The sequence below is a fragment of the Haemaphysalis longicornis genome, unplaced genomic scaffold, assembly GCF_048455015.1.
Source record: "Haemaphysalis longicornis isolate Haplotype H1 unplaced genomic scaffold, Haemaphysalis longicornis Haplotype H1 scaffold_8, whole genome shotgun sequence".
In the NCBI taxonomy this organism is placed as follows: domain Eukaryota; kingdom Metazoa; phylum Arthropoda; class Arachnida; order Ixodida; family Ixodidae; genus Haemaphysalis; species Haemaphysalis longicornis.
In genome coordinates this window covers 109,108,855-109,171,063 of record NW_027526445.1, presented here as the reverse complement: position 1 = coordinate 109,171,063, position 62,209 = coordinate 109,108,855, and the positions used below count along the sequence as shown (strand labels likewise).

Sequence of the window (62,209 nt, the reverse complement as noted above, 5' to 3'; positions counted from 1 at the left end):
AATAAAAACACTTTCGTGTTAAAAGGCTGAATCATGCAACAGGTGTCCGTTAGCAGCAGAGTTACTGAATATACTCCAGTCGCAAAACTCCCCGTAAGACCCATGTACAAACAGCGGTCTGCGGTTTGCCCCCAGCAAGCACGCGGTGCTCGTAAGGTCCCTAAAAGTAGGGTAGTCCTCAAATGCTTGCGGCTGCTGCCGTAAGTCATAAAGAAAAAAAAAGTGGCCGCCATCCCGCCATGCGAAGGCGGATGTCCAGCGAAGCAGTTGCAAACCCCTACGCATCCTGAAGGGAGGTGCACCCCCTCGTCGTCTCGGCAAGCCAGGTGCTGGCACTCGGCTTCTCTGGCAGAAAATGCTGGGTCCTACCTATATCCTCACGAATGGGGTCGCCCTCGAATGACGCCAACTCCCTGTTTTGAGAGCAGCACCGAATCTTTACCAGGAACACACATGGGGGGGGGGGGGGGGGGAGGGTTTTCATTGTTTACAGGCGTCTTATCGTCCATCATGCGGTTTCGATGCGTGTTTTATGATTTTCTTACACGGATGCTCAGCTCCGTACCGTATGCCTCATTAGCCTGACGCATTTGCTCAGCGTCTTGGGCGAGAACTGCTGGGTACTGTCTGAGTTTTTTTTTACGACACACGAACGAGAAGCTAACAGATTCGCTGTAAAGAAACCATGGAAACATTCGTAAAAAATACCTAATGTAGGCGATCTTATGACATTTACTCTTATTAGCGATAACTCTTTGTACTGCGCATACAGACCGCTTTTTTGGCTTTTGTTTTAATTAGCCGTTCGTCGTTTCCGCAGGAGGCCAAGGGTGTCCTTGGCCTCCTGCTCTTACCTTGGCGATCTGTATCCATACTGATCCGTTTCCTCCCTGGCATGTTAATCTGGGCAGAAAGAAACAAATGATGGATCATCCCTCCGTGGATGTTCTAGCATGCGTGAACATCTCGTTCCTCTCTTTCGCGAGCTTGAGGCTTCGCCCCATCCGCACGCCTCCCTGGTTTCCTTCGGAATACGGCTTCTTTCCCTGCAAAACACCCGGTTGCTGCTCGTAGCTTCCCTTAAGACTGAACTTTTCCACACACCGCCATAGACAAAGCCTCGGAAAAAAAGTTGGTTGCAGGGCAGCTGTTCTCGGCCAACAAAGCGATGTATGGAAGCGGCAAAGCCTTCTTCCATGCGCCGCTTTAGATCACCTATGCTACAATCGCTAGCCTTGCGTTATTATACGGGACTGGTAGCAGTTTGTGGCCTACGGAGCTCCACAAATCGCACAGCAGAACTATAGGCGCAGTCATTACCGTTCAGGCTTGCATCTGCGCCGGTCGTGCCTATACCAGCCAGTCATCCCGTCCGATCTCGCGAAGGGAATCAAAGGCACACGCATAGCTCTCGTTAAGTCCGTACGTATTCGTTCTGTTACGATCAAATTTAATTTATCTAAGGCCAATAGCTTTATACGGCGACTTTTTACTGCAAAGCAGTATATATCTTACCCCCCAGGGTTCATTCCGGTGAAGCAGATTTACTCGGCGCCGCTCCGCTGCTCCTCCTCGCCACCGCCGACCCCTATTTTACAGCGGTTAATTATCACAACGATTATTTCCCCGCCACCACTAATGCCTCTTTCCCAAGTTGCGCTGTCGGTTGACAGCGGCCGTAGCATCGTTATCAAATCATTGCGGAGAATCTACACCAGCGCGAATGGGTGTAAAGGCGTCCGAAAGCCGCCGCCACCACGGCGCCGAGAATGTTACCGGGGAAGTTGCCTCTTCAAATTCCACCTCGCCCACTAGTTGCGCGCCCCTGCCGGTAGAACGCAACTTGCCCCGTTGGAACGCCGGCGTGAACACATTATTCTTATTTAGCTTGAAAGCCATTCCAAGCAATATTGTTGTGTCGGCGGCCCTCGTTGACCAGCTAGTTGTTCTGGCGGAATAATAATAATAGTCTTAGTCTGGTCGCATATAAGGCCTTTCTCTCTCCATTCGCCAGCGTATTTCACGCCAATTAGGCGCCTATCTCCAATTGCCGGCTTAGGCGTGCACGGGTTGGGGGTGAAGGGAGGGCGCATGCACGCGCAGCAGGGCTTAATGCCGCTACCGTTGACATACCCGTTCAGGTGGTGGGAGATTTAAACGTGGCAGACTCATGGCTCAATGCGTCCAGTCAGCTGTCCTCCACAATCGAGCAGTTTGGGTATGGATTGGTGTGTTGCACAGACCGTAAGATGCCTACGAATGGGCAGCGAAAGGGACACCCACCTGTGTGTCCACTAGTATAGAAATCGAAGCCCCTGAGGAGTTAACTCGCTATGGAACGGACGCATGTCGCTCGCCTGGAGGAAGAAGAGCGGAAACTTAAAAAGCGTCAGCCCAAACAGAAGCGGGAATGGGTGCGAAAATCACAGAAAGCCACTGCCGCCACCGTTGCTACCTCAAGTTCCAGCTTTTTGTGTAGCTGCGAATCCCTCCCGGACGAACAGCAACTAGCCCGCTTTGAACGCCGACGTGGGCCAATTTCGCTCGTTCAGCTTAAAGGGCTTTCAGAGCGACATGTTCGACCGTATCTTTCACTTTTAAGGACCCACTCATTACCGGTTGCCGGTTTATGCGTGCACGGGTTGGGAGAGGGGGGGGGGGGGGGGCGCCATGCGCAGATATAGCTAGGTTTCATGCCCTTATTGCTGACATGTCAGTTGGGTTGGCGTGAGGTTCAACGTCAAACAGCCCAATGCGACCGGTACGGTGTCATATGTGGTGGTGTGGACTGGGTTGGCGTGCTGCCCAAAGAGAAAGGTGCCTACGACGCCGGAGGGAACCAGACAGCTCTACGTTTGTCCGCTAGGATAAAGCTCGGGTCTGTTCCAAATTTAATTCAGATAATTACCTAGGAAGTATGCTCAGTCGTAAATGACAAACAAACGTGTTTTGTTTCGTGCACTCCATAGAGGGTGGGCTGGTTTGCAGGTCATCCTTCTTCACAGAGTGGAAGGGCACTAAATTTTATGTGCGGAGTACCTTAGGACCGCACAATGTCCGTCCGCGTTCATGCGCATAGCATTTACAATCGCAAAAAACCACACAGGCACTGGCAGGATTCGAGCCTGTGTCTGGTAGACCCGACAGAGTCAGTGTCAGTCGTCTTACCCATTGGGCTACGACCGTAAGTTAGTACCCGAGAGTCAAACGGCTTACTCCTTTGCCTGAAACGGTGCGGAGTACCTTGGGACCTCCCAGTGTCCGTCCGCGTCCATCCGTGCGCACACCACCATCAAGTGATTTAGTGAATAATTAAGGGGCACCTCACGGCTCAAATCGAATGGCGGTCGGGGCGCAAAGTGGATGTCACGCGGGGCGCAACTTGGATGTCATTTCGAGTCCCTATACTCCGCACCCTCGCCATCATCCACGGAGTGGAGAGGCTGCCATTTGTTATTTTTCTCTTGAGTTCGATCATGTGACCCAGCAGCTTACTAGGAGTGTGGAAAAAGGCTACGCATTGCGTTGGCCGAGAGGCTTGTACTGCCCTCTTATGCTGCTGTTACTACAGTTCACTGTACCGTTACGCAAACAAGTAATTTTCGTTTTATTTCCAAACGTAAAATCAAACTACGGCACGTTATTTGTATGTTCCGTGATCGCTGACTTGGAAACAGACCAAACTATTATTTCTTTCGGTAGAAAACATGCTTTAAACCACGCGTCATGCGAAACTGCGCCTGCTGCAAATTCACGGGGTTTTCACTGCTCCGAAGGTCGGTGAAATTGTTTGCCCTTTATCACGGCGGCAGCAGCCGCCATTTTCAAGCTGTTACGTAACATTATGTCACTTTTACGCCAACTCAAGTTTAAATTACGTCACGGCAACTGTTTAAATTACGTCACGCCTTCCCAGCCAATCACAGAGAGGGCGTGATACAAGCCGTATTGTTGTTGAATAGCAAAGACACGCGTGGTTGTCAGGTCCGCTGCATTTAGTTTAGTTTTTCATTGGCGGGCAAGTATTATGCGCTTTCAGTAAAGAGAAATAAGGCAAACTTTTGTACTGGTGCCCGTAAACGTCATGAAACGTCAAAATGACGACTGAACACACAACCGCTTTGTCAACCTGAAGCATGTGACCAAAAATGAAAGCCAATCAGAAAACACTTCCGGCAAATTCAAATTCACAGTTCACTGTGAATTTGTGCAGTCGAGAACAGGGCCCTGGAAGAGTAGTAAAATTCTCGAAGAGCCGCGAAAAAGTCTGACCTCCGTCATTATGTTAGAAATCGTAGTCCATTTTTAAGGCTGTTTCAAGATAGAAGGTGTTTATCAAGTCGTAATTTTCCGTGTACGCAGGTAAAAATACCAGAAAATTGTCGATTCAGGCGTCCCCTGCGGTCGTTTGTCAACCCAGGCATACACACTTAAGGAGATTGGGCAATATTTCGGCGACCGCCCGGGAGTTAGAAATGCCAAGACAATGCCGAGAGCTCCTGTGTACGACCGCCCAGCGTCTGAGGCGCACGTTTGTTAAGCCAAACACACCCACAAGGGAGATTGGCCAAGATTAGCCAAAAAAAAAAAAAAAACTGCGGCGTTAGCCGTAATCGTGGCGACCATTCGGAACGAGAACACACGTCATAGCGCACGCCACTCCGAGGTGATGTCCAATGATTATCACTTCCAAAAAATGTTCAGGAAGCTCACAGTTATAGCAACAATGATGGAGTAAAAGTCGCTGCAGCAGCGAAGAATAAGCAAATTGGTTGCATTCGGGGACTTAAACCGTCGTGTTCATCGTGAAGGTTGCGTAAAGCTTCGCTACATTTACGCCTTACGCGTTAGTGTGAGCTTCCTTGATTTTTTTTCTTACTCCGGCGCTTGTAAACCTTGGTGTTCCGTATGGAGAGGTATGCCAGGACGGCTATCTCTTTGTTACCTGTAGAGTGAGATGGGTAATGCGCTGAAACCTGTTGGTCGACCATTTAAGTTCCCGTCACCAGTACAGAAATCCTAGGAAGTCACGGGGGATTACTTCTTGTGTGCAACACGAAAAGTAGTGTGATCTTAACAAACCTCGTAGCGATGAGCACGCACAGTATCAACAGCCAAGCACTAACAGGTCCTCATTGGTTTCCGTATTTCAGCACACGCGACTCTTTCGCGCACATTCACCAGTTCCGCCTGCGTGGTTCCCGCGGCGCCTACTCGCTGCTGTCACCGCCAAGATGCCAACATGGGCTGCCCGAAGTGCCACAGAGCCCAACTGGTCGCCCAAGCAGCGTTCCGCACTTCAACTTGGCCGCTCCCAATTCGGCCTCCACTATAAGCTCACGGTAAGAGACGTCGGAATTGATAGTTGATCGTAGTGTTTAACGCGCCGACGCAACGCAGGCGATGAGCCGCGCCGTAGTGGAGGGCTCCGGATTAATTTTGACCACCTGGGGATCTTTAACGTGCGGCGAAATCTCGTACACACGGGCGTTTTCGCTTTTGGCCTCCATCAGAAAAGCGGCCGCCGCGGCCGGGAATCGAACCCGCGACCTCGTGCTCAGCAGCGCAACGCCTTAGCCACTGAGCCACCGCGGCGGGTAAGAAACGTCTGGATGCTTGCCCACCAACCGCATACCAGATGTACACAGCCGGCCCCTTTGACCGGCGAGGGGGACGAGCATTCGCTCATTTCTGAAAAACGCAGCCCTGCTATAAGGACAGCACTTGCATGGATTGCATTTTTTGACAGAATTTGCCACGAAGAAAGCGGCATCCGTGGCCATTATTTTAACATCGGAGCTGTTTAAGCTTGAGCTTGGTCCGGTGGCGTTAGCAAAAAAGAAACACTGTGCCTCCTGTAAAGTGTACTCCACCTCAGATAGGTATTGTAATAGTCGAGACGGCTTTCGTGCCTGCTCGAGTGTGAACACAAGGGGCATATGCACCCCCCTTACTGTACCATTTTAAAGGTGATAGTCTTTCCTGGGCTACTAAAATGCAAACTAATTGGCTCAGCTTGCACTGGTGGGGCAAGGCTGGAGAAACAGCAGAGCTGGGTGCCGATCTAGTTTCTTCCCACTTGGTATCCGCTGCCAGTGTAAGGGGCCGACCGCTTGTTAAACCCCACCAGCTTGGCCTCAAACCTCAACACTCAGCCTAGCCTTGCAAGAACAGCGCAATATCTAACGCAACTTAGCAGAGCCTAGAAAAACCAGAGCAAAACCGGAAGAAGCTAGGTCTACCCCCATATCCGCTGTTTCTCCAGCCTTGTGGCACTAGTGCAACCTGCGCCATATTTTAAAGCGAAGCTTTAAAATATGGCGCACTGTTGGCGCGTTGTAACGCGAAAACGCCTTGAAGGAAAGCTAACTTTCTCTGGCGTTGATGATGAATGATCGCGGTTGAAGTGAAAGAAAAACATTACGCCCACCTCCCCTCGCGGGAGCCCTGGTGTGATGCGACGCTGAGGGGGGTTCAAGCGCAAGCGGAGAGCGATCGTCGACCGAAAGGCCGCCGGAGAGCGGCACACCGGTTATATGCGCAGCGCGCCCGAAGGAGAGGAGACCGCGGAGAGAGAGAGAGAGTACTGCCCATGCGCAGCACCGCGCGCAGCACCGCCCACCGGCGGAGTGAGAGCGCGCTGGGCCGCACACCCGCAGATGTTGAGAGAGAGTGTTCGCTCTCACCTGGGCACGCGCCGGCGCCAGTGCGTCTGCCGCGGCTATGACGCAACAGATTCCAACACAATCCACTTTAATCCAATCCAAATCCAAGCCAAGCCAATCCAATCAAATCCAATCCAATGCCCCTCGCGAGAGAGTGTTCGCTATCGGAGAGAAGAGGGGGTGAGCGGAGGAGAGTGCGGACGCAGACGACGACGGACGCACGCAGGAAGGACGTATACGTATACAGGGCCGCCGACAAGAGATTCTCTCAGCGTCGCATCTAAAAAAAGAACTCTTCGTTGGCCGGAATCGAACCTGGGAGCCTCGCGTTAAGAAGACGGCGTCTATACGCTTGCTCCATTTTCTTCTTTATTTGATTGCTCCATTTAGACATGGTCGAAAATCAGTACAAACTCAGACGACATCCAAAGAATCCGTGACGAGAAAGCTTCGCGTTCAACCATCGTCGTCGTTAGACGGAGGGGATGATTAGTTTTTCGACTGAGATGACGTAATTTGTGTGCGGCAGGTGTAGGTGCCGGTGTAAGTTTGAGAGAAAGAAGGGACATGCTTTGCAGATACGACATTTGTGGGTGCGTTTAGCCGACGCCAGCTGAGTGCGCTCTTTCGCCTACTTCGCTTCGTAACGCTTCCATTATAAAACGCCAGTTTCAAGCCTCTTCATAGTTTTATATCCCATTATATTCAGTATATGTGCCATTAATTTATTCAGGTCACAAGGAAGGCGTTTGATATCTTGTTTACGTTGGTATTCATTGGAATTTTAAAACCACGAATTCATCCAAAGCACTTGAAGGCACGGTTTATGCGAGGTGGTGAACTACCAAAGTGAACTGCGAGAAAATATTCCGCCTTGGATTGCCACTGTTTAAGTCATTGTTTTTTGTTCCTACGCAGAAACCTTACGATGTTCAAACGGAGGACCTCATGGTTCCGTTACCGAAGACATTCGCCAAGGATACAATGGTCACGGTGGGCATCGACATCCTCCCAGATAAGTTGTACGTGCACATCCACGCTTTACTTATTGTTTTAGGCTATTGTAGCATCGCGGCTTTACAACATGAGAGGTCGCGCGAACTTTGAACTTTCGTGGACTGTGGGACTCTGAAGTATGGTACTTAATTGGCTGAGTTGACTGGGTTGTCATCTTTGGGTCTTGTCATGTGTCTGTCGTGGCTGGTTGATGGTCATGTGGTTTGGGGGAGAGGTAAACCTAGGAAAAGAAGTGCCCTGGGCTCGGCAGGGAGCTCACCTGCATACAAACCAGTGGGGGGAAGTGAGATGGGAGAGATAGATATAAGTAGAGAGAAATAGAGAGAGGATAAAAATAAGAGCTAGAGCTGTCAGTCTGGGCACATCAGACAGTCACTGCAGCCCGGGCTACAGCCGCTGCGTGAGGCCGGTCGTCTCCAGGTAATGAAGCAGATCGACGAAGACTTCCTGTTGGGTTGCCGCAGGCCTCTTCGGGATGAGATGTATCTTTATGTGCGTGTCTTAGACTTCGGGTTTCTTACGCTTTTCCTGGGACGTGTCCTTTTCCAGAAAAGAGGAAGCGTGTAGGATAGGAATTTTACGCTGTTAGGGTTTTGGCTACTCGCCACTAGGGGGCTGCAGTTTAGGCTATGTCGATGGCCGCCCGGTAAAATAAACGGACCATTGGTTTCCTTTAGCCAGCATGTCCGTCTCTGTTCTGTCCGGCTCTTCGAGGACTTTGATGTCACTATAGTATCTATCTTCGGCAAAAGTCTGACAAAAATATCCTGACACGAATGTGTGCCTCTCAGTCGCTTCCTACGATCGGTCCACGCAATCCACCTCCAAAAAAAGCGACCGGTTACCATAACTACGTTGGAGCTGAATTCGAGTCCCATGCAGTGAGAAAATGCAAGTCCTATAGATTTGCGTAGGACCTTCTAATGCGGCCTGTATCCCAATGCTGTTGATTGTTGAAAAGTCCTTGTAACTGCTCAAATTTTCAGAGTTCCACAATCAATTCAGCCAAGCTGAATTATCATCTTTGGTCAGTGTTGAAGTTAACCACGTTCTACAAGTATTTTGTGGCGCTGTTGCCAGCTTCCTCAGTGCTGCTGCGAATAAATAAATAAATAAATAAATAAATAAATAAAAAATAAATAAATAAATAAATAAAGTACCAGTAGGATCTCACCGTAAGTAGCTTTTTAACAACAACAAACAAACATTTATTCAAAGGGGTGACTCAAGGCCGCACGGGGGAAATGAGTTGGAGGGAAGACGACAGCATCAATAATGTCCTAATATAGTGGAGTTACGGACGAAACGCCACAATGCCGATAAAGTTACTTTGATGCGGCCCTTTGGACGGATCCAGTCTTCGTAAGCAAGCACCAAGACAGGTCGATGTGTTGAGCGAGGCCCCATGAGACCTATGCAGTTGCATACAAGGTGGTACATGGTGGGCTTCAGAGCCCGTCCACATGTACAGCAGACGTATAACGGGTCAGCTAGGGATGCCGCCGCAGGGGGAAGATCGTTGGGAGCTGCTGCAGTAGAAATGCCACCCGTCGTGATCTGGTTGAAGTGTGCCTCCACCTAACCACGGCGTGATCAGTTAACGCGTATCCAGGATGCTCATGATTTAGGAAGACCTGTGCGGCGCGGGGAATCCCAGGAGGCACTGAGTCCAAGTTGATGGGCACTGTCGATAGGAGATCGTGGCGGCGGCCTTCCCTGCGGCGGCGGTGTTCGCCATCGGTAGCAAAGCAGAATTCCTCGGGGAAGGGAGCCGTCAAGCTGGGGGCGGAAATTCCAACAAGCCTCGCTCGCCAGTTCAGGGACTCACTCACTACCGAGGGGTTGTGAGTGCCCGGGTGTTAAGCGTACTGTGACAATTATTCCAGTGCGCAGTCATTGCGTTGCACAAGAACGTTTCATGTGATGAACCACGGGGTGCCGTCTGTCTGGTCTGATCCCATAAAGCTCGTCTGCTGCCCGAAAATATGTTGATGCTTCGGAACGTACCTTGATAAGCTGCTAGCACACGGACAGATAGCTGGACTAATTCGTTGATAGTGCAAAGCCCCAGAGCTCCGTGGCGGTAGGTTGTATGGCTACGTGAGATGCTCGGGTTGTGTGTTCGCCGTTGACGTATGTAACGGCCGCCAATAGCGGCGCCTGTCTATAACGGTTCGTGAATGTGTAACGTCTGTAACGGATTGTGAATCGCGCGGCCACGAATCGTCTACGAAGGCATAAAGCGTTGTTGAGTCTGTTGTGTCCGAGGGAGTTGCGGTGGCCGAAGGAACATGACTCTGCGACCAGTGTATCCTTTCGGGACGTCGAGTGGGTACTGGCCGTTGCTCAGTAATGAGTCATCCTCCCAGGGTAGAATGTGCTTATGTATGGCAGGCGCAGACGTGCCGAAGTCCTGGCAGGCGCAGACAGGCCTGGTTAGTGAAAATGTGACGGTATTTCGTGCCCTCTTGATTGGATGATGCTTTCAAGGGTGAGAAGACCCGCGTACCGATAGAGATCCTGGATCCGCGTGTGTCCTGGAAGCCCACTTATAACTCGAAGTATTTCCAGGTAAAGCACTTCCAGCTGGCGGGTCTGGTGTTTGGTGAGTGGGTAGCAGATTGCGCCGTATGTGGCGTTGGACGCGAGTACAGATTTGGATTAAACGCCGGTCTATGTCATGTGCCTCGCCAAAGTTGTTGGAGATGCGGTGTATTATGTGCAGGAGGTTACGCCACTGTGGACGAAGCTGCCTTTTAAATGCAAAGCATTTCAGTAACTCACGATGTCACCCGCGTTGGCGTCCGTAGTCCGCACGCTCACTGCGCATGCGCGTCGAGTCGAGGCGATAGCGAACACTCTCTCGCGAGGGACATTGGATTGGATTCGAACACTCTCTAGCGAACGGCATTGGATTGGATTCGATTGGATTGGCTTGGATTGGATTGGCTTGGCTTGGATTAGATTGGATTTGGATTGGATTGGATTGGATTAAAGTGGATTGTGTTGGATTGTGTTTTGTCATAGCCGCGGCACGTTGCGTCATAGCCGCGGCAGACGCGCTGGGGCTGGCGCATGTGCAGTACTCTCTCTCCCGCGGTTTCCTCTCCTTCGGGCGCGCTGCGTATATAACCGGTGTGCCGTTCTCCGGCGAAGCAGCATCCGCTCTTGGCTCAAACACCTAGAGTCCACGCCGCTTTACAAGTACGCTGATGTCGTCGACTGGTACCGGCTTACGCAGTCCCCTCAACGTATATAAGCGGCGGAGCGCGCGTTCGGAATTCAGTCAAGGGCGTCTTTGCTTGGCTTTCGCTTGACGTGACGCTTTGCTTGACTCGAGTAGATGCGACGCATTTACTCGAGTTCCCCCCGTGGGAAGATGCGGGCGGCTTTTTTTCTTCTGTAGCGCCACCGTTCTAGTGAAAGGGCACTCCGAGGCAAGTTAACACCGGTATGTCAACATTGGCGTGTACCAAAGAGTGTTAATTGGGAAACACACACACACACACACACACACACACACACACACACACACACACACACACACACACACACACACACACACACACACACACACACACACACACACACACACACACACACGTATATATATATATATATATATATATATATATATATATATATATATATATATATATATATATATATATATATATATATGTGTGTTCACCACGACCCCCTAGGACACCTGGCCAAGGACGGACTACACCCTAACTTTCGAGGCGTCCGACTGATTGCCGAAAACATCAAGCACAGGCTGAGGAACACATTTAAGGTGACGCTCCCAACTTCACGTATCAACCTCCCGTCTCCGGCCAGCACAGAACAACAGAACCAACCCAACACCCCCAACGGTAGCGAAATGCCATGTCCACCTAAGGACAGCACATGTGACGCCAGCACACAAACCGTGGACGTGGCCGCAACACCAGCTGTACAGCACGTGAGCGAACAACAACCCGACCCACCAAAGACAACACGCTCATGGTTCACGCAGACCCCAACACGCAGTATAACGCAAACAGGCACCCAAACAGGCATCGATGTGGACCTCACCCCTAGCAGCCCCCCCAAACTACTGACTCCAAGCAAAAAAGTGTCACCCCGGAGGTCTGCTCGGAACAAACACAAATGACTACCACCGAGTAGGCCGTATGCTCCAACCCCTTAATTCCCGCTCTTTCCTCAATGCTCGAAAACTAGCCGGCAAACAAACCAACTACAGATTTCATCTAAAAACGTACTCCTCGTATCTCCAAAGCAAAAAGATCCCCAAAGGCCTCCGCCTAAAAGTTAGATGTGCCCTTGGTGAGCTCCCTCCTGAACTAGCTGCCAGGTGGCAAGATACTCTGAATAATGCTTCTCTTTCCCTCCTAGAAATTCTTAGAGAACACTGTACTAGCCAACTCAGCCTCTTCAACGACCAGATTGAAGCTCTTCCACTAACCGAGCAGGAGAAACTAGATCTCAATATTTTCATAAATCGTAAGGAAAATGATCTTAGCAATAAACAAGCGGTTAAGTTTCAGCGTGACCAACTTCCCTCGCAAAATGCAGCATGTACTGTAGGAGATCAGCCTCTCAATAGCCGCGACTATGAAGTACTAGGTCATGTAATGTCCCCCCTCGATACAGAGATCGCTTTAATAGAACCTCCTCCCTCAGCCAATAATCCTATAGAAAAAACGAGCTCTCTCGCTACCTGCCCCAGCAACGTTATTGACATTTCCAAAACACTAACGGCTGACGAAAAAGGTATCCTAGAACGAGGTCTAACTTTCTGGCCCTGAGGAAAGCAAGTTCTCTTTGCTGAAACGTAGGCCACAATCGTGCTTTTACCTTGTTCGAAGTTTTTCTTCTCTTGTATATATATATATATATATATATATATATATATATATATATATATATATATATATATATATATATATATATATATATATATATATATATATATATATATATATATATATATTTATATATATATATATATATTCTTTTCTTGACTGCCAACTCTTATTTCTGTGTTATTTTCAACGAGCCTCTGGTGCCTATCCCGACGTTAAACACACCTACTGGACTTGTCCTCGCGCCAGGCGATCACCTCACTTTCTTCATCCACACCTTTTACCATCCCACATTTCATACTCATGGGAAAACTGGGCCGCTCCTTCGCCTGATCTTCGCCCCATCCTTTGGCCTCTCCTCGCCCGGCACATTGCCCACGTGCGGGGCCCTGACACCTGCGGAATTCCCACCTGAACGTCTTCCAGGCCCACCAGAACCACAGTTACGGCAGCCCGGACATGGGCCGCTTTAAATAAAGTTTGATCTCTCTCTCTCTCTCTCTCTCTCTCATTTCCTATTCTGATTCGCTACATGCATAGCGAGGGCCCCTGTTCTGGCAGTCTTGGTGCCATAGGAAGCTTAAGAGGGTTCAACGCTGGTCGACCACTCTCGACATGTCGTAGACACTCGAGTCACGGCAAGGGGTTTAAAAAGAAGGTCTCTTTCACCTCGAGTAGTCCGAGTGGCGCTGGCTACCACCCCCAAGCACAGGAAACAAAAAAATACCTAAACATATATACCCCAGAAAGTGGAGGGAAAAATCGCCCCGCCGTTAGCGTAGTGGTTATCGCACCAGACCGATATTCTGTAGGTCGTGGGTTCGGATCCCACCTGGCGGGCATTTCTTCTACACTTTCTTTCTTTCCAAATTCTTTATCTGTTTCAATGACATACCACATCCTCCCCTTCGCTTTCCGAGGTTTTCTTGACTGCCAACTCTTATTTCTGTGTTAGTTTCAACGAGCCCCTCATTTCCTATTCTGATTCGCTACATGCATAGCGAGGGCCTCTGTTCTGGCAGTCTTGGTGCCATAGGAAGCTTCAGAGGGTTCAACGCTGGTCGACCACTCTCGACATGTCGTAGACACTCGAGTTACGGCCCGGGGGTTAAAAAGAAGGTCCCCTTCACCCCAAGTAGTCCGAGTGGCGCTGGCTACCACCCCCAAGTGCAGGAAACAAAAAATACCTTAACATAAATACCCAAGAAAGTGGTGGGGAAAGAGCCCCGCCGGTAGCGTAGTGGTTATCCCACCAGGCCGGTATTCTGGAGGTCGTGGGTTCGGATTCCACCCGGGGGGAATTTTTTCACCACTTTCTTTCTGACTCAAAAAAATTTTCATCTGTTTCTATGACCCACCACATCCTCCCTTTTGCTTTCCGCGGTTTTTTTGACTGCCAAACCTTATTTTCTGTCTTATTTCACGGAGCCCCTCAATTCCCATTTTCTGATGCACTATATAAATATATATATATATATATATATATATATATATATATATATATATATATATATATATATATATATATATATATATATATATATATATACATACCTCGGAAAAGTTGGCGCTGCTCACTCAAACTCACTCACAATTTTTTTGGGAATCACCACTCACTAAAACTCAGACTCAATGCTTAGCGGCACATCTGCGCTCACTTTAAACTCAAACTCACATTGAGCGCAAAATCAGAACTCACTCGGACTCAAAACTCAAAATGTACTCAGAACGCAAAATGTACTCAAACTCAAAATGTAATCAAAACTCAAAATGTACTCAAACTCAAAATGTACTCAATCTCAATATGGACTCAAAACTCAAAATGTACTCAAACTCAAAGTGTACTCAAACTCAAAATGGACTCAAAACTCAAAATGTACTCAAACTCAAAATGGACTCAAAATTCAAAATGGACTCAAAACTCAAAATGTACTAAAACTCAAAGTGAACTCAAAACTCAAAATGTACTCAGAACTCAAAATGTACTCAAACTCAAAATGTACTGAAAACTCAAAATGTGCTCAAACTCAAAATGTACTCAAAACTCAAAATGAACTCAGAACTCAAAATGAACTCAGAACTCAAAATGGGCTGAGAACTCAAAATGAATTCAGAACTCAAATGGCCTCACAGAGATTGAGACAGTGAGAGATTAAGAGTGAGAGTGTGAGAGTGAGAGTGAGAGTGAGTGTGAGAGTGTGAGTGTGAGCGTGAGTGATAGTGTGAGTGTGTGAGATTGTGAGAGTGTGAGAGTAAGTGTGAGAGTGTGAGTGTGAGTGAGAGGGTGAGTGTGAGTGTGAGTGAGTGCGTGTGAGTGATTGAGTGTGAGTCATTGAGTGAGCGTGTGAGTGTGAGTGTGTAACTTTTGCTATATACCTTTTGCTATATCCTCATAATTATAACCAGAAAGCTTTTTTATATTTGTCCCACGTGATCCCCCTCGACGAGACCTTTAATTTGATAGCCCACACACCCTAGCAGGGTCATACGGAATTTATACCAGTCAATATAACCATGACTCTCATGACTGTAACCAGGACGCATTATTTAGGTGTCCGACGTGATTCCCCTAATTGCAACCTTCAATTTGACGCCCCACATGCTTCAGCGGCCTCACCTTGAGTTTAACCCAATCTATGACTCATAATGACTATCTCATGATTCGAACTACGAAGCCTTATTTTATTTGTACCACGTGATTCCCCTCGTCAAGACCTTAAATTTGATACCCTACACGCCCTAGCGAGGTCACTTCGAATTTTACCCCAATATAAGACTCGACATGACAATTTAATGGTTATAACCAGTAAGCATTTTTGTATTTCTCCCACGTGACTCTGCTCATCAAGACCAATAATTTGATACCCATCACATCCTAGTGGAATCAATTTGAAATTAAACCAATCAATGACTAACCATGACTATCTCATGATATAGCCCTACCTCATTTTTGTCCCACGTGATTTCCCTTATCGGAACCTTCAATTTGATGACCCGGACACCCAGTGTCATCATTGTGATTTTTAACCTAATTTATGACCCATTTTGACTATGTCATGATAATAATAATCAGGAAGCACGTGATTACCCTCATCGAGACCTTTAATTTGATACGCCACACGCCCTAGCGTCATGAACTTGAATTTTAACCGAATATATGACTTACCATGACTACGTCATGATATATCCATAACTCATTTTCGTCCCGAACGATTCCCCACATCGAGACCTTGAATTTGATTCCACAAATGCCCTCGCAGCGTCATTTTGAATTTTAACCCAATCTATGACTCAGTATGACTGCCTGATGACTACAATCAGGAAGCATTTTTTTATTTACTCCGCTTGATTCCGTTATTCCGGACCTTTCATTTGATACCTTACACGCCTTAGCCTTATCACTTTCACTTTTAATCCAATCTAATGTGGTCATTATTCTGTCCTAAGGGGCGCTGCCCAGTCAATTCAGCTAATTCATTTGAAACAGCAGAAAGGACAGCCCCCGCCCCCATTTCCCCCCGGCTCTCACCTCTTCCTTTGTGACCTCTAGTATATCAAGCTGTTAACAGTAGCAGGCGAACAACCAGCACGCCAGCGCCACCGTGTGCTTTCCCACCACCCTTTCCCACGCTCCTAGTGGATCCGTCAGGAGGAAAAGTTAAGACAACCCTTTTTTATGACCCCACCAGTCAATTATCACTCACGCGCCCAACCGCGAAAATTAGGTATACAGCATGTGCTTATGGCCATGAAAATTCAACAAGAAACTAAAAAAAATCAGACACCCCCTCCCTCCCAACCGATCATGCAGATCGTGATTGGTGCCGTAGCCGCAGGTAACCTGAATTCCGTGCCCACAGTGTTGTAAAAAACGTAACAGTCAACCATAGCTGCCTGCTAGGCTACTCATATGTACTCAAACTCAAAATGGACTCAAAACTCCTATGTACTCAGAACTCAAAATGTACTCAAAACTCAATATGTAATCAAACTCAAAATGTAATCTAACTCAAAATGTACTCAGAACTCAAAATGGACTCAAACTCAAAATGTACTCAGACCTGAAAATGGACTCAAACTCAAAATGGACTCAAACTCAAAATGTACTCAGAACGCAAAATGGACTCAACCTCAAAATGTACTGAGAACTCAAAATGGACTCAAACTCAATGTGGACTCAGAATTAACTAGGTCTCAGGCGTACTCAAACTCAATCGGACTCAAACTCAGTCGGGATCACTCGGCTCAAACTCACTCAAGCTCAAACTCACCATGCCACACTAGCCTCAAGCTCACTCAAACTCAAACTCACGCGTGAGTTTGAGTCCAAATGAGTCTGAGTGAGTGGACTCATGAGTGAGTTCGCCGACCTCTGCACGCCCGACGACAAGAAGGCAGAAGCAGCGCTTGGCGCACGGGCCGATCGAGTATTGCGTCGGACATAGCTTGCTTAGCACGAAGAATCTCGGCTTCTCCGCAGCTGTACTGCTCGTTAGTGCTGCAATAAACTACGCTTCAGTTTGGTGGAGTGTGCGGGTTAGTTCCCAGCGTCCCTACCTTTTCATCGCAAGACTCTGATACCACATCCTGGAGTTACGAAGCAGACGGCTACAGCCCGTGATGCAGCTGAACACCGACTGAGACAAGGCACCATCCTCATCACCGCCCATCATGTGTTCGGGTGCGCTTCGCCAGCGAGACCCCCCTAACATTGATGGAACGGATGACAACGGCGTGGAGGAGTGGCTGTCGCAGTACGAATGAGTGAGCACGCAGAACATATGAGACGATCGCATGAAGCTTAATGACGTTGAGTTTCATTTGGACTACCTCGCCAAGAAGTGGTTTCACAACAACGCAGCCACCATGGCTACCTTGGCTGAATTCAAAAACCGTATTGTCGAGGTCTTCGGCCGTCTCGCTGTGCGGAAACTTTGAGCAGCGTCTCAGCACACGAGCACAGCGTCCCGGAGAGACCTTCACAAGTTATATCGAGGATGTTGTCGACCTATGCAACTGTGTTGATTCAGGTATAGCGGAAGCGAAAAAAAATTAAGCACATGATGAAAGAAATAGATGATGATGCTTTCCAGATGCTGTTAACGAAAGATCTGCGAACCGTTGCTGACATCATCACCCAGTGGCGAAGCTACGAAGAACTCCGCAGGCAGGGTGCGCTTACTCGGGGCTCTTCTGTCCAGGGAGAGCCGCTGTCTAGCTTGACAGAGGCGGGGGCCAACGCATCCTTGATGCGGCAACTTCAACAGTTTGTTCACCAAAACTTCGCTCGGCAAGTGTCACTTATTACCCTGGAGCCTAGGTCAACGATGCCACCACCTGTTCCTGGCCCATCTGCACGGTACGGAGTGCCTGCGCAGCCTAACGAAGTGACTTTTGTCGTTGTCTCGCCGACACTTCTAGGCTTCGCCTAATGATCAAGGAACATGTGGCTGAGGCATTGCCACCCACTCTGTATTATGCACCCCTCACGTATGCCGAAGCTATGGGGAGACCGGTACAGAGAGCTGGGACGTCTTTTCGGGCCATGCCGCCAACCCCGCCTCGCTCTGCGGTACGCAGGAATCCGCCACCGGGGAATCCGTGGTACACGGCTGATAATCACCCCATCTGTTTCGCCTGCCGACTTGCAGGCCATGTGGCCCGTTACTGCCGCCGCCGCGTGTCCACAATGAATGCTGACGTTGGAAACCACACTTTTGGCTCTCTACACGGGTCTTCGCAGCTAATGACCGATGTGCCACCCAGGTCGCCGCTACCTGGCTCCGCTTACAACGATTTCAGCCGTCGTGACGCCGATAGCCATCATTAAACCTCCCCACGTCACCGCTCACTATCGCCTATGCGACGTAGTTCACGCCCAACTGAACAGGAAAACTAGCCGTCGCAGTTGCGGAGGCAAGAGCTGCGCGACGTTCGAACTGTCAAAGGCCTACAAATGTAATCGACGTATCTGTTGAGGGTGTATGTACAGTCGCACTAGTCGACACAGGCGGAGTGGTCTCCGTCATTATATACCGCTGATATTTGCCGCTCGCTTAGAAAAGTTACGATGCCGCTGCCGCAATTTTCGTTATCTACCGCAATTTCGCCACGTGTAAAATCTTTGGCAGCCTGCACGGCGGGTGTCACGATCCAGGACGTCGTGTACCCTGTCCAGTTCCTCGTGCTGCCATCCTGCTCCCATGACATCATTTTAGGTTGGGACTTTTTACCTCGTCATCGCGCAACAATCGACTCTCCACGTGTACAAGTAGAATTTGATTCTCCCTTGGACACGCCTTATGACGACCTTCAGTCCGCTGCCCTTGCAAAGCTCACCGTGGCTCGCGACACGAACATTCCACCCCGCTCGGCTGCTCTAGTACCGCTCTGCTGCTCTTCCATTCCCGACGCACCGGTTCTTTTTACGCCGTCACCCTTATTTCTCCACCCGAAATTGCTGTCCCTGCCATTCGCCCTACTGACAGTTCATGCTGACATGAGCGCCATAGTTGACCCTAAAGAGTCCTTGGAGCCCGTTCGTCTCCTGCCCGGTGAGGTCCTTGGCTGCGTCGAAGTTGTTGGGACACAGCTTGTCACCGCCGTACCAGACGGCTTTCTGTCATGGGTTTCAGTGGCTGGACTAAGTCCTGACTCGTCAGCACCAGACCTGTCACCTCCGGACATTGGAGCTTCGATCGATCCTGCGCTCAGGCCAGACCAACGAGTGAGGCTCCTCGCTCTGCTAAATCGGTTCCGCTCTTTTGATGGCGCAAAGGCACCGCTGGGCCGAACATCTGCAGTTGCTCACTCAATCGACACCGGCTCGCATGCACCACTGCGCCAACGATGGTACCGTGTGTCGCAGAAGGAGCGCAGCACTATTGACGAAGAAGTGAACGATATGCTCAAGCGTGGCGTAGTTCGGCCCTCCAACAGTCCCTGGGCGTCTCCCGTTGTGCTTGTAACAAAAAAGGACGGTTCCATCCGCTTTTGCGTCGATTATCGCCGTCTGAACAGCATAACGTGGAAGGATGTCTATCCTTTACCATGGATCGACGATGCCGTTGACAGTTTACAAGGCACCGAGTTTTTTTCTTCCCTTGATCTGCGGTCTGGATATTGGCAGGTGCCCATGGCGGAGGCCGATCGCGCGAAAACGGCGTTCATCCCTCCTTACGGCCTGTATGAATTCCTCGTTATGCCCTTTGCCCAGTGCAACGCTCCTGGCACGTTCGAGAGGATGATGGACACCATTTTGCGCGGCCTGAAGTGGAAAACGTGTCTGTGTTTTCTAGATGACACAGTCGTTTTTTCTCCCGACGTCGACACTCAAATGAGGCGCCTGGAGCAGGTTTTGACTTGCCTTGCCAATGCCCGATTGCAACTCAGCATAAAGAAATGCCACTTTGCGGCACGAAAGCTGACCATACTGGGTAACGTTGTGTCGAAGGAGGGAATTCTTGCCGACGCCACCAAACTTCGCGCGGTCGCCGAGTTCCCTAAACCGACCCCCATGAAGGCCCTACGGAGCTTTATTGGACTATATTCATATTTCCACCGCTTCATTCGCAACTTTGCCACCATAATTGCACCCTTGACGGCGCTTCTCGGCAAGGAAAGCGGTATTGGCGCTTGGTCGAGGGATTGCGATGAAGTCTTCGCGTAGTTACGGCGACTCCTTACTTCCCCACCTATTCTGCGACAGTTTGACCCGACCGCGCCAACAGAAATGCACACGGATGCCAGCGGTGCCGGAATCGGTGCAGTGCGTGCCCAACAAAAAGCTGGTTTTGACGATTATGTCATCGCTTATGCCAGTCGTACGCTCACAAAAGCTGAGTTCAATTATTCGGTCACGGAAAAGAAATGCTTGGCCATCGTATGGGCGCTTACAAAATTTTGACCATATTTGTACGGCCGTCCTTTTGACGTTGTGACGGACCACCATGCATTGTGGTGGTTGTCGTCGCTCAAAGACCCGTCTGGCCGCCTGGGGCGCTGAGCTCTGCGACTTCAAGAGCATGACATCCGTGTGCTGTACCGTTCCGGCAGGAAGCATTCAGACGCTGACGCTCTGTCTCGCTCCACCCTACCGGCGGAAGACTCGTGCTCTGTTTCTGTTGATGCCGGCCAGCCGTCCCTCGACATCACGTACATGCCAGCCGAGCAGCACAAGAACCCCTCGATTGCTTCGTTTATTGAGTTCCTCTCTGGCGTGTCCTCTGCTCAAGAATCGCGTGAGCTGCGCCGACAAGCTGCCCACTTTGCACTCCGCGACGAAATGCTCTTCAGGCGCAACTACCTATAAGGAGGTCGCAAATGGTTACTGGTTATACCTCGCCATTTGCACACGGGCATGCGTATTTTTCCACGCTGACCCCAGCTCCTCCATTTTCGCCTAAGGAATACGTATTTTACGTATAACGGCGACATCTACAAGCAGGCGTTTGGGACGGCCATGGGGCATCGATCTCAGTCACAACCGCAAATTTGACGATGAAAGCGATTGAGGAAAGAGCCTTGGAAGCATTGCAACCACAGCCGGAGCTTTTCGTACGCTACGTCGACGACTGCTTCTGCGTCATGGACAAGCAGCATGTTCGGCGCTTCCTACAGAGGGGCTTCTATCAACTTTATGGTGGAAGAGGAATTCAATGGCTGTATTTATTAAGTGCGATGCACTTCTTAAGCGACCCTGAACCTGCGTCCACCGGCGATGTCCGCATAGCATACCCACGTGGGGGATTGGCCAGGAATGTCCTCGTCTTCCTTGGCAACGGGGGGAGATGGGCGCGCGCTGCCTGGCCGTTGACATGGCACATACCCACGTGGGGGATTGGCCAGGAATCGGGCGTGAGAAGGGCTAATGCACCCGCTTAAAGGAGTACTGACACGAAATTTCAAAGCTCAGATCCGCTCTAGTAATCAAGTACAACGACAACACAAAAAGGTGTCTGTGAATAAATGCATCTTTCTTTCTTTGTAGTTGTGTGTGTGTGTGTGATCTCTCTTTCGCGAACATTACCGAACCGCGCAAATTCAACTCGTGCATTCGCACTTTTACATTCTTCCCCTCGGGGATATGCGGGGAATTTTTTTTGTGCACACGCTCGTAAAACGCTTTCCGAGTGGACTGTCGTTCAGCGTATAAAGGAAACCTACGCACTGCGGAAGGCACCTGAGCTTTCAGTCGGTGCACCCTATGTCCCATAAATGTTCAGTGATGACGTCACTTGTCAACAGAGCAAAACGGACGTGCTCTGACCCGGAAAGCCTGAGAGAAGAAATGAAGACTATCGAAAGAGACCTGCAACGAAACGGCTACCCAAAGCATTTTATCCAAAAAGAGGCAAAGAGGGCGACGAACACGAATCCGCATCGGAATGAGCAAGCAGAAGTGCCCACAAGGACCGCGCCAAAACGTGCTGCAATTCCCTACGCCCCACACATCGCTGAAGCTTTCGCACGCATTTTCAAGAAACGCGGTGTGCACATCGCGCACGTGCCCACTAGAAAACTGTGTTCTGACCTCGTCAACGTAACGACCCCCTCTCACGCTCCAAGTTTCCAGGTGTTGTTTACAAGATTCCATGCGCCGAATGCAAATCAGTATACATTGGCGAAACGGGCAATCTTCAAAGAAGAATAACGCAGCACCGGAGCGACGTAAACAAGGGCCATGCAAGAACAAGCGCACTGGCGGAGCACTGTGAGAAAACGGGACACGTGGTCGACTGGGACGAGGCGAAAGTTCTGACAACCAAGCACAATCTGTCTTCTCGATTGCTGCTTGCATCACTCATCATTCAGATGACGGCCGACACTATCAACAGAACAGACGGCAATGTGCACCGTATCTATGCGACCTCATTGCGACTCCTCATGCCCAATATATAGCTTCTTTTTCCACGCGCATGCTCATTGTGAACAAGGTTTCTGTAGGGGTACCGAAACGTCAAACCGCTTTTTTGACTTGGTCAGTAACCTACGTTTCCTCGTCACAACCATGCTTTTTCCAGACCAGACGCTATTCCGTAAAACTCTGGACCATGACCCCAGCTGCGCTCACGCCGGTGTGTTAAAAACGAATCAGCGGCTTCGCCTATGGTATTACTGGCAGCGAATGTACACGTTCATCCGCAAGTACATCCAGTCATGCATCAACTGTCAGCGGCGCAAATTCCCTCCTACTCCCGCGGCGGGCCTGCTGCCGCCATTGCTGTGCCCAGAAAGACCGTTCGATCGCATTGGGATACACCTTTACGGTCCCCTACCGTGCACAGCTGCTGGAAACCTTTGGGTCATTGTGGCAGTGGATCACCTTACGCTCTATGCAGAAACCGCTGCTCCAGAAACTGCCACGGCACGTGACGTCGCGTCCTTCCTGTTACGCCGCTTCATACTTCGCCATGGTGCTCCTCGAGAGGTGCTCAGTGACCGAGGTCGTGTCTTCCTGTCGGAAGTCATCGAAGCCCTCCCGCGGGAATGTCGAATTGTTCACCGAACTACGTCGTCTTACCACCCGCAGAGGAATGGACTCACTGAACAATTTAACGGCACTTTGTGTGATATGCTTTCGATATACGTGGCGTCGGACCATTCTGACTTGGACGTGACACTCCCCTTTGTCGCGTACGCCTAAAACACGGCCATGCAGACAACGACGGGATTCTCACCTTTTTTCTTGTTCTACAGACGGGAGCCGGCATGCACTCTTGACACAATTTTGTCGTATCGCCCCGATCAAACCGAGTTCGCACCCATTTTGGAAATAGTCAAGCATGCCGAAAAGTGCCGTTAGCTTGCTCGCTCGCTCGCTCACATCTGAACACCAGCAACACCAGAAGCATAATCTCGACGCTTCCACCCCGGCTCTCACCTATAGGCCTGATTCACTTGTCTGGCTTTGGATGCCATGCCCTACACCCATTCTCTCACCGAAGCTTGTTGCAAAATATCATGGACCCTACAGAGTCTTCAAGCAAACTTCACCAGTGAATTACCTCATCGAACCGGTTGCGCCCGCACCCGACCGTCGACACCGTGGACGCGAGATAGTTCACGCTAACCAGCTGAAAGGGTACTACGATCCTATGGTCTCCTCGTCACCTTGAGTCGCCATGATGGCTCCTTTTCCCCTTATATATATATATATATATATATATATATATATATATATATATATATATATATATATATATATGTAGCGAATCAGAATAGGAAATGAGGGGCTCGTTGAAAATAACACAGAAATAAGGGTTGGCAGTCGAGAAAACCTCGGAAGGCAAAGGGGAGGATGTGGTAGATCATTGAAACAGATTAAGAATTTGGAAAGAAAGAAAGAAAGTGAAGAAAAAATGCCCGCCAGTTGGTGTCCCAGGGTGTCCCAGGTAAGGTCCCTGAAAGAACTAAGGTAGCGCCAACTGCTCCCTCCTTCTCCGCTGCCCTCCTCTTTTTTCTCTCCCCTCACCCGCGGCGCCGCCGTCCCTTTAACTCCGCGGCGGGGCCGCCATATTTGTTGGCCACTTGAGAGCAGACGCCCTCGCTACGCTTCAGGGCGCTCGCTGCAGGTTGATCTTGTTTTCGCGCCGAAATCGCTCTTTGGTAGCATTTATAGGATTTCTAGAGCCCCGTTTTACCAACACGCACTGAGTGATAGTGTTTTGTTTTATATTTTTGTCTACAAGGGGATATTTGCGGGGCGGATGCCGCTGGCGCATACGCACAGCGCGGTTTTTGTTTACGTGTGCGGCATTCTGTAACACCTCAGGATAGCTCGTGAATGCGAAAGGATCGAGCGTGGACATTTCAAACTGCTCTGTTACGGTAGTTCCGTTCTTGCATTCGCGTGACTGTGGTCGTCCAATCACTGCACAGAGGTCTTGTGCACGGTTCGCTGCAGTATACAGAGCGCTTCATTCGCAAATGCCGTAGTTCGAGCGCTGCGCTGGCGTCCTTGCACTCGCCTTTCTTGCGATAATTGTGAATCCTCAGCGGCGTTCACTCTGCGCCCGCTTTTACTAACGACATACATCCACCTTAATTCCGCGCAGTTTAGAGTGCTTTGCCGTTTTTGTAGAAATGTTTCCTTCACATTCATGTCGTTATAGGCTCCTGTAAGTAGATTAAAAAGATACACATCCTGTTGTGTGTGTGTGCACGTACAGCGACGTGAAAAGCCCCTGCTTCCCCGTCTTCGCAGCCGGATACACTAAACTGCACTCGCGGCCGTACGTTCATGTGCGAACCGAGTGAAAAACGCAGACTTGTAATTCTGGGAATACGCGCCAGAGAAGACTGCGATCAATCGATCGGGTAAACTGAAATTACAGATTTGTGGCCTCTTATTTCTCATACGAACCAGAGATCGAGTCCCTCTAGGTACAAATTATGTAACTAGTTACTGCAGTTAATTAATCATGCAATACGTTTTTTCACCGGGCGCGGTCGTTTACAGCCGTTATTAATGGAGGCGCCTGGACAAAATTGTTTTGTGCTGGGATATATTCTGGCATATTTGTACATTGCACTAACACAGGGATACACCCGAAAGAAATTCAGAAGAGGACCAATGTCACGATGATTATCAAGAGAAAACAATAAATCACAAAAATGAATTGGTGCCAGCAAATAGATATTTTATTGGAAGAAACGTCCGTAATGACGTCGTGCAGGTGGCTTGTGCTGCTGACGTGGCTTCCCGTGAGAAAAAATGTTGGGAGTGGCATTTGGGTTTAGTTTTTTTAACGCCAAGCTTCTGCAATATCCGTTGCTCAAATTGATCCGTGAAATAATCCTATTGAGAAGGGAAAAAAAATGTCGCCACCGAGTTTGAGATGCGCCACAAACACTCCGCAAATATAGGCAATAATGCATTGCAGAAGGGAGTTAGTGACTGTTCTACCGTAGCATGGTCAAATTCGTGTTCGCGCATCTGCTCAGTGCCGCGTCCGCTCAACTCGCTACACTAAACCCGTTTAGCAAGCGCTTTGCTGGACAAAAATACGTCTGTTGAAAATAATATAGTCGCCCAGTGTGTTTTGGTTCAAATCGCAATGACTGGATACGCTGCGCCATTGACTACTAAGATGAAGTAAGCGCGCACACTGCAAATGTACGGCATCACGTGTAATGCAAACGTAAGTCGTAATTAACGTTCCTCTGTGCATACACGGAAGAAAGGGCATACAGCCGTTACGGTGCGAATATGCATTTGAAGTGTTCATTCAAACGTGCGCGAATTTAATAAAGCGATAACAGAAATTGCGCAGCAAACGTACGTCAACGGCGCGGTCACTATATTAGCTGACCTTAAATTGTTTTACCTAGCCGCAATTTTTTTTTTCTCGCAACAGCCTCAATTTGCGCCGCACCGACCAAGCCCATATTACGCAGCAAATCACTCCGATGTCATAACAACGGGATTATAATACCACCCGGGTAGCTAACACACAAAACATGACTTCACGCCAAAAAGAGCGTACACGCACTCGGAACGCACACGATACATGGTCAGACGCAAGCTGCCGTCGGCCAAAACAAGCATGAATTCAGGTGAACAATTCTCGCGTCACGAAAACCTTACGACAACTGACTGAACATGCTACGCCGCTGATATTGATGCTGGAAGTTAAGCGCGCACATGACAAATACACGGCCTCTTATCCAAACCAAAGCTTACGACGGGACAAGCTCGGCGCTGCGCGCAATGCCTACTCAGAACAAAGCGTGGACGACGGTCGCGAAGGGAATACGCATTTCTTCGTAAGTGACCGCTCAAGCTCGCGCAGAATTTAACAGAGCAAGAACAAGCATTCAGAAACTTACCTCGCAAAAGAGTGATGGTAGCGTCGGCCTGAAGTATGCCCGTTCAAATCTATGCAACCAAACTTTTCTCCTTTCTGCGTCGCGTTTCCCGGACGGAATAACGAAGTCTTGTGCCCTGCCTGACGATATTCGCGCTGCCTAAGGCACAACACATCGACACCGAGAAGCGACTTAAAACGACACCGGTGCGACATTTTTTCGAAACGAGCAGCTAATTCTTACTTTGCTATTAGCTGGCGCCTACGATAAAGCCGGTACTGAAGCACGGTGGCGACGGTGGCTCGGAAGCCAGCAATGGCGTCGCAGCGGCGGCGTTGCGCAATGTCCCAGCCGGCGAGGCATCGGCGAGGCGACCCGGCGGCGGAGCAAAAAAAACAAAACCACGTGACTTTTCCCTTGGCCAATGGCGCGCGGCGTTCGCCGGCGAAAAAGAAAATGGCAAAAAACGAAGTAAGAGAGGAGCGCGGGCGAGGGCGAAAGGCGGCGAGATCTAAAGATGGCGCTACCTTAGTAATTTTAGGGACCTTAGTCCCAGGGTGTCCCAGCTATCATGCACCAACATTTTAAAAAAGAGAAATCGCGTAACTCGAAGAAAACCTAGTTCATAATGTTTGCAGTACTGTCAAGAAGCGGAGAGTAATTTTTTCGTTAATGAGACTTAATTAATTAATTGTAATTAAATAGCTAACTCGAAAAATACTGTCCTAATCACTAAAATGTCAATGAGGCACTTGTAGGTAACCATGAGGGCCATCTAACTGCGCTATTTTCAGCGACGAACTAATTGCGTACTCATTTATTCTTACTGATAAAGGAAACCCGCGAAATATGAAAAATACCACGTGACGACGCTTACGCGCGCATTGTGAAGCAGCGTCCCCAAACAAAGCTGATTGAAAGCAACTGCTTTGCGTGTTACCCGCCCGAAGAGACAGCGCATCACCTTGATAATAGCATGCATGGAAGGAGCAGCAGCAGCAAGATTCGCGGGACGCGTGTGCAGATAAGGAACAAACTCGGTCGCGATTTCTTCTTTCTTTCTTTTGTCTATTTCATTCTGGCTAACTCAGAGGCAGCCTGTTTGAGGGCGTTGCTTTACGGTGCGCGCGGAGGCGCCGTCACGTGGTATTTTTCATATTTCGCGGGTTTTCTTTATCAGTCAGAATAAATGCGTACGCAATTAGTTCATCGCCGAAAATACCGCAGTTAGATGCCCCTCGTGGTTACCTACAAGTGCCTCATTGACCTTTAGTGATTAGGACAGTATTTCTCGAGTTAGATAATTAATTACAATTAGTTAATTAAGTATCATTAACGAAAAAATTACTCTCCGCTTCTTCAGAGTACTACGAACATTATGCACTAGGTTTTCTTCGAGTTACGCCTTTACTCTTTTTTTAAATCTTGGTGCATGATAGCTGGGACACCCTGTATATATATATATATATATATATATATATATATATATATATATATATATATATACATATATAATATGATTAGGAAATGAGGGGCTGGTTAGGCAATACAGAAATAAATTCGGGCAGTCTACAACGCCAAAGAAGGCATTGGGGAATGGTTGGACTATTTTTTACTGTTAGTGAAATTATATTTTTTTATTAATTGAAGTGAGAAAGAAATTAATAAAGAAAAACACGCGCACTGAGTGGGGACCGAACCCGGGCCTTTCGATTTGATCTCGAATGCCTTACCAATTCGGCTTTCTGGGCGACTGTGTTCTCCTTCAGTTTCAGGGGTATTTATATTTACTACAACTATATCTGACGCTTGAGGGTGGTAGCGAGCGCAACTCAGAGTACACAGGGACTACGCACAGACTACACAGGGACTACACAGACTACGCGCCCCACTCTAGGCGCGTGTTTTTCTTTCTTTCTTTCTTTCTTTCTCACTTCAATTAATACAAAAATATAATTTCACTAACGGTAAAAAAATAGTCCAACCATTCCCCTATGCCTTCTTTGGCGTTGTAGACTGTCGGCATTTTTTTCTGTATTTCCTAACGAGCCCCTCATTTCCTAACATTATCCTGCGAAAGTTTAGCGAGGGCCTCGGTTCTGGCAGCCTTGATGCCAAGGTACCATAAGAGGGTTTCCCGCCAGTTACCCGCCCATGACAGGCTGTAGACGTTCGAGTCACGCCCCGGGGGGTTGAAAAGAAGGTCCCCTTCTCCCTGTGTAGTCTGAGTGGCACTGGCTACCACCCTCAAGCGTCACATATAGTTGTAGTAAATATAAATACCCCTGAAACTCAAGGAGAACACAGTCGCCCAGATAGCCGAATTTGTAAGGCATTCGAGATCAAATCGAAAGGCGTGGGTTCGGTCCATACTCTGGGCGCGTGTTTTTCTTTCTTTCGTTCTTTCTCACTTCAATTAATAAAAAATATAATTTCACTAAAGGTAAAAAAATAGCCCAACCATTCCCCTATGCCTTCTTTGGCGTTGTAGACTGCCCGCATTTCTTCCTGTATTTCCTAACGAGCCCCTCATTTCCTTACCATATTATCCTGCGAATGTTTAGCGAGGGCCTCGGTTCTGGCAGCCTTGATGCCAAGGTAGCATAAGAGGGTTTCCTGCCAGTTACCCGCCCATGACAGGCTGTAGACGTTCGAGTCATGGCCCGGGGGTTTAAAAGAAGGTTCCCGTCACCCTGTGTAGTCTGAGTGGCGCTGGCTACCACCCTCAAGCGTCACATATAGTTGTAGTAAATATAAATACCCCTGAAACTGAAGGAGAACACAGTCGCCCAGATAGCCGAATTTGTAAGGCATTCGAGATCAAATCGAAAGGCGTGGGTTCGGTCCATACTCTGGGCGCGTGTTTTTCTTTCTTTCGTTCTTTCTCACTTCAATTAATAAAAAATATAATTTCACTAAAGGTAAAAAAATAGCCCAACCATTCCCCTATGCCTTCTTTGGCGTTGTAGACTGCCCGCATTTCTTCCTGTATTTCCTAACGAGCCCCTCATTTCCTAACCATATTATCCTGCGAATGTTTAGCGAGGGCCTCGGTTCTGGCAGCCTTGATGCCAAGGTACCATAAGAGGGTTTCCCGCCAGTTACCCGCCCATGACAGGCTGTAGACGTTCGAGTCACGCCCCGGGGGTTGAAAAGAAGGTCCCCTTCTCCCTGTGTAGTCTGAGTGGCACTGGCTACCACCCTCAAGCGTTACATATAGTTGTAGTAAATATAAATACCCCTGAAACTGAAGGAGAACACAGTCGCCCAGATAGCCGAATTTGTAAGGCATTCGAGATCAAATCGAAAGGCGTGGGTTCGGTCCATACTCTGGGCGCGTGTTTTTCTTTCTTTCTTTCTTTCTCACTTCAATTGATAAAAAATTATAATTTTACTAACGACAAAAAAATATTCCAACCATTCCCCTATGCCTTCTTTGGCGTTGTAGACTGCCCGCATTTCTTTCTGTATTTCCTAACGAGCCCCTCATTTCCTAACCATATTATCCTGCGAAAGCTTAGCGAGGGCCTCGGTTCAGGCAGCCTTGATGCCAAGGTAGCATAAGAGGGTTTCCCGCCAGTTACGCGCCCATGACAGGCTGTTGACGTTCGAGTCACGCCCCGGGGGGTTGAAAAGAAGGTCCCCGGGTTCTCCCTGTGTAGTCTGAGTGGCGCTGGCTACCACCCTCAAGCGTCAGATATAGTTGTAGTAAATATAAATACCCCTGAAACTGATGGAGAACACAGGCGACCAGACAGGTGAATTGGTAAAGCATTCGAGATCAAATCGAAAGGCGTGGGTTTGGTCCCCACTCTGGGCGCGTGTTTTTCTTTCTTTCTGTCTCACTTCAATTGATAACAAAAATATAATTGTACTAACGGTAAACAAATAGTCCCACCACTCCCCTATGCCTTCTTTGGCGTTGTAGACTGCCCGCATTTCTCTCTCTCTCTCTCTCTCTCTCTCTCTATATATATATATATATATATATATATATATATATATATATATATATATATGTATATGTATTATATATGTATATGTATGTATATAATATACGTGTCTGTTTTGATCGGTTTTTGTTGCTGCAGAAGCTTGGAACATCGGTCGTATTCCGCACGAGCGGCGCCGCAGTTCCAAATTCGCCAGCGGAATTCGCCGCTTGTAGAACGTGGTTAAATCTGGCAACAGAGGTGCGTCGTTCTCAGAAAGAGAGAGTGGGGAGAGCACTTGCAGATAGCTTGTTTTTGATACAACTGAGAGCTGCCTTCAAAACGCTGGAGACATTACCAGGGTGACGTGAAGTTGCAGCGCGGTGGCCTCGACAGATCTCGTGACTACCCTCCCCGGTTGCACGCCTTGTAGAATCGAGTCTGGAGCCAGCGCCATGCGACAAAATTTGAAGGAACGGGAATGACGCCGACTAAATGTCGATACCGGTGCGCAACAAAAGGAGAGACAGGCCGCCAACGCCGCTCCTAAAGCAAGCAAACGTGGCTACTGAGGTGGTTAGAGCGCAAAGCTCGGTTTGCGCGGTGTGCGAGTGATCGGCAAGAAACGCCCCGTTGCGGACTTCTCCAGCCAGAGCGAGGCGTGCGCTTCTGGGCGAACCTCGAGCTCGCGAGGTGGAGGGACGAGAGGGAGAGAGAGAGACGTGGGTTTTATATTCTACCACTGAATCTTAAATTATTTTAAGTGCGGAGCACTTAAGGGGCCGGCTTACCGTTGCAGTTCGTCCAGGGTCCCGGCATCGAGCCACCATTACAGTAACGCGGAGTCACGCCCCTACACAGAGCCTTCGTTAAGATCACCGCTTCCCATTTTCGGTGCCGAGCCTGGGCCCCTCGGGTAACGAAGATGATGTCTATACGATTGCGCCCCATAGGCACGCGTTACTCATATGCCAAGGGTTTGGGGGTGATTTTTGCGCTGCGCCGTTTCCACGGGAATGACGTTGGTACAGGCCGCAAAGAGGTGCACTATATTATAAAATAATAACGAAATCATGAATATAAGGCATTGATTACCACAAAATTAGGGAAAAGCCATCCAGTGTCTCTTCATCTGCGATGCCCTTTGTTGACAAGTTTCGGAAACTAGTCAAGAGGGGGCGCCATTACCCCTCTGGCCATACAATGCTCCAAACGTGACAGAATTCACTTTCAGGGGAACTGCTTTAATTTTTATTATTGTCTCTACCAACGCCAATGCCGCCACATCAATGGGACGTACGTCGCCCTGTGACGTACATCGACAGTTTCCTTTCTAGTTTGACAACAAGCGCCCTTCATCTTTTTGCGCAGCATGGAGCTGTGCTACGAAGCAATCGACGACCGAAATAAGTTCCTGTACGTACGTCTGGACCCGGAGGACAACCAGGTGTACATAGGCACCAAATTAGTTCTGCACCAGAATCTCCACCGGTACGAACTTGAGCTCAACAAAGACTCGCCGGGCTACAAGAACTTCAAGAGGGGACCTCGCGTCATACAATTCCGCTGGGATAAGGGTAGCGACAAACTTCAGGTGAGCATCACGCTGGACATCCTCAGTTACGTGCCGACGTCCTCAGGCGGGCAGAAAACAGTGCTTACTTTGTGAACTCGGCGTGGTTGCTGTGAAACTGTAGCATTGTGCTGATGAGCATTGTAATAATCAATCAATCAATCAATCAATCAATCAATCAACCAATCAATCAATCAATCAATCAATCAATCAATCAATCAATCAATCAATCAATCAATCAATCGATCGATCGATCGATCGATCGATCGATCGATCAATCACTCAATCAATCAATCAATCAATCAATCAATCAATCAATCAATCAATCAATCAATCAATCAATGTTTAATAAAGTGCCCAGGAACAGCTGAGGCCTTGGTTCTGGCGCACTGAGGAAGACAAAATGCGGCACTAATGAACAGCAGGAGCTCACAATATAAGCAGTCAACGAGAAGGACGAGCGATGAAGAAAGCGATAAAATTAAACCCAAAGTATAATAAAAAGGTATTCCAACCAAAAGTAGACGTTAAGAAATTACTCTAATGGTGGATCGATTGCAAAAGTATGTGGAACAATAGTCAAACAGTTGGGTGAAGCAAGCAGACATAAAAACATATTTGCAGATATACGCGAAAAAACGATAATAATAATAATAATATAATCATAGTATAATATAATAATCTTAATAATCATATTAATAATAATAACGACGATGGCCTCCCTTTGGCTGACATAATCAGGGAAATTTCAGTGTGCCTGTCTGTCCCTCGACTCGTCCAGAAACGTCGCTGGGTTGGCTATACCTACCCACTGGAGATTGATGAGTGACCGGCCAGAGAAACTGTAGGGCAGATAATAGAAACTGTAGATAATAGAAACTGTAGAGCAGATAATAAAAGTGGGATATAGAGGGTGAGCAGAACCGAAAAGGGAGGAAGAATGGGAAGGGACGACATGGAGGGCATGGTGAAGTGGAGGGTGAGGGTTTCGATAGGAGTTGTACATAATGGTGGGGGTGAGGCGGAAGGGCAAAGTAGGAGGACATGGTAAATCGGTGGTGGTGGTGGGACTAAGGACTAAAGAGGGAGAGAAAGTTGGGATGGAGATAAAAATGGATTGGAAAAAGGCATGACGAAGAGTGGAATGTAGGTATAAGGAAAATACTCGCCTTCCCGGAACCCTATGGGGATTCAGGGGGGCTCGCATGTTAACATTAATGTAAGGCATAACTACTTTATGGCAAACGCTCTTAAAAACCACCGTATAGATATATCAACATATGCTCAATTGCCTAGCCTGCTCATTTTACATATATGGCACTTGTGTACTGTAAAAAATAAAAAAAAACTCGCAGGGTAGACCGCTGTCGCCATGTATGGAAAACTTGAGAAAGTAAAATGCTTTGCTTCTATATTTATTTCAGTAACGACATGACATATTTTTAAAAGAAGCAAAGTAGCCGATAAAAACATTTAGATGGATTAGTAAGACTTTTTATATTGGCGCACCATGCCTGTTAATATCGGGGGTAGTGAATTAGTAAGTCCCATCGAAATTTGATCAGGTGAGTCGCTTAAGAGTAGCACATAGACAGTAAACTCTAAGACCGCTGTGGTGAGTAAACGTTTACAATGCTGAGGAAAACTTTTGGATGACTAGAGAGCTGCCATTAGGGATGTGAAAAGTTTAACTTGCGCGTGCCGTTAGTCGCAGCACTAGGATGAAACATAGACGAACAGCCCTCTATTGAAGGGCCACAAGCCTGCACCACACTGTTCAGGTACTGTAATGGCGGTTACAAAAATCTTTGAGAAAAGCCAATAAAAAAGACGTTCTAGCTTCGGTCGAAGGAAGACAACACAACTCAGAACCAACGCACACATTATTACGACACACTGGACGAGCACACCAGAGAAAACACACCCACCCTCCCAACACAGCCCCGAGGCACCTGCTGGCTGGTTTTGCCCTGCCTGTGTATGTGCCTCCCTCGATTGAGCACACTGAGTCACCAGCTGAGCAGAGGGTAGCCTTGCCTCGTCTGCTTGCGTTGCCATGTCTAACAGGCCTGAGGGCTCTAGGTTACGTCGCTTGCCCTGCCTCGATAGCAGAGGGGGCGGTTCTTCCTCAGGTGTGCGCGTGCATGTGTGTGATGTGTGAGTGTTAGGAAATACGTGGCACGCCCTGCCTCGATAACAGACGGGGCATCTCTTCCCCATGTGTGTGGACGTGTGTGTATGTGTGCTGTGTGAGTTTTCGGGGATACCCTGCACGTCCTACGTCGGTAACAACTGGGGTGTTAATTACTTTTGTGAATGTGTATGTGTGTGTGCTGCGTGAGTGTGTGTGTGTGTGCTGTGTGAGTGTTCGGGGATACCCTTCACGTCGTACGTCAGTAACAACTGGGGTGTTCCTTCCTTTTTTCATTGTGTGTGTGTGTTTGTTTGTGTGTGTGTGCTGTGTGAGTGTGTGTGTGCTGTGTGAGTATTCGGGGATAGTCTGCACATCCTACGTCGGTAACAACTGGGGTGTTCCTTCCTTTTGTGATTGTGTGTGTGTATGTGAGTGCTGTGTGAATGTATGCTGTGAGAGTGTTCGGGGATACCCTACACGTCCTACGCCGGTAACAACTGGGGTGTTCCTTCCTTTTGTGATTGTGTGTGTGTGTGTATGTGCTCTGTGAGTGTGTGTGCTGTGTGAGTGTTCGGGAATACCCTGCACGTCCTACGTCAGTAACAACTAGGGTTTTCCTTCCTTATGTGATTGTGTGTGTGTGTGCTGTGTGAGTGTTCGGGGATACCCTGCACGTCCTACGTCGGTAACAACTGTTGTTTTCCTTCCTTTTGTGATTGTGTGTGTGTGCGTGCTGTGTGAGTGTGTGTGTGCTGTGTGAGTGTTCGGGGATACCCTGCACGTCCTACGTCGGTAACAACTGGGGTGTTCTTTTCTTTTGTGATTGTGCGTGTGTGTGTGCTGTGTGAGTGTTCAGGAATACCCTGCACGTCCTACGTCGGTAACAACTGGGGTGTTCCTTCCTTTTGTGATTGTGTGTGTGTGTGTGGATGTGTGTGTGAGTGTTCGGGGATACCCAGCACGTGCTACATCGGTAACAACTGGGGTGTTCCTTCCTTTTGTGAGTGTGTGTGTGCTGTGTGAGTGTTCGGGGATACCCCACCCGTCCTACGTCGGTAACAACTGGGGTGTTCTTTTCTTTTGTGATTGTGCGTGTGTGTGTTCTGTGTGAGTGTTCGGGGATACCCTGCACGCCCTACATCTGTAACAACTGGGGTGTTCTTTCCTTTTGTGATTGTGTGTGTGTGTGCTGTGTGAGTGTTTGGGGATACCCTGCCCGTCCTACGTCGGTTACAACCGGGGTGTTCCTTCCTTTTGTCATTGTGTGTTTGTGCTGTGTGAGTGTTCGGGGATACCCTGCACGTCCTACATCGGTAACAACTGGGGTGTTGCTTCCTTTTGTGATTGTGTTTGTGTGAGTGTGTGGGTGCTGTGTCAGTGTGTGTGTGTGCTGTGGGAGTGTTCGGGGATACGCTGCACGTCCTACGTCGGTAACAACTGGGGTGCTCCTTCCTTGTGTGATGTGTGTGTGTGTGCTGTGCAAGTGTTCGGGGATACTCTACAACTTGGGTGTTCCTGTCTTTTGTGATTGTGTGTGCGCTGTGTGAGTGTGTGTGTGTGCTGTGTGAGTGCTCGGGGATACGTTCCGCGTACTGCCTCGAAAACGGAGGGGGCGTGCTTTCCACATGGCTGTGTGCGTGTGTGTATGTGAGTGCTGTGTGAGTGTTCGGGGATACGTGGCACGTCCTGCCTCGATAACACAGGAAGCGTCCCTTCCTCGTGTGCCTATGTGTGTGTGTTGTGTGCTGTGTGAGTGTTCGGGCATGAGTAGCACGTCCGACCGCGAAAACGGAGGGGGCGTCCCTTCCTGGTGTATGTGTGTTTGTGAGCTGTGTGACTGTTCGGGAATCCGTGGCACGTCCTGCTTCGTGAACAGGGGAGGCGTCTCTTCCTTGTGTGAGTGTATGTATGTTTGTGCTGTGTGAGTGTCCGGGGATACGTGGTCCGTCCTGCCTCGATAACACAGGAGCCGTCCCTCCCCCGTGTGAGAGTGCGTGTGTGTATGTGTGTGCTATGTAAGTGTTCGGGGATACGTGGCCGGTCCTGCCTCGATAACACATTAGACATCCCTTCCACGTGTGAGTGTGCTTGTGTGTATGTGTGTGCTATGGAAGTGTTCTGGGATACATGGGATGTCCTGCCTCGACAACAGAGAAGGCGTCCCTTCCAGTGTTGCGGAGTTGCAACTCCGGAATTGGAATGATTCCGGATTCATTCCACCTTTTCGAGATGCCGGAATGGAATGGGAATGGAATGAGAACAATGCTTGGAGGAGTGGAATGGGAATGGAATTAATGGCCTTATGCTCGGAATGGAATGGGAATGGAGTCAGGATTTTTAGACGGCGGCGTCACCATTGCTGGTTCCTTCTGGCTACTTAATTAGTTAGTCTGTGGCGACGACTGCGTCGGTATATCTCAAAGGGAGCACCGGCGACGAAAGCAAGAACGTGTACTTGGCATTTCGAGTAACTAGCGCGTATGCAACTGAACTTCGAGCGCCGCAAGCTCGTCTGGCCAGTTAGGTCGGCTCTTCGTGCTTCGGTAGGCTTTTTGAGGCATAGCTTTCTCTGTAGAACCGTCCGTGGCGCCGATAGCAGACCAACGTCTCTCTCAGTGGCAGGCGCCGTGTGGCCAGGCCAGCCGGGCACGCCGGGAATATCATCGAGAATCAGGGGGAGGGGGGGATACGAACGGCGCGCATCCGAAGCCGCTGTGTTTCTCACCACCAGCTGATACTGCGAAATATTGGAGCTAGCAATATAAAGAGTTCGCACATGACACAACAAAGCGCTTTCCTCCGGCGCGCAATGAATAGCGTTGTAGCTCGCAAGCCGACCTGGTAGGCACCACGCGGGACTACGGCGCCAACCTGTCGACCGTCTGTCCGTGTGTTGCAGCGGCCGCGGGTCTCCAGTAAACCAATGCCAAGGCAACAAAAAGAAAATTGTGGGTGAGGGATTTGTGTTCCCGGCACCCGCCAAAAGCGTAAGAAGCGAGCTTCGAATATGTTACTGAGCTTTCTACCTCCACGCTCTGCTACGGAGGCTACGGTAGTGAGGGATATACAATTACATAAGACAATGCAGAACACAGCTGTCGACAGGCGTTTGTTTCTGACAGTTCTGGCTCCAATAGCACTCTTTTTGCGAGTGCTTTGATGGCTCTCAGGAGTGCGACACCGTGCTTTGCGTCTATCTGAATGTGCGGCCCTCTCCTCCAATTGTGCCAAACTTGTTCGTGCTTTGGTTGCTGTGTTTCTGTTGCGCCATGGGTACAAACGTACCTGATTACTGAAGTCTTAGTCGTCGTCTCGAAAGTTGGAGCATCGGCACTATTCAGGAAGGGAGGTCACATTTAAAATTTTGATCAGGTCCTCGAGCTTATGGTTGCGCATTCATGGAAACAACTGCCTGACCATATTTCTTTACTTTGACAGGGCTCCCGTCAAGATATGGTTCTGTCACTTTAAATGAGGGAATCATAAAGAATGCCCTGTATTGTACGGATTGGGCTGCGGTATGGCCAGGTCAATAAACAATCGCAATGGAGGTCAACGTGGAAGCGGTGGCGACTTTCCTAGAGTGAATGCAAAACCTGTAAATGGTGTTCTGTGACTCTGCCCTCCCGCCTCTAGCGTTGTGGTGTAGCGAGAGGGCTCAATGCTGTAGATTCACTTGAAATCATTCCATCAGGCATTTTGAATGTACATGTGAGCAAGCTCCGCGTGACATGCCTGTGAGTTATCCACATCATACTAATTACGCTGGTATGACGGTACGCAAAGCAGACAGCGAGATAGCACGCCCAAGACTGTGCAATAAAACAAAAAAAGCAGACATCAGCGTAATAGCTGCTTCATCTCGCGTCGCGCAAGAACAAACCGTTAAAACATGCTAACATGCAAATACTACAATAAGTAGTGGGATCCCGCTACTTACTATAAAAAAAGGGGCAGTGTGACGATGCCACTTTTCAAAGCGAAAGCTGTTGTAGTGCGACCGATCGCATTCTATCTAAAAACTAATGCATTCGCCCTTACACCGGTTGCTCGACCGAAAAGCTCTGGTAATGTCTCTACGCACACGGTGCGTGCGTGAAACCGGGGACCGCAAATTCTCTCTCTCTCTCTCTGAAACTGGGCTTCCATTGTGTCAAAACGCTTACTTGAAAATCGCAAAAAACGAACGGTCCTAAAAAAAAACACACGCGTCGATCATAAAAGACTACGATAGTATACCTTTATCTCATAAACCACGTAACGGTGTACACTTATACCATTCGTAGTTGCGTTTACTTAGTGCGCGAAAAATCGTTCCTCGTTCTTCGGGTTCGTTCGGGTTTGTTCTTCGGGTTCGTTCTTCGCTTGCGGTTTGGGTGTTTGAAGGTTTGTCGATTGGTTAGACGCAGTTTCAGCGAAAGTTGGGTGAACTTTTAGCTTTCGCGCTTCACTCCGATTTTGTTAGGAAGAGACGATAGTTTTTCGAATTGGGTAGTTATGCACGGCATATGTAACCAACCTGCTACGCCTCTCAACTTCGGTGACAAGTGACACATTTTGAATACTTTTGCAGTTTTCAACCCGTATGGTAACGTCAGATTCATTTTGCGTTCCTCAGTAATTCAATAGAGCACCTCAGGCAGTTTTTACATTGAGGAATTAAAGGAATGGAATTGAACTTCCCGTCCATTCCAGGAGTGGGAATGGGCTAACTTCTGTCATTCCGCGGAATGGAAAGGAATGGAATCACGACAAGTTTCAATTCCTCTGAATGGAATTGGAATAGAATGGGGATGCCCATTCCGCAACACTGGTCCCTTCCACGTGGGATTGTGCGTGTGTGTATGTGTGTTCTGTGTGAGTGTTCGGTCCTACGTGACACGTCCTGCCGCAATAACGGAGGGGGCGTCTCTTACTGTCCTGTGTGTGTGTTGTGTGACTGTTCGGGGATCCGTGGCACGTACTGCCTCGATAACAGGGGAGGCGTCCCGTCCTTGTGTGAGCGTGTGTGTGCTGTCTGAGTGTCTGGGGATACGTGGCCCGTGCTGCCTCGATAACACAGGATGCGTCCCTTTCATGTGTGAGTGTGCGTGTGTGTTGCGTGTGCTGTGTGAGTGTTCGGGGATGCATGTCACGTCCTGCCTCGATAACACAGGAGGCGTCCCTTCAACGTGTGAGTGTGCTTGTGTGTATGTGTGCTGTGTGAGTGTTCGGCTATCCGTGGCACGTCCTGCCTCGGTAACAGGGGAGGCGTCCCTTTCTGGTATGTGTGTGTCTGTGTGTGTGGGCTGTGTGAGTGTTTGGGATTACGTGGCCCGTCCTGCCTCGATAATACAGGAGGCGCCCCTTCCACGTGTGAGTGTGTGCTCTGTCAGTGTTCGGGATATGTTGCATGTCCTGCCTCGGTAACAGAGTGGCGTCCCTTCCTGGTTTGCGTGTGTGTATGTGTGGACTGTGTGAGTGTTCGAGAATACGGGACATGTCTTGCATCAATAACAGAGGGGAGTGTCCTTGTAGTGTGAATGTGAGTGTGTGTGTGTGCAGTGTGAGTGTTTGGGGTAGGCGTGGCTGTCCTGCCTCATTAACAGTGGGGGCGTCCCTTTCTTGTGTGTTCTAGTTGAGTTTTCGGGGATGCCTGGCGCGTCCTGCCTCGATAACATAGGGCACGGAGCAAGATATCTTACTCCATGACATAGGGCAAGTGTGTGCATCTGAGTACTTTGTGAGTGTTCGGGGATACAAGTCACATCCTGGTTTGATAACAGTTAACGCGTCCCTTCTCGTGTATGTGGGCGTGTGTACGTGTATGTGAGGGCTGTGTGAGTGTTCGGGGATACGTGGCACATCGGGCCTGAGTAACACAGGGGGCGTCCCTCGTCCCTTGCTTTTATGTGCGGCTGTGTTAGTCTTCGAAGATATATCTGTGCTGTGAATTTTGGCGTGTGGCGTCCAATCGGCACCGTACAGTGAGTTTTGACGCATAGTGTGCGATCGAAAAAACCCAGCGGGTACAACCGTAACCATTCTCTTTCCGTATACGTTGCGGCGACTAACCACTCCAGCGTGGCACAGAAAACGGCTGTCTCGATTCTTAGGTAATAAGACGCACATCATCGATCTCTACAAAGGGGATACCACTAATAACTAACTAACTAACTAACTAACTAACTAACTAACTAACTAACTAACTAACTAACTAACTAACTAACTAACTAAATAAATAAATAAATGTAGTGAATCGAATGTGGTGGGGGCGGAGAAAGGAAGGACAGGAGTTCCCAGTTAACAGATTTTGAGTTTAAAGGCAACTAAGTACCTGAATGGCCGCTTTCTAGTGAGCCCACTTCCAGGTAGGCCGCCGTGCTAGCGGGTGTACTGCTTGCAACGGTTCAGAGCCCGTCTCCTCGATGTATACAAAAAATTACACCATCTCCCCGAAGGGAACTATGTGGTGATGCAAAGCATGAGGGTTCCGTGTAGGTTCCACACCGGAGCAGAACCGGTGCAGTCGGTGTCTCGGAGCAGACTGAACACCGCGCAGCGCGCGCACCTGCTTTTATACAGCTGAAGGAGAGGAGAATGGGGGAGAGATGCGCATGCGCCGTGGGGGTGTGGACGGCGCGACAACAAGGGAGGGACATAGCCCCGACCATAAGATGGCTCCTGGAGCGACAGGGTTGCCGGTGTCTTCCTGGGCCCGCACTAGACGAGCCGAGCGGCGAGGAGGAGAGCGGTGTTATCACAGCTGGTTAGGGCTCCTGGAGCGACAGTGTTGCCGGTGTCTTTCTGAGCCGGCACGAGACGAGCCGAAGGGCGAGGAGGAGGGCGGCGTTATCACAGTTGGCGTGGAGAAGGGGATGAGAAGGAGAGGTGCGGACGCCGGACGCCGAGGGACGACGGAGGGTCGACTAAGAGAGGCTTTGCATCTAAGAGTTCAAATAAACATACAAGTTCACGGACAGAGCCGCACCGTGGTTAAACTAGCGCAACAAGTTCCTGTTTCTCTAGAGATTAGTTTTCGCGCCAACGGAAGTGAAATGGACGAGACTATATCGGAAGCCGCCCAAGTGAGAGAGGGAAAGGAATTACAAAGGAGAAGGCGCCAAGAAGTGGAGAGTACGAGCGAGCCCCGAGAGAGTACGGAGGAGCAAAAAGGTACGGAGAGGAGGAAGGATTCATTTGAACTTGGCTGATCGTCCTTCGGAAATTGAAGCATCAACAGCTGACGCGATAAACCTCGTGGGAACTACTTAAAGCCAGCCACCTCGTCGTAAGATGTTACTTTTGTTTCGGTGACCTGTTAACAGTTTCTATTTTTTTCTTCGCGGCGGTCACTGAGCAGGTGCTGTTAGACGGCGAAAACGTCCTCAAGCAGCAGGTGAACGGGTCGCTCTTCAACAACTTCGCCAACGTCGCTCAAGGAGAGGAGTACATGGGTGACAAAGGGCGAAAGATGTGTGGCTTCCGCGTCCACGAGGTCCACTTTACCTCCCCTGATGTTTCCGTACTCACAGACCAGGTGAGTACACTTCTATTTCGGCGATGGCCCCGTGGCTAAAGCACACGCTCTGCTCGTGAGCCCGGGGACACGGGTTCGATTCCTTCTGCTGTGGTTGCTTTACTAATGGAGGCGAAAATCGAAAACGCCCTTGTGTAGAGATTTGGGCGCGCGTGAGGTACCTCCAGGCTGTGAAAATTAATCTGGAGCCCTCCACTAGGGCGCACTTCATAGGGCTGACGTAGCGTAGGCGCATTAAACCCCCAAAATTTGACTTTCAATTTTTGTGAGTACGATTAGTGCTCCGCCTGCTTCGTTTCAGGCTCGGAAGATGCAGATGAGAATATGGCTCGTGACCCCGCTAACTGCGACTGAGAACATATAGATAACTAGTTTTCTTGCTTGAATGTTCCGGTAAAGCAGAAACTTTGCTTGATTGATATTGGAAGAAAGGAAGGAAAATGCGCGGTTCAAAACAAAGCATCTGTGAAGGTTGGAAGTATTCTTAGAGAATAGAATTCCCTCCGTTCAGTATTCACTATTACCAATTCGCTATGACTGATGCTGCAGCGGTCCCAGTTCCCATGTTTTCCTTGAATCGTGGAGGTTTGACGGTTGCAACGTTATATTTAAAAATACTTTTACCACCAGAAACTACGCATGCAGCGTTGCCTTTTAGGATTGCATAAAGGGATCTCGTGTCCTTGTTTAAGATACTGTACTTCAGGGGGCCGATTTCTCTCTCTCTCGAAAATACCGCCAATTTTTTTCCTGTCGCACATTTGTACGGTGGTGCTAGATTTTTAGAAAAAAAAAACAGCAAGAAAACTTCTCACCTGACTCGGTTGAGCTTGCTTTTACTTTTCCGGCAGAGCATGATTATGGTCATTTGAAACTAAAGATTCCAAAACAACACCCAAAATATCTCGGCCAAGATATAGCCGTGGTAGGAGAGAAAGGAGAGGAAGAAAGGGAAGTGAAAAATGGACAATAGAAGGTAACGGTCATTTTGGGTGATACGTAAAGGGGTTTTCGGGAACGGGTGTTGTCGGCGCATAAAGTTCGTGCCATTTATTGTGACTGGCATAAACTATTTTTTGTTAGTCCTCTCATCCATCGTAAAATTTAAGCAAGACGTAGCACCTACATGGCGATCTGCTCCAGAGATTTACTCAGTTGCGCCTATTTGGGGTACTGAGGTAGCCCGTGATATGACATTTTTTGGGAGGAGGAGTAAACCATGGATAGTTTTTTAAAGTTAAAGGCAACTCTCGCGCAGGGCGAGAATTGCCTTTTGGTTTCTTAGTACGGCCCTTTCTCGTACTCCGTACAGTGTGAGGGTTCTCCAGCGGTCTCTCCTTGCAGCTTATACAGGCGGGACGAAGGAGCGCTTACAAGCCACGCCGTGGACATTTCAATAAGGTGTGGTCCTTTGGTGATAAGCCCCTAATGGTTGTTGCTTCTGGTCGTTCCATTTTCAGAACGCGACTTTCTACTTCAAACCTTATTTCCATGTTTACGCGGAGGGCTCCATCATTTTCAAGGGGATATTCAAGCCACGCCAGAAGAAGACCAACGAGTGAGACTCTTTCTTTGCTATTTACATGTTTATTTCTGTTTACCCAGCAACTCTTGGTCGGACAGATAGATGGATGGATGAATGGATGAGTGGATAGAACGGTGGATGGATGGATGGATGGGTGGGCGAGTGGATGGATGGATGGATGAGTGAACGGGTGGATAGAGGGATGGATGGATGGGTGGGTGGACGGTTGGATGGATGGATGAATGAATGGACGGACGAACGGACGGACAGACGGATGGAGAGCGGAGAGCGACTGAGAAAGATAGATGGAAAGCGAGAGAATATTGGGGAAGGAAGGAAGCAAGAACCGCTACTGCCTCAGTTATATGTGGTAGAGTAATGTTTTCAGAGAATATGCAGGTTGGTGACGCTCCATTGAAAAGGGGGACATGGTATTAGAACTAAGATTCAAAGGGAAAAAGAAAGAAAGACAAAACGAGAATCATAGGTGGTGTGGCATCGCCAAAACCAAGACGTTAAAAATGGTGCCATTCACGAGAGCCAGGATACGTTCCCACACAGGATCTGTGATTGGGACGTGACGCCAACTTCACGCCAGTTTTATGCTGCTGAGAATACAAGTGGCTTCTCTATGGGCTCAGGCCGCAGTAGATAAGATTTGGCTTGTAAGTATAACAATGCATTTCGTAAGATTTAGTTACGGCTGTTCGAAGGAAGTAAAGCCGGCAGTCCAATGCGGACCGACTGGAGGAATGCGCGAAGAACTCGATCCACTAAATCCGCATGTCTATACGAGGACTAGGGCAATACCACCGTAAAAATAGGGAGGGGGAACGGAATAGCTATTTCCTGTTCCTATACAAGCTGCTCCGAGTGCCTTCGCAGGAATATATTGTATCATCAGCGAAATAAGCTCATACTTGAAACTTCCTTAAATTGTTTTTCGGAGGAGTACCTGTGAAAGGCGAATCAACTGTGAGGATATTTGTTCCAAGCGGGGCGTTGAACCGGAACCGGAACGAAAACGAAAACCAGAACCGAAGCCGAATTTTATCCTGGAACCCGAACTGACCCGGAACCGTATTTTTGCCGCAATTTGGGTAACGAGTACGTCTGCCTGATGACGAGGGGCGGCCCGTCACGAGCCAACCAGAGGAAGGGGCGCGCAAAGCCGCTCCACGGCGACACTCGAGGGTACCAAAACGATGGTAGACGGACGGGGCAATGAACATCCTGCAGGGAGGCTGCTGGTCATTGCCAGAAGAGTCTGGCGAGCATGCAACAACGGGAGAGATGGGGTGGCGGAGGGAGGGTGTCGGGTGCACCGGGGCGCTGCCGAGTGGCCAGGAGGCTACATGCTTGCCTTCCACAAGAAAAAGGTGAGGGTGCAATATATTGAGATGAGGAGCAGCCCGTCATTGGTGGGCGACGGGAGTGGCTCAAAAGACTGTACAGTGGCGGCTATGTAGAGCAATTTTTTAGAGCGCAGCTCTTAAGCGACTGCCCCTGTGTTTTCGCATACATCCTAAGTATCGGCCTGGTTTTAAGCAAGAGTACGGAGAGGCCACCGAAGATAGAGTGAGCAGGAACGCTGAGAATGAAAGTGCGACGAAAGTATGAGGGGGGCGGAATGCCGATACGACACCAGACATGTGGCGACGCCAGACAGGTGGCGACGCTCTACGAGATAACGACAGAGTATAGTGCGTGCCGCCGTGCGTGCCACCTGAGACGGGTGGACGCTCCAACGGGGTCCTGTGCTGAGGAAACCGACCACTTGCCTCTTTTTTTCTTAATTAACGTTTACTCTTTCTCTCTCTCTCTCTCTCACCGGACTAAAACTGGACAACACGCTGTCCCGCTGCTCATAATACGGACGAGGAATTCTGTCTAACTTGGGGTTTTCTGACAACCCCACATCATATAGTAGAGCGTGCCAGGTTCGCTACAAAACTGACACAGAGCGGAGTACTGGGTCGGATACATTAGAATACAATTTCGTCAAGTGGGCAACGTATTCGTTTGAAGCAGCCTAAGTAGTCTCTCCTAGGCTTTCGTTAAGGATTCGTGGGCCGATGGGTGTGTCCTGCGCTCGAGCTTGTAATGCTGACTGATCTTGGGGTAGGTGTGCAGTGGGCTCGCAGCCTCCATCCCTCGTGTTGCCCGGTGGGATAGCTCTCGGGCAGTATTATGGGCGGTATTGTTACCCTGCAGAATTGGATGGGCTGAATTCCAGAGTATTTTGACTCGTCCGTGAAGCGGACGTTGAAGACAAATGTTTAAGATGTTCTTCCATGGAAGTGATTTCGGCATGCCTGTTGCGAATCTGTTATAACTGTCTCTTCCATCGCCTGAGAGATGGCCAAGGCAATGGCAACCTCTTCTGCTTGGTCAGTCGTCGTGCAGGGTAGGGTGATGCTGGTAATGTGCGACGTTGCGGTTGTCACAACAGCAGTCGTCGATCTCCATGTGGCGTAGTCTGCCACATCAGTATAGACCGTGCGGTCCCAGTTGTCGGTGACCCTTCCGATTGCACGAGCTCTTGCCTGTCTTCTACCTGCATTATAGTGTACACTCTACCTGCATGATGTATTGGATGCATCTTGCGCGGCATGGGAACTCCTGCAATATTCTCTCGCAGTTCGATTGGCACATCCTGATACTTTATCTCTACAGGGGACGACATTCCTAGTCTGTCTAGGAGGCTTCTCCCAGTGATACTTTACCCAAATCTTTGTCGCTGGTTTGATAGATGTGCATCGATGGCTTCAGCCACTGTGTTGTGAATACCCAGTTTTAAAAGTTTTTCATTCAAGGTGCTTACTGGGAGCCCGAGAGCCTGCTTATATGCGTTTCTGATTAATGCGTCCAATTGAGCTGTTTCAGTCTTATTGAGTATCTAATCGTGCTGCGTTGACAGCTTCGACAGCGCCCATTGCATTGCGTTCAATACAAGGGACGGTGTAGTTACTTCCATGTTGGCTCACTCGGGTGGGGCCTGCTGCAGGGCTGCGACGTCTCGAGGAAAGCAAACCCAGGGTAGGCCGGTTCAGGTTGGTTTTTGCGTGGCTACCGACGGCCGACGCTTTCACATTGGCGCTACGAGGTGACGGGCTTTAAGGCCTACTGTAACTGCCGCGCTAACCGGAATGGGAACGTAATTTTATTTTGCAGTTTGTTTCTGTGTAGTTGTGGGTACCTACACTGCACAAAGCGAAATAAACGTGGTTTATGGCTTGCAAGAAATGCAACTTAAAGCTTGATCAACGTAAACAACTTTCATTCTTCATCTCGTATCCCAGTGGCTTTTACGGTGTTTAAAGGATGATAAATACAGGGACAACATGCCGCCGGCGAGGGGCTTGTGGCCATCCATATACCCTCATCCTGACAGAGAGTAGGCCATACTTTCAACGCCACCTCATTAATATTACACGCTTTTAGAGCAGGACAAAATAACAAACGTACCTTTTTACACTCCCACTCCGACTATGCGTGAAGACTGAACTTTGAAGGCTATGAAGAATTTGAACACTCATCGATATTCAAAACATTGTTCGTGCCACCTTGGATAAAATCCTTCCCCCCTTGCTTGAACAAGTAGTCCCTTCCATCGTATCTCAAGCTCTATCTGCGGTTCTCGCTGCTCTTCAGGAGCTTACCGCCCGCCTTGCTTCGCTTGAAGACGACGCCTTCCGCATCATTATATTCTGGTTGAAGCATGTGTCATTGTTTTCATTTTTTGTTTAGTCTACCAAGCCGGTAATAAAGGGAGCAAAACGGCGATAGCGCAGTGGTAGCGCATTGCTCTGCTGTTGTGCAGACCCGGGTTCATATCCCACCGGGACACCTCGGTGTTTTCATCGCTCCAGAGCAACGCACGTATGGCATATGGAAGGGTGTAAGCCAGTCGAGACATTACAAAGGCCTGAAGGAGCCGAAGTGTGTCCGCCTCTTTCATGCCCGTAGACTTTGTCGTTATTCTTCGGAGCATACGTGTGACTTGTTCGGTAGTGCGCTTGCGCCGTCTGATAAGGACTGTGTTTCTGCTGTCCGTCTGGAAGAACCTTCCCAAGACCTTGATCTGAGGGGAAGGCCTGATGGTACAGCCATCCTGGACAATCTCGATTGCTTGGAGCTTGCCGCCTTCCCCTGTGCATCATGAGGAGCTCTGATTTTTGCGGTGAGCAAAAGGGGCCACAGCTCTTCGTGTATTCATTGACTACATCGGCGGCAAGTTGTAAGCGGTCCTTCATTTCCCCCACCGAGCCCTTACCAGTCCACACTGTGATATCGTCGGCGTACAAGCCATGGTGCAGATCTGGTATGACCCCTAGTTTAGCGGTGAGGCCAATGAGTGCGATATTGAACAATAGGGGTGACAGAACCGCTCCTTGTGGCGTACCCCTCCCACCGAGGTAGATGGGGTCCGAAGCAATGACTCCGATCTTGATAACGGCTTTCCGTCCTGACAGAAAGTCTCGGACGTAGTTGTAAGTCCGGTTCTCACAGTCTAGACCATTTACGTTGACAAAGGTAGCGTGGTGGGTGACATTATCAAAGGCCCCCTTTAGGTCGAGGGCCAGTATGGCTTTTGGCGTGTGGCTGTGGGCTGGCATTATGATATCTTCTTTCAGTTGTAAGAGTTGAAAGATGCGGCCTAAAGCCAAACATGGTGGATGGCAGTTTTCCGGAGCTTTGTGGGTATTTCTGCATCCTCATGAGTACAATGTGTTTCATAGGGTTCCCCACGCAAGAAGTCAAAGAGATGGGATGGAGGTTTTCAATATCTGATTCCTCCACTACGGCGCGCCTCATCGCCTGTGTTGCGTCGGTGCGTTAAACCCTACAATCAATCAAATCAATCAATGTCTGATTCGTTGTCAGGTTTGGGAATGAACCGCACTTCTGTGTTCTTCCATTCCGGTTTGAGGGTTCCGCTCTTCCAGCGCTTCATGTATGCGGTGAGAGCAGTCACGGAGGAAGGCTCGAGGTTCGCTAGCGCTTAGTTGATCATCTTATCTCGTCCCGGAGTGGTGTTGCGTCTAAGCTTTGCCGCTTTGCCATTGCAGCTTGCCCTATCCTGTCGAGATCAGGATTTGGCCTTCCCGTGTAGTCTGGGATAGGCGTAACGGGGAACGGAGGCAAGAATTGGTCCTGCAATTTCTTTAGTAGCTCGGACTGCGTCCCGGACGTTTCTCCACTCATTCCTGGGTCCGATACATAAATACAACGAAGTAACGCCATCTATACGGGTGCGTTTTCAACACATAGCAATAATCCTTTGACCAACTGCTAAAGTAGCCCCCGTTCGAACGATGTGGCTTTGAGGTACAGTCTTTTGTTCCTAGTGTAGCAACCTGGGTTCGAGGCCGCGGAGTCATGTTATTCTTGTGTAAAAAGTTCTAAATCAAAACATGTGCCCATTTCTCTTGTAAATAACGGGCGTTCGGTATGTTCTAGATCCATTTGGTGCATTGTGATCTATCACCATGTATAACGGATGCCCTGGGCCGTGCAGGAACGGCCGCTTCGGCAAGGTTAACGACATAGAAAGTTGCCTACGGGTGCTCCTTTTGTTTGGATCGTCCATGGTAATTTTTGATAGCATTACCACCTTTCTGTGTGTGTGTGTAGCAGAGTCAAAAAAATTGGATACCGGTATATATGGAAATCCGTGCTGCGTCGAGGCGAAACGCTCTTCGATGAGTGCGCCGCCATGTACCGCGGAGGAGCGTTACCTCCGTTATAAGGCATGGTGAACCAACAGGCTCAAAATTTGCCGGCGGCTGCAAAAAAAAAAAAAAAACAACCTTTATTAAGAAATAGGTAAACTTGGCTTTATTATCAATAGCAAAGTGCAGGTCCAAACTGTATTTGTTACGAGATTTTTGGAATTATAGAAAATACGAATAAAGAATGTTACCCGTTTTGGGCATTTTGGTTTCGGGGGTGTGAAGCAGCCGTGTGTCCAGCCAATCCAAACAGGAAAGGAACGCTTCTAGCTGATATGGCGGCGCCAACGACGGGACGCGATTGGAGCGACAGATTTTCCTCTAGCAATTATTAGGCTGAAACTCCATGTGGACAGGGAGGCAGTTCTTTTTCCCCCTTCGCAAGGCCGTTTAAAGCAGGGCTTGCCCTTTAATCCTGCGTGCAGGATCGAGGTGCTGTATGAGGGTGAGCGCATCACGGGCCTCAAGGGAGCGAAAAAGAACGAAAAAGTGACGGTCACCATCAAGTTCGGAGAGGGTTTCTTCACGGTGGAGATGGAGGGCAGCAAGAATGACCGTGTTCTGGATATGGGCGAGCTGGACAAGATCGGAATGTTCGCCATAAACCGGAATATGATAGTGCAGGACGTGGCCGCGGTGAGTGCAATGCAATGTCCTTGTTCATTATTCCTGTCTATTCTGCGCCCCCCTGTTTCAGCCTTAATGTAACTGCCTTTCGCCCGGTAGGCAGGCAGTTTACGTCGGGCTCACCTTCCTCCTTTATGCCCTTTCTTGAAAAAGCAGCCAAGGAATTTTTGGGGGTATACGCTCTTTATACCAAATGAAAGCGTATATGTTAAAATACCTTGAACCGGAAAAGTTGTCCTGATAACACCCTAGGACGTTCCAAAGCGGAATTCTTAGATCTAGCAAACTTAAGTGTGCTTTCAAAAGGAATGCTGGCAACAGTGTCAGTGAGCCGCGTGGCTACATTATTTTAACTACAGTAGACTCTCGATAAACGGAACCTCAAGGGACCGAAAATGTTAGTTCCATTTAACAGGAGTTCCGATTACTGCGAAAGATGGGCTATAGTGCAAATTTATGTGCGTACACACTATTAATACCTTTTTATGGAAATTTAAACATTAGAAGGAGGGCGTAGCAGTTAGTTTTTCAGAAAGCAAGAAAACTACAAGAGATTTAGGCCCAACATTAACAAGGTTTATTTGGCAACAGTTAGTCACTGTGCACTAAAAAATTGATAATTTCTTTTTGTTTGAGAACTTGCAACTGGATATTCAGGATCAGGATCTTCAACTCCTGATACTCATGGTAATGAGTCTGACAGGAAGGTCCATTTCCGGTTCCGTTTACACGGTGACGCAGGCATTTTAGTTCTGATTACCGACAGTTTTTTTACGTTATCTGAATACAAAAACAAAGAACTTACAGGCTACTGTCCCGTTTAAGCGGCAATTCTGTTTAAGCGATTACCATTTATCGAGATTCTACTGTACGCGAGAAGAAAAGAGGTATTTAAAGAATTGCCTCCAGCTAAAACTGTCGCACAATGCAGTGTTTCCTACTCCTGTATGCGGGTTCATGAATCGTGCATTGAAAGCGACAGAGCTGTTTGTACAGGCACCGGACACTGAAGTTTGCACGTGACTGATGCGCCGCCTCTCGTCGCCGCTTAGCAACTCTGGGTCCTTGGATGTCGCTACCGGCCGTTCAGCGCGCGTAAAAACGCGCGCTGCGTGCGGTTCGACGTTGCGTGGCGGAAGTTTTTTTAAGAAACATAGTTATAATTGCAAGTTGCAGGGTCTGAAAAAGATCAAAATGCTTCAGGAAAGAATTAGTGGCAGCGCCGCTACTGCTGCGCGAAGGACATGCACAATCGCGATAGGCAGCCTGCCATCGTTCTGTACAGGTTTCTCGGGCAGCCGTGGAGAATAAGCGTCGCAAGAAATGGATTTTAGCAGTAAAAAGCCATGACATTTTTTGTGAGTGGAAGGAGTAAAATTATGAGTACGACAACTGTTTAGGCGCAGCGCAGACAGGAAGGGCCGTAAAACTAAAACGTTTGCTTTCAGTGTTCCATACACATCGCGCGCTGCGAAGAATCGCATGCCGTCGTAGTATTTGCATAACAAAAGGTATTACGGCTTCCGCCACTATTGTTTTATCTGAAGTAACCGTTTCTTTAGCGACATTCCCGGCACCGGATGGATGCCAAAAGGCGGCACAAGGATATGTTCACAGCACTTCGCGGGTGATGCCAAAAGCAATGTCAAGACGGTCAATAAGCATCCCGCTTACTGCCATACTTTGTTCCCCGAAGGATACAGAGTTCAGCCACACATTCCAAGGGAGAGCGTGGCAAGCTATCAAAGGCAAGGTTGCATTCACACGGGCTGACTATTTAATGCGTTTTGCGTACTCTGAAAGTTGAGGTTATTATTGTTTAAGCAGAGGATGGACAGGAGGAGGAAATAGTTTTTTGGAGAATTCTGAACGGCCTGAACAAACTGTATCACAATTAGCCACTAAGACGACTTTAACATTGCTCACAAGATAGAAGCGGAAACTAACCGGAATCTTCGTAAAGACAACCGCAGCTCCGCAGAAGATTTCGAACTGTGTGGAAATGTGTTTACTTTGTCATCAGCTAATAACGTTTGGAATCCGTTGTTAATTAGTGCCAACCGAGCTGAAGAAGGGCAGCCGAAAAAGTAACTGTAGTGTGGTTGCGCGAACAGAGGAAACAACACAAACACGCTTCTGTCGTGGAGCGCCGTTGTATACGCTGGTGTCAGTTTATTAGGCTGTGATACAAGAAAAAAGTAATACTGATCTAAATTGGCACTGTAAATAAGCTTCCCTTGCTGAGAACGGGACTTCGCAACGATGTCTGTCCCATCAATTTCTTTCACGGCGTACACGCGCGCGGGAACGTACAATCTCTGTAACTTCTCGTGCACGTGAGGCCGACAGTAGTACTTCAGCCCCGTAATTGTCCGGAAATCGCACAGAAGCACTAAGACATGGGGAAACTATTTGCCAGAACAGATTTCAAGCGCGAGACGCCTTTCAAAAACAATCGGAGAGTCGCAAAAGCAAACAACCTGGAGGTGCCGAATATATGAACGCCACAGTACAGTGAACGCGCGGCCGCCGTCTGCCTCTCACCGACCCAAAGTTAGCTCAAGCTTCCGCGGGGCGTCGCTGGGTGTACTTATCCGTCACGCCCTCTGAGCAGTGACCGGTCCCTACACGTATGGTAGTGCATGTTTAGACACTACGAGGCGCCACCTTTTAGACAGCAGAACGTTTGGTGCGGAATTAATATTAGTTCCGACATTTTATTTAGAACTTTCCTTTGGTTACTCCACTACACAAAACGCTGGCATTAATATAAGCCAAAGGACATGCCCCCACAAAAACTCCCCCCACCTCCCCGAAGGGTTGATTGATTGATTGATTTTAGGGTTTAACGCGCCGACGCAACGCAGGCGATGGGGCGCGCCGTAGTGGAGGGCTCCGGATTAATTTTGACCACCTGGGGATCTTTAACGTGCGCCGAAATCTCGTACACACGGGCGTTTTTGCTTTTCGCCACCTCCCCGAAGGGGATCGTGCGGAAATGCGAATGCATTGGGTGCACCGATGAGTGCGCTGCGGCAAGCAGTAACGGAGAGAGGCGTGCGCTCCACTGCAATTTATATACATTTTCCGAGCGCAGCGAGCGGAGAGAGGGTACGCGGAGAGGAGAGAGAGACCCGCGCAACACGCCCGCCCCGCGCGCGAGCTCTCTCTCCCGCCGAGTTCCGCGATGGGAGCGCCCTCACACGCCCGAGCGCGCTCCTCCTCTCCACTACTCCGCCCGAGCTCCGCGATGCGAGCGCCCTCACACGCCCGAGCACGCTCCTGCTCTCCCCTTGCCCTCCGCTACTCCCGCCCGAGCTACCACCTGCTCCGGTTGCTAGGCGCGCCACAGCTGTTGCTAGGGGCGAGGAGGAGCGCGGAGAGATAACACCTGCGGGCGCACGCCGACGGAGCACGACAACCCCCGACTAAGAAATGCGATCGCATTTACGACGACGACGACGACGAAGGCAGAACTACGAGGCGCGCGCTCACATGCGCTCGCGCTGGAGGAATGCAGGCGCACGCCGGCCAACGGAGCAAGACAACCCCCGGCTAATAAATGCATTCGCATTTAAAATGTGTAATTTGCTCTCTTAAAGGTGTATGCCCACATCGTGCAAAAATTGTCCAAAGTGGCGAATTTCCCCAGGACGACTACGGGGGAGTAGGTCCTTGGTCACTACGACAGACGCGTTATTACTCTTTGTCAGCCTTGCTCTCCGATATCTTATCCCACTCCCTACACACCCTACAAAAATACCCTCGACACGCCCTATCCACACCCTTGAGGAATTCCCCCATCTCGCGATATCAATAAACCAACACATGCTGCTACGGCACCAGGCGTGGGGTGCTGTTCTTTTTTTTTCGTGCTCGGAAGTTGGCAATTTCGGTAAAAGTACGGATGTGGTTTGCCCGTGCAGGGAGGGCAAGAAAATCTCCTGCTTTTGTTGAGACGTTCATTTTTCAAGAGTACATAAGGGCTTAGGGGAGCTTTTAATGATAAGAGAAGCTCGAGTTAGTGCACGATGGAAATCGTCCTTATCGGAGTGAGGGTCAATTAGGTGTAAGAGTAGGTGCCAAGCGGCTTTGTTTTTCTGATGCCTTGGAGTATGTCTCATACTCGTAACCCATTTTTCTTATATACAATTGAACTTCTTTATTAAGAGCTGTGAACTGGATGCGGAGTTTGCGATTGTGCCGGTGCCGCTTCCAAGGCTTGATGAGGATTTATCCTGCCTTCTCGTCTGACGAGGAATTTCGGGTGGTACGCTTGCACGTCGGCGATGTAGAATGAATTGCCTTGCGAAAGAAAGGGGGATGCGTCAGGTCGATAGCGCGTTTCAGGAACGGTTACTCCCCAGCCTGTTACTGCTTCCGCTGTGGTTGACGTTGAATCCGGGTTGATTTGAAACCATTGGTCACGTAATAAAGTATACCTCAACAGCTGCATTAGAAAGAAGTGTACTCATCGGCTTATTTTTGTCGTTCTTCTTGCTACTCGCAGTTCACCGGCTCTTTGAAGTACACGTGAGACGCAGTGGTGTTCCGACAGCTTGAAATGCAGCGCGCGCCCAAATTCTGTTCTCCCTTCAGGCACATGCTTTTGCAAGTAAACACATTGCCGGCATCCTGCCCCAAGACAAGGTTCAATAAACGGTTATTTAAAGAATCGCTGCCGTTGCCCTTCGTCCCAAATTAAGACACTTTTTTAGCCATCTTCTGGCCTGCATAAGTGGAGAGGGAAATTGACTGTCGTCGTGCGTTTTATGTGCAGTGACCGTACATTTATGCAGGAAACATGAAAGCTTCAGACGCCCATAATAGAAAAATGAAAAGTCCCATTTATGCATATAAAGCTCAAACACTCTAGTGCAGATATATATTATATATAAGACCAATTCGTGTTTATTTCAGCGGCGTATTTTAGAATATTTTTAGAATTTTAGAAGTTTACTTCAGCGGGGTATTTTAGAATTTTTAGAACAGATGCTACACTAGCAATGCAACCGGCGGACAAATCTTGTGCTATAACAAAGTAATTCTATTGACCTCGTAAAAAATGCGCCGTAGAACATTAGCCATTTTAACAGATTTACGGGAAATTTGGGTGATTTGGCCCTATAATAACGGCTTCAAAGCCATGACAAACCAGCCGTGACAATGTTTTATGGCATCAAGTTGTGCCTACTTTAAGTATTGATATTTGTGTGCAAAAAAAAAAAAAAAAAACAACGATCAAATTTCACAGAAGTTGACGGAGTGTACTTGTACTCTGGAACCCTCCATGATGTAGTTACATACAGAATATCCCTGTTTGGCGCTCAGAACCTTTGGAAGCTCTTTTACCACAGAGTATCGATGAGCTTTATGTGATATGTCTGAGGAAAATTAAAGATTCGGAAGGGATCTGTCCGCAACCGGTCCTTCGTCGGTGGCGGCGGAATGTGTCCCGTACCTTCAAAAGGGGGTAACCATTCTGATTTAGAGTGGTGCCCATGTTTTCTGCTGCTGAATGCTTTTTGCTAAGAATGTGAGACAAGCACACCAATGTGCCAAATACGCTCAATTTTAGCGTATACGCAAGAGTGTAGCGACACTCTTTCCGGCTGAAAAGCTGTGAATAACCCAGGAGTGTTGTTAAATCCTTGCACCCTTAGCCGTGTCCCTAGGGCAACAACGGGCTGTAGTGGAACAGACACAATCCGTAACTGCCCCTTGACAACACCGATGAATCCCAAGGATACCATCGCACAAAACTGATGAATCCCATGAACAGCCCAGTAAATTGCAATAATGTTAGATAAAAATTTGAATCATCCTGTTTTTTGAAGTGTAACATCGCAAAAAAAAAAAAACGATGAGGGACACAGAAAAAATTCACAAGACGGGCGCTGACTTGCAAGAAGTGTTTTATTGGAAAGAAGCACAAATATATAGCCGACACGTGCAACCTGGTGTGGTGAAAACCAACAAAAATGCGAAACATCAGATAAAGACATGTGAACGCTATCGTAGCTATGTGGCATCCAAAAACGCCATTTCCGCCTAGTACAGCGTCGGGGAAGGCTGTCTTACACAACTGGCCCGAGTCGTGCTGATATGACAGGCTTCTACCACTTCTCGTGGCAGCTGATCCTTGTGGGTGAAGAAAACGTCGCAATCATGAAAACACGGCGTGCAGCCCCACGCTCGGAAGTGCGCCGATAGGTGGGGGGATGTGCCTTTTGTTAAATTATTCAAATGTTCCCTTTAGGCGCGTGTTGACACATCTACTTCATCGCCCAACGTAAACTTTCCCGCAATCTAGAGCAAGCGGTAGACGATGCCCGCACGACAGGGCGCAAATCTTTCACCGTGGTTGATACCTCAGCCTATTTTTGATTTTCCTGCCTTATGAGAGAGAGAGAAAGAGAGAGAGAAAGGACTTTTATTGGTTATCCTGCACTATCGGTGAGGGGGATCACCACACAGGGTTCCGCCCTCACCGTCGGCTGTTGATGTTAAAGCCGATCCGGAGACGGGGCCGCGTCCGGCCGGAGGCGTCAGCGCTGGGGGGTCCGACCATTGACGTGATCGGGAAGCCGCCCGCGCTTCTGCCTGGCCAGAGCTGTCTCCAGCTGCTGCATCACCATGAGCTGGAGCTCCCCAGTCGGGGAGTTCATATTTATGATCAACCTTTCTTTGAATGGCTCGGCAAACACGGCTAAGGCTCAGGTGGGCTGAGAAGGCGACATTCACCCCGTATCTCCCTGCTACATTCTTTATACCCCGTGATAAGCGGTGCACGTATGAAATGACTGTTGCTCTCTCCTTTTGTTAGCTTGTTTTTGCCTGTAGCCTTGTTTTTGTTTAACAAGTTTCATTAGCCTTTCGCATGTCTGCGCAATCCCACACTCGGGGTACCCGGCTGCGTTCAGCCTGCCAACCTGGGCTTCAAAACTGGCCGGAAATCGATGCATACACAACTTTTTTAAGGCCGATCGGAGCGTGTTCATCAATATACCGTTCCTAATATATTTTGAATGAGCGGCTTGGACTGACCGCGGACTATACCCAAAACAGACATGGTCCTATTCAAACTTTGGGGTGAGGTCAAGGTACTGTAGGCTTCGCTCCTTGGGAACTTCAACCATGAAGTTAAGCCGTGTACCATGCACGTTCAAAACTTTAAGGATTTCAGGGACTTTCTTGCCGTAATCCCCCACGTCTGTGAAAATAAGGAAATCGTAAACATACCGAAATGTCTTTTTATGAAGTCCAGCCAGACAACCTTCAATTTTCCTGTCAACCAAACACAGAAAGATTTCACCTAGAACGGGTGCCACGCTCGACTCAATGCATACTCTTGACGTCTGTATGTACAACCTATTTTGCCAACCCACGAGAATGGAAGGCAGGTAGAAATGAAGGAGTTCCACAAATGCTTCGATAGGAATACCGTAAAAGCTCGTTAATTCCATCTCGAAGGGGACCATAAAATTCTTCGAGTTAAGCGTAGTTCGAATTATCTGGCGGGCGCTATAATGAATGGACATCGTGCCACGCCGCGCGGGCGGAACACAAAGAAGCCACCTCTGGACTCGTTATCGATATCGCTACTACATGTTTGTGGCATGTGATTTCGTAAATAATGACGGTGTTAATGCTCGAAAATGCGTTTATTTACGTTGCAGGGTTGAGGAAAGAAAAACGAAAAGCACAGGCCTTCAATGCTTCTCTGGTCATGAAACTCCCGGCCAAGTTTCGTACGGGGACAAAGGCTACCGCGAATGGCGCCACCGCAGATCGGAGGGCATCGGGCGGCCGCCGCTGCTCTGTAGCCAGACCGGCAGGCAGGAACGCAGTAGCAGCATGCCCGTTCGCACCAAATTTTTTCGCCCCTCACAAAATGATAGGTCCAGTTGAGCGGCCCACGACACATAGAGCGAAAGTACACTGCTCATAAGGGGGCGAGCGTCTGCTTTATCTTACTCCGTGGTCCGTTCCCTGCCAAACGCGCTCTGACTACGCCCCCGGCTGCCATCGATCAACACCAGCGCCGCGGCGCGGCAGCGTACGAGGCTCTCCCATAGCGTGATGGCGAAGTTGCATGACCACAAAGGCATTGAAGGACTCCGCTAGAAGTAATCGTCCCCTTCGGAAGCGAAATAAGCTTTTGGAGCAGCGTAGCGCGCGCGCTACGATGTTGTTTTTTGTTTTGTTGTTTTGCATCTCTAGTAAACTTGGTTTTATTTTAATGTTCCACACATGTTAACCACTCTGGGCCGAAATATTTTGCGAGGAGCGATTGAAACTAGGGGATCTAGTTCGAATTAACCGCTGTGGATAAGGACGCGTTCGAATTATCGGTAGTTTTCACCCATTGAGGCGATGTCCCCGCGATGGGAACTTGGCTGTGCACGTGTTAGTGGCGTCACATTGAAGCTTTTGTGCGTCAGATGTTCACGTGTTGATCCTTGGTCGGCATCTTGGACGTTGGGGCGGCAAATGCGCTGTTGTGTCCCTTTTATTCCCTTATGTGGTGTTTTTTTTTTATTGCGTTAGAAATAGATTCGTCATGTCGGAAAAAAGTTTTTGCCATTGATACCCGGACACAGGGCGACAAAAAATTCCCTGCATTTCCCCGAGGGGAAGAATGTGAAAGTGCGAACGCACGAGTTGAATTTGCGCGGTTCGGTAATGTTCGCGAAAGAGAGATCACACACACACACACACAACTACAAAGAAAGAAATATGCATTTATTCACAGACACCTATTTGTGTGGTCGTTGTACTTGATTGCTAGAGCGGATCTCAGCTTTGAAATTTCGTGTCAGTACTCCTTTAAGCGGGTGCATTAGCACTTCTCACGCCCGATTCCTGGCCAATCCCCCACGTGGGTATGTGCCATGTCAGCGGCCAGGCAGCGCGCGCCCATCTCCCCCCGTTGCCAAGGAAGACGAGGAGATTCCTGGCCAATCCCCCACGTGGGTATGCTATGCGGACATCACCGGTGGACGCAGGTTCAGGGTCGCTTAAGAAGTGCATTCGCACTTAAAATGTAATACAGCGAAAAGCTCATGCTGACACCCGGCGGCAACGTAGGCTGTGGTGTCTAAGCCTTGGGGCCTCTGGCAGCCTGCTTTACTTGCACGGTCGGGGTAACTTCAGGGGAGATGTCGGCTGCTGGGACATGGGTTTCCGTATCTCGGCGGGTTTGGAACGGCACGTGGATTCTCCTCGCATACAGCGGGAGACAAACGCGAGAAATAGTATAACGAGTATCACTTCCTCCTCGTCTGGGGCTTATGCGAAAACACAAACGATTAAGGTGAAACCATTATATATGTTACTGGAAAGTGACCCTGAACGACTTGAGATTTTACGCCAATGATGCAAAGGACACGGGAAGGCCAGAAGCGAACTTAATCCTGTCAGCCGTGCCTGAGGAATGATTAGTCATTACCAAAATTAAACAGTGATTGATTAGTGATTCATAGCAACTATTAGTAAACTGCTCTGAAGACGTTTTGAGAATAATTCGGATTGATTTATTTGCCGTAATAAAAATTAAGTTGGATTAATGTAGGAATAAGGTGGGTCAGGGAGGAATATTTAAAGCAGAATGGCTTAAAATGGGTTGTGGGGCATCAAGATAATTTTACATTGCTGCTGTGTCGACAGGTGGACGTATGTAACAGAGAGCATGTCACAACAGTGAACAGTGCTACAGCCTTTGCTTTCAAGGTACGCAAACCGACTTACTCGCTCCCTGAAAGTTTTTAACGGGTAACCGCAGCAATGTCTGCACCTGTAATAAACGAACTTCACTGGGCTGCTTAAAAGGCATCGTTTATTCAGCAAAATTACTCTGCTATTACGGCGTTTCGTTTAAATTCTGAATACTAAGGCGCTACGAAGATAGACCGTTATTTTATGCGTGTCGCAGTGACTATGGTTCTCAGCTTGATACTTAAGTAGAGAAAAAATGAAAAATTCGACAAAAGTAAACGTGTGCAGAAAAGCCCAGGTGAAGCATGATGGGTCGCGTTCGTTGGCTGCAGAGGAGGGCACTGTTGAACTATTCGACGTAATTCTTGTACGTAACGTAGGAGAAGTGGAAGGCGTGGAAGCCTCCCGTCAGCAGGGACAGAACCTGCGGTGAAGAGAAAGAGAAAGAGAAACAACGCTTTTTGGGGTCACAAGAAAAGAAAAAAGCTCCCACCTCCCCTCGCGGGAACCCCTGTGTAGATGCGACGCATATGGGGTTCATGTTGCAGCGTTGGACAGCGGAGGAACGGCGCTGGAACGATGGAGCGGAGCGGCGCAGGCACCGCGTTTTATAGCGCGCATAACGGTGAGGGGACGCGCCGGCGCCAGTGCGTCTGTCGCGGATATGACGCAACACAATACAACACAATCCACTTCAATCCAATCCAATCCAAATCCGATCCAATCCAATCCATTCCAAGCCAAGCCAAGCCAAGCCAAGCCAAACCAATCGAATCCAATCCAATGCCCCTCGCGAGAGAGTGTTCGCTATCAGAGAGGAGAGGGGTGAGCGGCGGAGAGCGCAGCTCGCGCGGCGAGGAGAATGGGGGAGGGGCGGACGCCGACAACAACGCCGACGACGCCAGATGCAGGGACAAGGCCAGTGAATGAGATGCAGTCGCATCTAAAGCGGCAAATGCGCTTATTTACTGTACAGGGGGTTAAACAGTGAAGATGTAATGCGAAGCTCCGTCGGTACCACTTCCTCCCTGCCCGGCGTTCTCGCTTAAGCTGTTCGTTCATCATGCACTCACTGCGCTCGAGCTCTGCTTCAACAGACTATTTTTCGCTTCCTGTGATGCGGAGCTCCCACTACCCAGTGTTGGTTGATGCCGGAGTAGCTACGTCAAGAAGAAACTCAGTTAATCTCTCTCTCTCCTATTTCTCACTACTGTCCAACTTTTTTTCGCGCATGCACATTGGTTTGCGCCGGAGGAATTTTCTACGTACAACTACCGCCGGATTTTTATTTCGCATAGATACATAAAGATTCGCTTTAAGTGTTCGAGAAGCAAATAATTTGCATCACCCATGGGTTGGTACCAGAACCCAGCTGCAACGTAAGAATATAGACTATACGCCAGGGACGTAAAAAGACGCCAGGAAACATATGCAACAGCGCAAAAGACAGAAAAGTTGCGAAGGTACTTGGAACTATCTAATAATGTGAAGGCGACCTTCTGTTGATTTGCTCTTGAACTTCATGTTAAACGTTGCTGCCCCGCCAGTCCCCACTTGACTACCCCCCTGGACAGCCTTGTACAAAACTCGTTCCGCTTGCTCGCCATCGCCAGGACAGGGCTGCTTGCGAAGTATTGATTGATTGATTGTAAGGTTTAACGCGCCGACGCAACGCAGGCGATGAGGCGCGCCGTAGTGGAGGGCTCTGGATTAATTTTGACCACCTGGGGATCTTTATCGTGCGCCGAAATCTCGTACACACGGGCGTTTTTGCTTTTCGCCTCCATCAGAAAAGCGGCCGCCGCGGCCGGGAATCGAACCCGCGACCTCGTGCTCAGCAGCGCAACGCCTTAGCCACTGAGCCACCGCGGCGGGTTGCTTGCGAAGTAGCTTGTCCTTTTCATCGAGTGGCCGTGGCCAGGAGCTCCTGTTTTCAATGTGCCTCGTATTGCATGCGCGCAGCGTCTTAACTGCCTTCGGCCATGCTTTCTCTGTCTCGGCTAGCCCTACCATTTTCGGCAACTCAGTATTTTCTGTGCTTCGGAACGAGTTCTAGTAAACATAGCCATCGCAAGCTTGCCCTTAAGAAAGACGACCAAGAACTTAGAGGGACCCTTAACTTAACTGATGAGTTATCCACAATTACGTGGAGCTGGATGGGGACATTTTATTATAGAGAAAGCTCTATATTGAGAGGCGCGTCAAGGACATCCGTCACGCAGGAAGGACACCTTAGGGACAGTCGACACAGCACGTGTATTCCGAGCGGCAGCCCAGAACTTCAGTACCACGAATGCTGATGAGGATGGTCCCGAGAAGCTGATGAGGGACGAAATGATGATGATTGTGGCTGTGGTAAGTAAATGAAGTGGCCCATGAGTGAGTCCCAACCACCCCATGGCACTTTCAAGCGTCCTTGGATTGGCAGTTACAATTGCGCTCGGATTGCTGCTCAGAATATGTTTAACACACCACTTCTCAATTGGATAGAGCTTCTTTGCTCCTCCTCGCCATCGCCGACGCCTCTTTCACAAGTTTTATACACGTCGTCATACCCGATCTGCCTTTCATAAGTTGCGCAGTACCAGGAGTTGCACTAATAAATTGTTGTGGAACGGAAGCGTGTCGTTTCACTCTAGAAAGAGCGGGAATGGAAGGGGGTCCAGCGCGCCCGGAAGCACGCTGAGAAGGCGAGGAACAACGGAAAGCCGCTGCTGCAGAGTGCACGTGCACGCGCTCCTCTACCGCCTATGTTTCATGCACGCAACGACGGCATGCCCTTTTAGGTGCCAGGAGACGTAAACATGGATGTCTTACCGCTCCATGCGACCTGTCTGCTGTCCTTCGTGGTCTAGCGGTTAGGTTTGTGTCTTATACAGACCATAGATGCGTTCGACCGCGGGAAGGAAACGGACAGCCCAATGTTTGTCTGCTAGAAAAAAGCTCGATTCCACGCAAGTCTCATTCTGGTAATTGGCTGCGAACTATACTCACTCGCAAATACAAACGAACCTGTTCTGTTTCTTGCACCTCTTTGACTGCGCCTACCTTCTCTGGCTGTCCTTCACACATTGAAGGCCACCAAATT

General features: G+C 49.0%; 1 protein-coding gene across 1 annotated transcript; it reads left to right on the top strand.

The window, feature by feature from the left end:
- The first annotated feature begins 5,158 nt into the window (after positions 1-5,158).
- LOC144149033 (uncharacterized) lies at positions 5,159-54,054 on the top strand. The gene is made up of 7 exons (XM_077680578.1): positions 5,159-5,342; positions 7,584-7,687; positions 31,663-31,885; positions 41,341-41,517; positions 42,978-43,075; positions 49,203-49,413; positions 53,915-54,054. Exons 1-7 carry the CDS (start codon positions 5,235-5,237, stop codon positions 53,939-53,941), a joined length of 948 nt encoding a protein of 315 aa, XP_077536704.1. The 5' UTR covers positions 5,159-5,234; the 3' UTR covers positions 53,942-54,054.
- The last annotated feature ends 8,155 nt before the right edge of the window (positions 54,055-62,209 follow it).

Bases quoted from the DNA above. Each gene is read 5' to 3' on its own strand.
- LOC144149033 (XM_077680578.1), top strand. From the start codon at position 5,235: ATGCCAACATGGGCTGCCCGAAGTGCCACAGAGCCCAACTGGTCGCCC. The intron at 5,343-7,583 runs GTAAGAGACGTC...GTTCCTACGCAG, and splicing joins GCCTCCACTATAAGCTCACG to AAACCTTACGATGTTCAAAC. The intron at 41,518-42,977 runs GTGAGTACACTT...TTCCATTTTCAG, and splicing joins TTTCCGTACTCACAGACCAG to AACGCGACTTTCTACTTCAA.